Consider the following 72,089-nt stretch of genomic DNA (forward strand, 5'->3'; position numbering starts at 1 on the left):
AAGTTTCCTGACATACCCCGTTTAATCCTGAGCTTAAGTTGGCCTTAGAAATTTTTGTTCTACGGTCATTTCGCAGCTTAAGCCTAAACGGGTTTTGGTTACCCAGAAACCCAACAAGACTTTGCGTCTCCCGACACATAGTTTTCTGGTTGCACCATATAGATTGTTTCCTCAATGTCACCATTAAGAAACGCTGTCTTAACATCCATCTGATGAAGCTCTAAATCGAAATGCGCAACTAATGCCAATATAATCCTTAAAGAGTCTTTCAATGAAACTGGAGAGAAAGTCTCTTTATAATCGATGCCTTCCTTTTGTGTAAAACCCTTAGCGACAAGACGTGCCTTATATTTCTCCACATTACCTTTCTAATCCCTTTTGGTTTTAAATATCCATTTACAACCAATGGGTCTCGCTCCTTTAGGTAATGGGACAATTTCCCAAACGTCATTGTCAGCCATAGATTTTATTTCCTCATTCATGGCATCGATCCACTTTTGAGAGTTAGAGTCTTTCATGGCTTGTTGAAAATTTATGGGGTCATTTTCTAACATACCAACATCAAACTCATGCTCTTGAAGGTAAACTACATAATCCGAAGATATTGTAGACCTTTTCTCTCTAGTGGACCTTCTTATTGGCACTTCTAAATTTTCTTGAGGGTTTCCAGCATTGTCTTGAACAATCTGGCCAACAACAACATCATCCAGAATTTCTGGAATTTCACTTTGTGCTGTTTGATCATGTTGAGTTTGGTCTTCAATAATGGTTTCATTTTCGATAATTGTATTTTGAGTTAAAATGGGTTCCATATCCACAAAACTCTCAATACCCGTGGGAATATTTTTCACATTCCTCTTCGAATTCAAAAACCATTATTGTATCTCTCCCCCACAAACTCAACATCCTCAAAAAATTTTGCATTTCCCGTCTCAAAAACTGAATATTCAGTGGGATTGCAAAACTTATAGCCCCTTGACCGCTCGGGATACCCAATAAAATAACAACTAACAGTCCTTTCATCCAGTTTCTTTTCTTGAGGCCTATAAGGCTTTGCTTCAGCTGGACATCCCCACACACGCAAATGTTTCAAATTAGGCTTTCGCCCATTCCACATCTCGTATGGGGTTTTGTTAGTTGCTTTAGTGGGCACTCTATTTATGATATATACTGTTGTTTTTAAGGCTTCACCCCATAGATTCTTTGGTAAAGTAGTACGACTAATCATACTTCTTACCATGTCCTTAAGCGTTCGATTGCGCCTCTCAGAAACACCATTCATTGCCGGCGAACCGGGCAATGTATACTGAGGCACAATCCCGCATTCATCTATGAAATGTGCAAAAGGCCCTTTACACTGTTCACCTGATCCATCATATCTGCCGTAATATTCACCACCACGGTCAGATCTAATGGCCTTAATGTGTTTGTTAAGTTGTAACTCAACTTCCGCTTTGAAACTTTTGAACATGTCAAGGGCTTCTGCCTTTTCTTTAATTAAATATATGTAGCCATATCTTGAATAGTCATTTATGAAACTAATAAAATACCGGTGACCATTTCTTGTAGCCGTTGGAAACGGACCACAAATATTGGTATGAATTAATTCCAAGACTTCCGAACACCTATTGGCTTCATATTTTCTGAAATTGGTTTGTTTCCCTTTTATGCAATTAATACAATCGCCAAAATTTGAAAAATTTAAGGGTTGGAGAATGTCATTTGACACAAGTCTTTCAATTCTATATCTAGAAATGTGACCTAATCGCTTGTACCATAATGTAGCCGAATTCTCATCAGGGGCGGAACCAGGATTTGAATATAGGGGGGGGGGGGGGGGGGCTAAACATTATTTTAAAAAAATTAATAAGCAATAAAGTTTATATAACAAAAGATAATAAAATCTCACTATTTGATTTCATAAAGAGATGTAATAAATAACTAACACCGATAAAATATCATGTCTATCAAAAGTTCAAAACGAAACTAAAAAATGAAGAAATAAATTATCATTGTCATAACATGAAAGTAAAATTAACTTTTATCCCAAAATAATCATTTAAAAAATTACAAACAATTACAAACTTCAATTAAAATCGGATTTAGCTAATTTCAAAGTTGAAGTGGTATATATGCTCTGAAGATCGATGTATGTGAGTTTTTGTATTGTGAAGATAATGAATTTTGCTTAAAAAAATGTATTGTGTCTGCTCTAATATTATTTTCTTTGTTTTATTTTTATTTATTTATTTTAGATGAATCAGAGACGTTGCTCCGCTGGAATTAATACTTTCTTCTTATTTTTTTTTCTTTTTTTAGAAACTTAACATCTGCCAAGGATATTCCGAGATTACTTTGTTGAACATTCCCTTTTTTCTAATTTTCTTAAGTATGTTTGACATATTCTTAAAAGCAAAAAGTTAATTTTTTTAATAATATAAATGATGCGGAAACCGAAGAGTCCCATATGGAATGAAAAAGACAGTTGAAGTTTGCTTTTCAAATTTTATCATTCACACCCTATAAGTTTATAATATTTTATAAGGGGGGCTACTACATATGAAAAATACAAATCAGTTCAACTTTTATATACTTGATAAAAAAAATGGAAATGATGGGGTGGCTTAGCACCCCCCAGACTATACTATGTTCCGCCTCTGATTCTCATTAGTTAATTTTCTTTTCTTACTATTTGTATCCACATGCAAGGTTTCAATATATGAGCTATTGACATCCAAAGAATATAGATTATCATAAACAGAAAGAAAACCAGAACCAACTTGATTTGAATCATGAAACAAACTAAAGTTTCCATTTCCAAAAGTACAAGTAAATCCATACTTATCCAATGCAGAAATAGAAATTAAGTTACATCTAAAAGACGGTACAACAAAAGTCTCATACAAATTCAAATAAAATCCTGATTTTAACAATAATCTATAAGTCCCAATAGCCTCCACCTCAACTTTATTGCCATCGCCTACAAAGATGAATCTTTCATCATCACTTGGCTTCCGGCAATTTAGGCAGCCCTGCAAAGATATACTTATGTGAGTAGTTGCACCTGAATCTATCCACCAAGTATATCTAGATACAAAAGATAAATTAACTTCCGTACAAACCAAAATAAGAGATTTACCTTTCTTAGCACGCCAAGCGTGATAATTCTGGCAATTAATCTTCTTGTGTCCAACCTCACCACAGAAGTAACAGGCATTTTCCGAAGTGGCAACTTTCTTGCCCTTATCCTGTTTCTTATTGGTGGTCACCGCAGCATCCTTATTATCCTTAGTCTGACCAGATCTTTTACGCTTAGCTAAGGCCTTAGATTTGGAAGTAGTAGCAACATGTGCACTTTCTGTCTTGTGTTGTTTCAGTCTTTCCTCTTCTTCCACACAATGGGAGATGAGTTCATTGAGTGGCCATTTGTCCTTTTGACAATTGTAGCTCACCCTAAACTGTCCAAAGTGTGGAGGAAGGGATATCAATACTAAGTGCACCAAGAGATCATCAGAGATCTCCAATTTAAGTGCCCTTAGCTTTGAAACAACGTTAGACATCTCCATGATGTACTCCCTAATACTTCCCTTATCTTTATACTTCATTGAGACAAGTTTGGTCAAGAGTGTACCAATTTCAGACTTTTCATTCTTGACAAACCTTGTCTCAACTTCAGCCAAAAATTCCTTAGCATTAGTAATCGTATCAGAAATCGAGCCTCTAAATGCCTCTGGAATGGACATTTTCATAATCATTAGACTCACTCTATTAGATCTATCCCACTTTTCCTCAACCCTTATTTCTTTTTCGGTTGAGGTATCAGTAATGTTGGGACGATCTATCCTGAGTGCTAAGTCTAAATCCATGACACTGAGAGTTATCATAACACTCTCTTGCCAAAACTTGAAATTGGTACCATTTAACATCAGAATGTTTTTTAGGATGGTAGTAATGCTAGCTGAAAAATACGAACAAAAAACACACAAAACAACCACAATTTAGCAAAATAAATTCTGAATGTTATAAATTATGTTCAAACAAAGGCTAAATTCTACCATCTTAACAAAGTATCGGTTTTCATTAATTGATTACCGGAGGGCAAAATAATTAACTTCTTATGATACTTCGGTGCAATAATAAAGTATTGATGATTCAATAACATATTGACAACATGCCTTCCGGAGGGCCGACATTATTGACATATGTATTAATCATAATAATCATCACTATACTTTAATATCACTAAATTGTACATAAAATTTCAACAATCATTATCTTCCGGAGGGCCGATGAATGATTGCTTCCATTAAATGTACACTTTATTTCCTTTTATATAATGAATTCAATTAATCTTGTCAAAAGAGGCACCAGAGGATACAATAATGACTCAATTAATAAATTCAAGATATATATACAACTACAATGCCTTTGTAAGAATCATAATCTATACCAAATAACATAAAATAAAACTGAAATTAATACATGGTCTAGAGAGAGTTTTAAAATTGGAAGCACCTTAAAATGACCTTTCAAAATTAGAAGGATTTCTAATTTTGTAATTTTCGTTTCAAAAAAGTTATCCAAAGAATAAATTTTCCAAAACCCTAATTTTCATGACTACTTAAAATGCCAAATTAATGGCAGCGGAATCTTGTGTGGCCAAGATAAGCCCCATAAAGAACTCCAAGACCGATTTGATTAGGATTTTGCGATTTCAAATGGAAATCTTCGAGCAAATCCTAACCAATTTAATAACTTAAAATTTAAGTAGTCATGATCTTAATTTAAAACATCTTTTGTGCTTCCAAACTTTAATTTTCAGAAAAAATCAAGAAAAATCAAGAAAAATCCAAAAAAAACGATGAAAAAATAAATTCCTAATTCTCTCTAGACCTTAAAGACCTAATCCTTCGGCATAAGAAGGCTCTGATACCACTTGTTGGGAATCATAAAGGCCAAACAATTACGCCTTATCTAGATATCAAACAATTACATCTCATCTAGGGGTCAAACACTTACACCCCGGGGAAGAAGAAACAATCCCCACCTTAACCTAAGACCGTCCTATGCCAAAGAGACCCAAAACATAATCTTTAGTGCGGAATACAATACCTGATTCCATGTCGTTTGCCATGGAATATCAAACCCTAGGTTGGAGAAGCAACCGTCTCCGTGAGCGCGAGACAAGACTCTTGCAAGCTTTTCCTTTTGCGCCCTTTTGGTTGGATCTTAGATTAGGTCTTCCAAAGCAACAAGATCGCCCTTGAGAGATCCTTTCCAATTTCCTTATGGATCTCTCCTCTCAATTCTTTGATGGTGGAAGAGAAAGAGAAGGCTCTCAAAATTCTGTATATAATAACCTCTTTTAGAATTCTGAGATGAGTTAGTTCATCTTGTGCCTTGGGGACCCATCTATATATAGTAATACACTTCTGGCGACACGAGTGCGGGTGGTACACCCACACTGGATTCAGTGCGTCCGTACTGGGTCAAAACGTGTCTAAGTAACCGCCTTAAAATTCAGCCTAAAAATAGTCTGTATCCTGAGTGCGTCCGCACTCAGGTTCAGTGCGGGTGAGCCACCCGCACTGGGCTTAAAACAAAACTTCTAAAATTGAACAAGTCCTCAGTGCGGGTGGTTCGCCCGCACTGGAGCTCAGTGCGTCCGCACTGCGCTCGGACTTTTTCTTGCATTGAACTTCTAGAAAATCAACTAAGTCCTCGGTACGGGTGGTTCACCCGCACTGGAGCTCAGTGCGTCCGCACTGCGCTCGGACTTTTTCTTGCGTTGTTCTGAAGTTCCCAAAAATTGGCTAAGTACTGAGTGCGTCCGCACTCAGATCCAGTGCGGGTGAACCACCCGCACTGGGCCACCAAAAGGCTCCCAAAAATTGGCTAACTCCTGAGTGCGTCCGCACTCAGATCCAGTGCGGGTGAACCACCCGCACTGGGCTCCCAAAAGCCTCCCAGAATTTGGCTAACTCCTGAGTGCGTCCGCACTCAGATTCAGTGCGAGTGGACCACCCGCACTGGGCTCAAAAAAGACAGTTTTCTTAATTGCAAATCTCAGAATCAGTCCATCAATGATTTGATCTTTGCCCAAATTGTTCTACACACTTATGGACCACATCCTATTGAATACATTGATTGTCTAATATCTTAATTCCATATTAGATCACTTTAATTGTGACAATCATATATGACAGTAAACAATTCATAATTATATCACATATATGCTCAACGTTGGATTAAGATCCAACAAGCTGTTCACTTGGCAAATTTACCTTTGGTTTTACCTTCAATTCTTAATATTTTTTTCTCCTCTTCTTTTTCTTTTCAAATCATTCTGATAGGATATATATTTGCTTTTAGAAAAAAAAAACTAATTTTTTTGTGTGTACTTTTTAAAGTTTGAATTGTTCTGCAAAAAATAAAAAAAGATATGAAATATATACGAAACGAAGTATATGAAATATATACGAAACGAAGTATATGAGAGGTTATAGGTTAGTTTTGGATAATTCAGGATCACATATGTGCCCAAAATTAATTAAAACTATTATTAAATACATATAATGTACTCTAAAATGCATTATAATAGAATTTATTAAATAATAATTAATATATTTGTTTAATTAGGTCACGTCAGCATGGACGAAATATAAATAAATTATAATGTACCAAAAATTGATAAGATAAGTGCTAATTTTCAATGTTCATTAGACATTATAAAGTAATCTATTTGTGCAAAATCAAACATAAGTGATAGTAAATTTATATAAGTATTCGTTGTTATATATTCCATTAACCTCTGATACTTATTCCACTAATTTACATAAAAATTTTAAATTTGCAAGTAATTGAAAACAGGGAAAAAAAAAGAAATTATAGCCCAACAAATGAACCAACAGGCAACAGCAGCCTGTATAAAACATTTTTCCACAGCAGGCTGTATAAAACAATCGGATCTTAACCGAAAACAATTTCTGTGCTTGTTTGGACTATAGGATGTTCTCTTTAAGATTCGTGCTAGATTAAGAAGGATGATGCAGATCTCATTGTAGAGTAGGCAAGTAGCCATTCCCATTGGATCTGAATTCCCCGGCCCGAACATATCCATTATCCATGTGACCATGTTCTTTCTTCCTCTTAAATCTTAATCAGCGAAGCTACTATTCCGCTATCCCAAATTTCTCTCCTGATTTCCGATCATAAACCACATCCTGCTCCGTAAAAAAAAAAAATTAAATCTGAAGAATCAATCGGTCACTAGCAAACAGACGCAAGGTGAGTCTCTTCTGATTTAAGCGTTCTTTAGCTCAAAAAGCGGCTAGTCGGTTTGGGAAATCACGCAAATAATTGGATCCTGGGATGCCGATAGATAGATAGAAAGGTAGATAGATAGATAGATAGATAGATAGATTCTCCAAACCATGGAAGCAACAACGGACTATGGGTTGATATTGTACAAGCTCCTAATTTTAAGTAAGGTGCTTCACAACCAATTTGATAGAGGGGGGACCATGCGTCGTTTGAATTTTGCTGTTGATTTAACTTTATTGCACAAATTCATGCTTTGGTGTGCCATCCTGTATAAAAGGGAACTGAGTTGTAGTGTTACAGCTTGAGTCAAGGATCAATTTTTATCCTTGATCCAGGTTAAATTCACCAACTTTTTGTTGTTGTAATATCTCTCTGTACTTTTTTTAACAAACAGACCAATTCTACATATCTATCATGGAGAACTCACAACAGGAAGTAAAACAACAAACTGAACAACCGTCAACCTCGCCTCCAGTTCACTCTCCCGAGAAGCAAGAAGGACCTTCTAGAACCCAAGAGGAAACTCCTGGAATATTCTCATGGGCAAAGAATCTCAAGATCCCCCAGCCGCCGGCCACTGTACCACAGGATTCGCCCACTGGAAAGTCAACCTTTTCTCGTTTGACCAGCAGTCTCAGTCTTCGTCTCTCTCCAAAAGGGGTGCAAACGGAGGATTCCAGTGCTGAAGGGACAAGCTCTGGTACACCAAATGGAGGTGTTTTTGGGACTCTGACAAAGGGTATAGTTGACACATCTAAAAATGCAGTGAAAGCAGTACAGGTTAAGGCACGGCATATGGTCTCTCAAAACAAAAGAAGATACCAGGTTATGATTGTGAATTTTGTTTCCTTATGTCATTTTATATTTTGTTCAATTTTGAGTCAAAATTTTCAATTGTTTCCATTAGAGCACTACTATTGTTGGCTGTAAGCTGGTATTCCATCTTATTAGTGGTCTGTACAGGCACCTTAGGGATTTCCCTGGTAAAGCTGTGCAGCTTGACCTAAATGACAAAAAATGAGGGGTTTTGTTGGACTAAATGAGTAAGGCGCATGATTTGGACAAAATCTATTTATAATCGGCTTGTTCGGCAAGCCTGGAAAAGAGAAATAGAGGGGATTAAAGGTTCTATTCCTGCCGAACATGAAAAGAAGTGAGTGGATTTGTGGAATTGGAAAAAGTAGAATTGAGTTTAAACTTTTGCAGTCAAACCCCTGCTTTTTACACTTTGGTCCTTCCTCTTTTCCTCTATGAGCCAATTCCCTATTCCATGGAAAAGAGATAAAATTGGCTCATTTACCAATACTCTTCCACTATTCCCCTCTTCCACCATCAACCGAACACGGCCGAAATAGCGAGGAATTAAAGTCTATTCTGTATTCCACTTTTCCTCTATTCAATGGTTTGCCGAACGGGCCCAATGATTTTGTTGGGCATCCCTGGATGGCTACCTCTTATATATATATAATGATTTTGATATATTTTTATCTGGAAATTAATGTCTACGACCTGATTTAAGGTCAAAAACTTGGACAAAATCTAATAAAAGTATGAAACTGAATCCAAAATAAAAATAAAAATGTTAACTCAAAAGAAGTAAACATACAAAACTAGAATCTCAGATTTTGGTAAGCAGCTGTTGGAAATTTTGTTTAATGTATTGACTTTGTTATTTGTATGGCAGGAAGGAGGTTTTGATCTTGATATGACTTATATAACTGAAAACATAATTGCAATGGGTTTCCCTGCCGGTGATATGAGCTCAGGCTTTTTTGGATATGTTGAGGTAATGGAGAACTAAAAAGAAACTTCTAATTGGATTGGTTTTGCTATTGTGCATTTTAATGGATCGGGAAGAGATATGTGAAAAATGCAGGGGTTCTATCGCAACCACATGGAAGAAGTTATAAAGTTCTTTGAGACACATCATAAGGTATTTCTGTTAAACTTTGTTTACACATTTCCATTGATTTTGATGATTTTTGTTGGATTAGCAATGAACCTTTCATCCTCTGTTTGTCTCTGGGATCCATTCGAAGGTAACAAAGCAATGCAGCAGCTATCATAATATATACTATGAATGAGTTAATTTTAAAATATTTCCTGATTGTCATAATTTTTTAGTGATTACTATTTGGAATCGTCAGGGAAGGTTGTCTTGTTGACTTGACTTGTTATTGTGCAAATTTTGCTTTATTTGAATTATTATCAGGTGAAGAGAAAAAGGCCCTCGGGTCGGAAGTGCCCCACCCTAGCTCAGAATATAGTTTTAATTCTTCTTTTGCGATGCCTGATTTACGAATAAAACATTAAAATAAGTTTGTCAGTAAGAAAAATTTGCAGAACTATGGTTAAACTTTAGATATACTTTGTGTTGTAGAAATTAAATGTTTCTATGTACAATTAATATGTTGACGGTAGTTTTCTACTTTTGAACTTTGCCCTACTTCTAAATGGTTATCTGGATCTATCCTTGAGCTTATTGTAGTTCTTGTTTAGGATTGAAATTTTCCATGTTTGTCACATAATAAAGGTGACTGCATAATCTTGATATATCACTATGTCATATGTCTATCTTGACTTCTTTACAGGGTAAGTACAAGGTCTATAATCTTTGCTCTGAACGGCTTTATGACGCCTCCCTTTTGGAGGGAAAGGTGAGCAATAACATATTTTTTCATTCTTCTACTATTCAGTATCATTTTAATTTTATGTGCTTTGCAATGAAGTTTCCAAATTATTGATAATTGCAAAAAAAACCCACTATTTTTCTAGTATTTCCTGACGATACCCAATATTGTTAAAAACTTCTAGAATTTTTTTCCTGCAATTGGTTATCATTTAGCGGTATAAGGCTTGTTAGATAACAATTGGCTTAAGAATAACCCAATGCGAAAAGTTAAAAACATGTTGAAGCAATATATTATTGATCTTGTCAACAACATAATGTACGCGAGATATAATCTATCACTTGACATGACTTCCACAATATTACTCAAAGAATCTCATAATAGAAGTTTATCTTATCCTAAGAAAGTAACTCTTCCATCATCCCTCAGTTATGACATACTCGAAACTAGAGTGCTACTTTTACTTGATTACCCAACTCGATTTAAAATAAGAAGTTATGGATCAAAATTCGGAACTGACCCGGACTCAACCGATAATAATATCTACCCGGACCCAAACTACTAGATGCAAAGGGACCATTGTTAGCCGTAATATCCAAAATTGGACCCAATCCGATTTAAAATAAAAAGTGAAGGATCAAAATTAAGAACTGAACACTTTTGTAGTAAGGGTCCAAATATATTAGTACCTGGACCCAACCCAACCCGCTTGCACCTCTACATTGAAACGGCAGGTGTTGTCAATCTTAAGTGTATCTTTTTATTACCTAAAAAAGTTTAGGTACACTTTTGCAAATACTAGAAAGGCCTTTTGAAATTTTGATAACAATCATAACACAGTGGGCTTGCTGCTAATTTTTAAATCGACATTGGTGTATTGACCGTAATCCTGTTTTTGTTTTATTTCTCAGGTAGCATGTTTCCCATTTGATGACCATAATTGCCCTCCAATCCAACTTGTTATATCATTTTGTCATAGTGCCTACTCATGGCTGAAAGAGGATATTGAAAATGTTGTTGTTGTTCACTGCAAAGCTGGTATGGCACGGACAGGCCTCATGATCTCTAGTCTTCTTCTCTACTTGAAGGTAAATTTAAGTAATATTAAAGCATGTTCATATTAGCTATTTAGACTATATTGATTGGAAGAATTTGATATACATTTCCACAATTTGAGTACTATCTTCTATGGTATTAAGAGCATAAGAAATTCAAACTATCCCAAAGCTTTTCAGCCAATTATAACCTTAGAAAGAAATGTCCAAATAACAACTTCCAAGGAAAAATTGGTCATTTCGGATACATCGCTTGTTTTCCAATGGTACACGAGATACGTTCCCTTACTGTAAGGCCATATTTGATGCTTCTTTTGAGCATGCAACCTTTTCATTTTCCTCAGATATTCAGGAAATTTCTACTGATTAGTATCTGGAAGTTTTGGTGTTTTGCATTATTTGTATCATCTTCTTCATTTGTGAAGTACGAATGAATTGTGAAGGTTGCCAGATAATTTGGCTATAGATAGAAGGGTATACTGATGAACATCGAATAATATTCTTATTGTATAGATGCACATGAAGTGATCACTATTTTGATTACCAGATGAAATATACTTGTAATTTATGTAAATGTAGTTCTTCCCTACTGCTGAGGAGGCAATGGAATACTACAATCAGAAAAGGTGTATTGATGGCAAAGGCCTTGTTCTACCAAGTCAGATTGTTAGTGTCTTTTTCTCAGCTCATTTGCTTCTTCTTACCATAACGAAAGACCCAGAATAACCCTATTGAAGTATCCCTTTTTGTATCTTTATTTTTCATAGAGATATGTGAAGTATTTTGAGCGCATTTTGACCTACTTCAATGGTGAAAACCCATCCAGCCGCCGGTAAAAAAAAATAAAAATAATCTTCCCTCTCAATTTTCCATGATGATCATAAAATTTTATTGCCTTTTGTAAAGATTTGATTGGTTTATGATTTGATCATACATTACCTTTCAGGTGCATGATTAGAGGTTTTCGTCTTCATAAATGTCCATACTGGATAAGGCCTTCTATCACTATCTCAAATCATAATGGTATTGGCAGTCCCTAGCCATTTCTCCTCTCCCTTCTCAATTCTATGTTTTATTTCTTTTCCGTATAAAAAAGATATCGTTTATTTGATCGGACAGGGGTTCTTTTCTCTACGAAGAAACATCCTAGGACGAAAGATCTCATGGTATGCATCTTATTTAAATCTGCTTTATTTTGTAACTAAGAGGCTAAGAGCTTTTAGTTATCTTTGGTTAGAAGTCGAAACTTAAAACTAATTTATCTTTATGTTATATTTTTAGCCAGAGGATTTTTGGTTTAGTGCACCTAAAAAGGGGATCATGGTGTTTGCTTTACCTGGAGAGCCAGGTCTAGCTGAAGTGGCAGGTGATTTCAAAGTTCAGTTTCATGACCGTCAAGGAGATTTCTACTGGTAAGTACTTGGACTCCTTTAAAAAGTTTCTGTTACTTCTGTTATAAAAAATTCTAATACTGGTATGATATTGTTGGTAAAAAAATGTGATTCTCCAGGATCAAATTGCTTGAAATATTAACCTCAGAAATTAATATCATTGTATGTGATATATATTTTGGTGTGATTTCTTTTGTTAGTAAATAGCTTTATTTAGAGAAGCATACAACAAAACAGATATCTTAATGGTAAATGTCTGTACTCTGTACAATTTCATGACAAGCTGTGTTCTTAAGTTGACTGTGTCATTATTTAACTATTTTCTTTGTTTTGGACTTTTCATGGTACTGGTATAATATGTCGCCAAATTATGATCTTTCTTATTTCTGAAAACAATACCACTACAGATAAATTTTTGTTCAAGCCATGCACTTTAATAGTGCTATTGCATTAACTGCAACAGTTTCAAGCACCTACAGTAAATTTAATATTAATTCAAAATTAGTAGTCAACTTCATTACCTGATTCCATTTAATAAAAAAAAAAACACCATTTCAATCAGAAAAACCTTACCTGAAAATATGTTGGTCCATGTCTCGTTTCAAGATATTCAACTGAAGCAATATGATATCACCGCCAACTTCCTGCAATACTTGAGCCACATTTACTCTAGTGGTTACTGTACTGGTTCCTGGTACAGACCTCCAATCCTCCTACCAGCACCAAATGTATCAGACTAAAACTAAGGAAGCACAACCCAGTGTTATCTTCCGAGGAACTATGCCTGTAGTAAACTAATTCTGTGTAATTTTAATCATCCTTGTGGAAACCACATAATGGTTGTTATTAATTGAACCGAATTTGTGAAAGATAAGTGTCATCATACTTTGTAAAGAAATGCTTATGTTTTAGTTTTTGTGCAGTTGGTTGAATACGACAATGATGGAAAACAGAACAATCTTGGGCACAACTGATTTAGATGGTTTTGACAAGGTGTGTAATTTTGAGAATATATACTCTTCTGCAGAGTCAGTTTTGTTTGGATGCTACCAACTATAGAACAAGAAATGTCAATTTATCTTTCAATTATGAGTGAGGCCACGGTACTATGCATAGCGCTGACTGGTCCGTACTATGGATCAATATCTCTTTTTTTTTTTTTTTCCAAAAATAGTCAATCTACACCGTTCAACATGATCTCCAGATGAAACTGTACTTGGAGATCAAATTTTACATTTTTGCAACTTTTTTACGATTTTTTTAGATAGATAGAAGAGTAAAAATTCTGGACCAAGTAGTGATTTTCTACCTTTCTAAAAAAATAGTAAAACAAATTCTAAAAAATGTAAAATTGAGTCTGCAAGTATATTTTTATATGGGAATCATGTTGAATGGTTCAGATCGATTATTTGAACTTTGAAAACGAAGATATTGATCCGTAGTATGTATCAACCCGCGCTATGAATAGCACCATAGCCTCACTCTTCAATATATGGGCTAGAAAACCAAAATATTATTTTCAATGTAATAGGTAAACTTTTAGAACTCAGGATGGTGTACAATGTACTTGGTACAATAGTTGCACTGACTAAAGAGATAACGGGCATGCTATAGGAATTGAAAGTGATTTGATTGTTTTTAATTGTTTGTTTTATTCTTGCAGAGAAAATTGCCATCACCAGGGTTTGAAGTTGAGGTTGTTCTTGTAGAATATAATGGGCCTGCACCTGCATCATCAACGCCCGCATCAGCGACTGCCACTCCAAAACCTGACACCGATACAACCAGCACCACTGAAACCTCCTCAATTCAAAATCCTACAACTTCTGAAGTTTCCAACAAAGAAGTAACGACTTCTCAAGAGAACAAAGATGATGTTTTCTCAGATAATGAATCTGATGAAAAGAAACAGCATGGAAAGGATTCAAGCACATCAAATGTGTCGCAAGCCCTCGAGAAAATCACACTTAAAAAGGAGGATAGTGCTGTAAAATCAACTGATGCCTCCCCTGGAGAGAGTGGCAAAAGTACTGTCTCAACTTCTGTGCCAGATAATACAAGCAATTTGGATTCCAATAGCATGAGTGAGTTTAAGGCTATTGCAGCTGATGCATCAGTCTTCTCATTTGGAGATGAGGAAGATTATGAGAGTGAGTAACTTTTATTTGTTTTACGTTGGTTGTGTATATAAATGGATTTAAATGACTTTGAATTCCTTGTATTGTATTCCTCTTTAACCAAATATTGCTGGCTTCATCTATGAAGTGTGTAAACTTGTTAAATTACAGAAGTCAAATAATACACATTTGCTTTGTTTACTAGATTTTACAGTGGTTAGACCAATAAGCAATGACCACCTTAGTAGCTTGATTTTGAAAACTGGCAGCTGTCAAGTGTTCAATACAAAAGCTCAAAATTATCTGAGGTTTTAGTAACTGAACAAATATTATTTGTCTGTGTGTTTGTTATTTATTTATTTTATTCTATCACATTAGTCTCCTGAAACAAATACAAATTTATTCTACACAAAAAGTGACTCCCAAAAAGAGCCTAACAATGATGGAGAAGGAGAACTTTCTTTTACTACTGCTCATCTCCTCTCCATTAATAAGGGAATTGGAAGGTTCCAGCCTGACTAGATGGTTCAATAGAAACTTCTTTTATACTATTTGAAGTCACAAATCTTAATGCTTTCGACGGTTTCTTATATCGGGCCATACAAGATAAATGGAAGAGTTTAAATTTTTCTTGGTAATATCCAAGATAATATGCGCAGGACCCGAGATTCAATATCAATAGTAACCTTATTCCTGAGAATAAAAGAAGAGAATGAAAAAAAAGAAAAAAAAAAGAAAGGAGAATCAATATTTAAGAGTTGTTGCTACGTTACTAGCGAGTTCAACAAGCACTTTTGTTTTTTGTTGAACTACACAATTTAAGGTTGCAACGACCAACGAAAATTGGTACCATCAATATGGATTTGTGCAATCGAACAATCAATTAGTTGAAGTATAAAACATTCCTGCAACTTGAAATTTAAATATATATATATATATATATATATATATAGAGTGTGGCTAATTTGCTACCGGAAGCATTTCGGCCGAGGTGCTTCCGGGGTTATATTTTAGTGTGTGATGATCAAGCAACAAATCTAAACTGTTAGATGTTCAATCTATTATAAAATCTACTTGGAGACCAAATTTTACATTTTTTGGAATTTTTTTACTATTTATTAAGATGGTTTGAAAATCGTTGTTTTGCTGTGAACAGTGAAAAACAGTAAAATTTTCTGGACCATCAGATCAGCGACTTTCAAAATTGCTTAATAAATAGTAAACAAATTCCAAAAAAATGTAAAATTTGGTCTCCAAGCACATTTCAAATGGAGAACAAGATGAACGGTTCGGATCAACGTTTTGAACTTTAAAATCGCAAAATATGAGTGTGAAGTAAAATAGTCGCTTTACTTTGCAACTCACCGTAGCCCATCTCTCTCTCTCTCTCTCTCTCTCTCTCTATATATATATATATATATTTGCTTTTTGCTACAAATTGGAATTAAGGCCCCAAGTTGCAGGGAATTCTTGCGACTTGGGATTTAATTTTTTTTTTGCACTATAAAAATCCGTTGCACTATCTCTTTGAATTTTGAAAAAAATAATAATAATAATTATCAACTTAAGGACATATATTGAACAATCATAGATAATTCTTGTGGTTTGGGATTTATTTATTTTTATTTTTTTTACTAAAAAAATCCCATTGCACTATATCTCTTTGAATTTTGAAAAAAAAATTATCTGGTAAATGACATATATTGAACAATCATAGATAATTTTAATGATATTTGAATAATAAATGAAACCGTAATCCATTAAAAACATAAGCAAATGCACACAATAAATAGTTAATGCATTTTAAATAATTATATGGATAATTTTTGAATAATCTCTTAGGCTTTTGAAAAAACCAATACCTGTCGTTGTATATCTACCGTTTATAGAAAACTTAAACTGATTTTTTGAGGCACTAAACGACGTTTTTTTACAATTTTGATTCCTTCGGATGCCCGGGGGCTTCCCCCTTGGCAAAATTCGGATCCGTCTCGTCCCTCCTTTTCCGAATTGTAGTCATACGCTCAAATCCGATTTTTCTAGCCAAAGTTATGAATGTTTAAAGTTAAAGAAAAACAATGCTTCCGTGCAAAAATACCAATAATGCACCGATGCTTTATGCCTGGCTTAACGACGGCAGAAGTGCGAATCGATGTTTCATTGCCAAAATATTGATGATGCGCCCATACTCTCTAAATGACCATAACTTTATTATTGCAAAAACACTGATAACGCATCGATGCTTTATGCCCGGCTTAACGACGGCAGAAGTGCATTGATATTTCATTGCCAAAACATCGATAACGTCAAAATATCGATAACAGGTATTAGTTATTTTCAAAAGCATAAGAGATTATTGAAGAATTATCCATATAATTATTTTAAAATGCATTTACTATTTATTGTGTATGTTTACTTATTTTTTTAATGGATTGCGGTTTCATTTATTACTCAAATATCATTAAAATTATCTATGATTGTTCAATATATGTCATTTACACGATAATAATTATTTTTTTAAAATTCAAAGAGATACAGTGCAACGGGGTTTTTATAGTGAAAAAAAAAATTTAATTCTAAGTCGCATGAATTTTTAATCCCAAGTAAAATTCAAAGAGATATTATTCAAATTTTTTTTTTCAAAACCTTGGTTATTTTTTAATAAAATATATTAAAAAAATAGGTAAAAATAAAAATGTCGTCATAATGTACGCATGTTTGGTTGTATAAGACAAAATATGTACTTATTCTCTTACATTGGCAATCTAACAATCATTGTCCAAACCTTTGATTGTTGTTATCGGCCTCCATCACAAATTATATATATTTTGTAAAATGATTTATGGCTTAAGTCCCCCACATATATACGGAATATGTAACCTATATATTTAAGAGGCATGAAGACTTCTTTTAACCATCAACATAAAATGTGACTATTACAAATTATAACTTTATAAACTTCTACTAATCGTCGATTGGCTAATTTGTTAGAGGGGCCGTACTATGGTGTATATGGATTGAGCGAAATAAAATATGTTTTCAAAATGGTTGTATTCCATCTTTGCATGTGGTGGGTTCTAAAATTATCTCTTTAACTACCTTTTGGTGTAAAAGGTTGTATGATGATTCTTTATTACTTCTATCTTTAATTTTGCCATTAAATACTAATGACATTCCCTGTCAGGACATATTCCCATTAGTGGAAGAGGTGGTTTCATTAGAGGAGGATACCATCGAGGTGGATACCATCGAGATGGATTCGATAGAAAATATAACCCCTATGCTTGGGTCAGAGATCCTAATTAGGCGATTGAGCTAATGGTAGCTGATGGTTGTTTAGCTTGCTTATTATCTGTTGGAGTTTTGGTTTTGCATACTTAGTATCTGTTTGGTCTTTTAGTGATTGATTTTTGGCTGGTTTGTTATGTGTACCAGTACGTTATGGTTTGGTTCAACTAAGGCTTTGTGGTACTGCTTTCAGTTTGTGTCCTGGTTTGTTTTCGTTTTTGTAGCTGTGCTAGTTCCAGTTTTTTGGAACTGGTTATAGTAAGACAATTTGATTTCTAATGAAATCGGTGGGAAAAACCCACTTTTTCAAAAAAAAAATTTCGAATCAAATTTTTTACGAACTCAGCAATTTCGAATCTTTTACGAACTTTTTTTCGACAAGAAAGAGTGACCGTAGTCGCCGAAAGCGAGAGGTGAAAGTCGTCTAGGGTTTTAGAACTGACAGCGAGAGTTACGACTTACGAGTTATGACTTATGACTGAACGGCCTTATGTTTTAACTTTTAAGTCATTAGCGAACATAAGTCATTAGTGAAAATCAACGATTCGCGTTACTTTGATATTCGAACTAGAATAGTCCGTGAACCTATTTCGAACGAACCAGATCCAGTTTGAATTTGGTTTGAATTAATTTCGAACTATTTCAAATCGAAGTTTTACGAATTTTTTCAAATCAAACTCGAATCGAATCATGAACTACGAATTTTTTGTGCGGCCCTACATGTCAACAACATAATAACATGTGCGCTTAAGGTTTTTCATCCATAAAAATGCTCTTTTTGCTCAAGTTTATTAATGGATGTTTTTCAACACAGAAACTCACAGTTGACGTGTGCGGTTTCAAACTCATGAGTTAATGTCCAGTTTTCAATTTAAGAATATTTGATGTTGTAGCTGCTACCAATGCTTCAAAAAAAAAGAAAAAAAGAAAGAATATTTGATGTTCATCAATATGATATGAGCACATGGGTCTGAACGAGTTGAGACCTTGTTGTAACTTGTAAATGTGTGTGTTGAGAATATAGACATAGAGTTGTCAAATATTTAAAACCGAGAATATATATATATTGTTGTTACTAATGTAAAAATCAAGATAGACCAAAAAAAAATAAAAAAAAAATAAAAATTCTGACATCAGTATCAGTGCAGGGACAAATTAAAACAAGGACATTTTTGAAAGCAAAAGCATGAATAAATAATTAATGCCTTAACTATTGATGAATTAGTATACCTATCGTAGTTTTCATAATATTGAGAAAGGAATGAATATGAGGATGAGGAAGAATTAGGCGCAATCCGGTCGTCTTTTCATAATATTGAGAAAAAAATGCATTTTACAGTTACGTTCTTTTATAGGCCTCTATCTGCCATGCATCTATCTGAAATATGAAGACATGCATGCAGAATTGCAGATAATGGGAAAGGCATTGAAGAACTGAATTTATATTTTTCACTTGTTTGAATGACTTTTCAAATATTGAATTTCAACTATTGATTTTGTTTATTTTCATGAGAGACAAATTCACGTGAAATTTATGTTATTTATTGTTCATTCTAGCTATACTAGCTCTAGAAGTATAAAAATGAATGTAATAAAACTAATCTATATAATTATAGACTTGTAGTTAAGCAGATCGATCGATTGATCTATCTTTAATTATTTAACACTTGATCTAGTATAGAATGAACTCCAAAAATTGTAAAACTTACGTGCATGCATCTCTAGCTCGTACGTGACAATAAATTACAAGATCAATAATTTTGATTTGATATTAAAATTTCAAAGTTTGAAATATAAATTAAAAATAAAGTCGTAGCATTAAGTGACATATATAAATACTTGTATATATAATTGAAACCCAACTCACAATGACAAAAGATAAATATATCCACAAAATTATAATTTTATTTGATAATCATTTCATTAGTTTTCACAGTTTTGAAATAAATATGATAGCCAATAATATATATGTCTCTTCTCAAATAAGATATCCTAAAGTATTTTTTTTTTCATTCAAAGTTCCATTAAAATGTCAATGAACATCAATAAAGAGGAGATAGCTAAATGAAGCTATCATAATTAATTAAAAGCTGGACCAAATTTGAGCCTCACCAAATGTACACACAAATGGTGACAGCCACCTATATATCATGCATGCATGAGGAGCATGATCAGAATATATATATATTGTCATTTTGTGATTGGAATTACTAAATAAGCAAAATAGTAACTCAGCTTAATTTTTTTTTTTTAAATGATGACGTGGTCGATCAATTCATGCCAAGGTGTTGGTTTCTTTAGTTAATTATTTATGTAATTTAGCTGAAATTACAACAAATAGGGGCTTGACCCTTATTTTTCCTTCAAAAGATTATATATAGACAGTGCCACAAATGTGACAAATTGAGAATGCCTGGGATGTCTAATTAAGAATTGCTTAGTTATTGAATATTGTGATTAATTTCGGCCTATATGGAAATTGGTGTTGAAACTTGATTACAGTAGTCATAAATATATTTATAAGGAAATTCAAACAATGAAGAAATCATACATTGTACTATACACTGGAAAAAATAATAATAAAAAAAAAATCACTAATCACTAATCACTACTTTTATTATATTGAGCAACGTTCGTGTTTTCTGAGATAGGCTATGGTAATATGCAAGTTATGGATTCATATCTCCGAGTCAATATATTCAATCTGAATCGTTTAACATGATCTTCATGTGAAAATAATCTTGTAGATCGAAATTTACATTTTAAAAAAACATTTTACTATTTTTTTAGATAGGTAAAAAATCACTTGATTTGAAATTTTTGAACCATCCCCAAGCAATGGTTTTATATCTATCTATAAAGATATAGTAAAAAAAATAATCTATATAAAATTTGATCTTTAAGAGTATGTTTTCATATGAAGATTATATTTAACTATTTATATTAACTGATTGAACTTTGAAAATAAAAATAAAAATGTATAGCACCGGGCAATTCGTAATATGCATATTACCATAGTCTTACTCGTGTTCTATTATAGTGTGAATTATATATATAATTAATTTATGTAGAATTCATAAATATTAAAATTGTAAAAAATTCACATGTAGTTTAATAAAAGTGGTTGAGGAGTCCGTTTTCTTTTCGTACGTACGATGTGTTAAATAGGGGACCTTATTTTTTGAGATTAAAAAAAAAATGGAAATTTAGCTTCTTATTTTATTCTACTAAATGCTGATCATGCCTTATTGGCCCAATTTCCAAATTAATCCAATGCACATTATTAGCACATGTATTGTATAATATAATTGTATTGCTCATATTGCCTATTGCAAGTGTTACAAGTGGTACAAGTGGTACAGGGCCTAATGCCAATTGATTAGTGCTTCTCAATCCCTGTCTTGATTGGGAATCAAACAGTTCAGAAATTTCTTCAGCAAGCATGCGTCGTTCTAATTTATATTAACCTTTATATATATATATATATATATATTTATATATTGAACCCTGACTAATTTTAGTAATTTCAATAAAGCATGATTTCAATTTAAGTATTTTTAACTTATGTTATTTTTCTATATTCATACGATTGAATTTCTCTCTTCTCATTTTTTGATCGAATTACTTCTTTAAAATATGTATTTGATGTGTCTAAGATGCAATATAATTTTTTTTTTTTGAGAGAAGTGGTTTCCACCTGTTTCATTATGAAACTGTAGTAAAAGTTCATACAATCCTTTTTTGTGTTCTTCTGTTGAAATAACTGCAATGTTAATCATATTCTTATCATTGTACATGTCTTGACTGACATCTAAAAATATTTATTTTTTGTTCAGAAAATTCTGAATACAATTTTTTTTTTATAGAGACTATTTTAGTAAAATTACTTTTTTTTCTTAAAACATATATTACTTTTAACCGGGCGATGCCCAGGAAACAATCAAGTAAATTCAAAATAATTAATAGTGGAACATCACATCATGTTCAGCCCATGAAAAAATAATTTGAATAATAAATAATAGGATTAAGAGCAATGCTTCAGTAAAGTATATATTATGAGAAAAACATAGTAATTATTTTTTTTTATCATTTGATAAAATTATAATAAGTAGAAAATATTTGTTGTTATTTTAAAACCAATTAATTTTAGTAAGAAAATATTTACTAATTAATATGAATTGTAACAAATTTACTTTTATATCATTATCAAAATTAAAAAATCTGAATAACATAACATGACCATCTAATCATATAATATAAATCATCCAATAAAAATTTAATGTGATGAAACATTTTTTTCATAAAATAAATACATTGCCACATTGCCTAGCTCAAAAAGCAAGAAATGATCGGTCTTAAACTCATGAAATTTTTTTATCTATAAAAATTATTAAATTAATAAATATGAAAATAGAAAGAGTGCATCGTTTTTAATAAATGTAGAAAGATCTAACTTAATAAGTCAGATTCAAATATATGGATCGGACTCAATGATTCAGATCCATCGATATATTTTAATTTTTTTTTAAAAAATCAACTTGACAAAAAACCAGTCTACAGAAGATCCTGCTGCCATCTCTTTCTTTCTTCTCTCTGCCGATCCTGCACCCCAAACCCTTCTCCAAGTTTTCTTCTCTAAGTTTTATGGATTTCATTACAAAAAAGATATCCACCGTTTCTTAACCAAATTCTACATTTTTTGCGACGAACGGCCGTCGTAAATGCGTTTTTTCCCTCGCAAAAAGTGTCTACTTTGTTGTAGTGTAGCTATCAGGAGTGTCAACAAAGAATATAATAACTTCACAACAACAGCATTAAAGGAGTTAAAATACTAGTGATCTCAGCAGTACTGGAACCATAGTCGAGCCTCTTTGTACGCCCGTTCAGCTAGAAGAGATGAAGACATACTTTTGTCATCAAACACCTTGCAATTTCGTTCCTTCCACAACCACCGTACCAGCAAGCTGAGAAGAACCACACCCCCCAAGTCTTCCTTGGTAACAAGTGACGGCTTCTTTTATAAGATCGGATTACCTTCTGTTTAACTGAATCACCTCTATGCAAAATGCTGTATCCGAAGTGCACTCTAAATCTGTTCCAGAAAGAAACTGCATATTCACATTGAAATAGCAGGTGTTGTGCTGTTTCAAGTGAACAATGCTGACACTGCACACAGTGCCGGTTAGATTGTATGCCCCTTCGGATCAGAACGTTACCATTGTTTGTGTGGATTTTAAAAAATAACCAAACTTGGATCTGGAGACAGATCCATTTCTAATTTGATTTTCCGTGACATTTATATTTCAGATTTTTATATTAACGTTTATTTTTTCTTTAAAATAATATATATTAATGGATCTGAACCATTGAGTCCTATATATGTATTTCAATCTGACTTGAGTCAGATCTTTCTATATTTATTGAAAACGATGTCTCTTTCTGTTTCCGTACGTATAAATTTAATAATCTTTATAGATAAGAAATTTCTGCTAAACTCCTAATTAAATAGAAAGGGACTGGCCACACCATATATATGATAAACCAAAACTAGGGGTATAAATGGGTTGGATATTATCCAATATCGTCCGGATTCGAATTCGGAAAATTATCTAAATTATTCGATCTGTATCCATATCCGAAAAATTATAACAGATAAAGATACGATAAGACTTTTAACTATCTATATCCGATCATTTACACTTTTAAGCCACAACAAATGTGCTATATATTCTTAAATTAATTTATTAAATTGCATATTGTACCAAAAATTTATTAAATTGCATATAGATATATGTTTTGATGAATAATATAACACTATGACATAATTAGTGACTAATATTTTAATAACATAATAGATGTTTTGTAACCAACAAACTAATTATAAAAAAATATCCGTTTGATATCCGATCCGTATCCATAACATTTAATATCCAATCCGTATCCGTATCCGAGACTATCTGTATCCGCAAGGGTGGAACCAGGATTTGAGCATAGGGGGTGCTAAATAATATCATATAAAAAAAAATACATAACACAATATAATACAAGATAAGAAAATCCTTCACTATTTGATTTCACAAAATATATAATAAATAATTACACCAACAAAGTGTCATGTCTATCAAAACTAAACTAAACACATAATATTCATATATTTTTATTTAAATTTTGCCCTATGATTTCCTAAAAGATCAAATGTAGTAATAATCTCATCTGAAGTAATATTATTAGCTATAATAAATATTATTTGTTTATTCATTTCCAATTCGTTTCTAATTTGTTTATTACATTGTGCAAAGAACGGAAGGCCCAGGCTCAAATAGATCAAATGAGTCAAGTTACATTTTTAAAAATTTATATTGAAGCCCTCTAATTTAAATATTTTTTATAGGGGGGGCTTGTACATGTAAAATGAACAATATAATATAATTTCTATATACTTGGTAATAAAAAAATTGTAAAGTTGGGGTGGCTTAGCACCCCCCAGGTATAGGTAAGTTTCGCCCCTGTGTATCCGTATCCGTATTCAAAAAATTATAATAGATACGGATACAGTAAGACCACTATCCGATTCGTATCCAACCGTTTACACCCCTATCCGAAAGCCGTTGGAGAGAATTCACACTTCCTATTCCTCAACCGGTTGCCAAAGAAAACTTTTCCTATTTTTTTTTTCTACATTTTGTCTGCTCCTTTAACAAAAGTCATATTTATAATTTTGCTAAACTTCAAGTCTCCGTCAGCCATATTTCCCGCTTCAATTTTTTTTCTCTACATTTTATCTTCAATTTTTTGGTTCCTTTTTCACTTACTTTTTTCAGTTTTACTGTTCCCCTCATCATATTTCCCTCTTAAACCAGTAGTATCATTTTCACCTGAGTCCAGATTCTTTATAATTCAGATTTTATGTTTGAATCTGAACTGTCCGATCAACTTTGACATGAATATTTAAAGGACTCCTCAAATTATCAAATAGATTTTTAGAATTATTACGAATCGGACAATCCAGATCTAAACTCCTTCTAGAAAACAATATCATAGTAGAAAAATAAAAAGTCATGTGAATTCATCCCTCTTGCTTAGAGATTTTTTCCTGATGATGCTTGAATAATTTGTATAAATAATGCTATTTTTTTAAGAATGAGATATTGATAACGCCAAAATATATAGCGAAAATTACTACTTTTTAGTATGAAAAATGGTGGAAAAGTGTATGCAAAGCATCTATTTTTCTGAATTATTCACCGCAAATGTATTTTTAGGCTATTTTGGCAGGTTTTGAAGAAAGTTGCGAAATTAGGCCGAAAACAGAGCAAAAATGTTATATTTAGGCCGATTCTGAAGAAAGCGTCAAAATAGGATAATACATGGAGTATGCAGACACCTTACACGAAGTGCACAACATGCAACATGGCAAAATTCACTGAAATTTGGCTAAGTACAGAGCCCTACGGCCTCGGGTATGTCGCATGCGGCATAAATGTTTATGCTGTAGGGGCACACGAATTGGATCCATGGACTGTCTAGTTTGGATTAAATCTCAGCCGTTGGACAGCAACCTTCTAGAAGGACGAATCTGTAGATGTGGTAGGCCTTGCCTTGCTTTGAAGTCTATTTTTAGCACTCCAATTATAGCATTTTATGCTATATTTGGCACCCATGATCTCCCATGATCTTCATGTTCACCATGACTCCATATCCTTAGGATAGGCTATATAAACCCCTCTTGTAATAGAAATTGATGTGCATATTTTAGTTGTGTAAGTCCATAGTTTAGAGCAGAATATTGCGTCTAATTTCCGGAGTCGTGAAGAAAAAGAGGCGCTCGAAGTCCAAGGAGGAAGAAAAAAGAGTCATCCAAGGAAGATGTGTTCTAGTTTCTAGGTTATGTCTTTCTTTAATTTCTTCTTTTATTTTGTCATGGCTTTGAGTAGCTAAGCATAAAGGAATTCCTCTAGGATTTTTCGAACTTAAAGGTATATATACATTTATATATTTTTCAGAAGTAAGCATCATTGCTTCAAATATAATAAAATACACAATTAATTGTGCATGCTTTTCTATCTTTTAAAAAATGCAGGATATTCCCGCTAAACATACTGTACAACGCTTGGCCAACCTTCCTCTAATGTGGGTTCAAATTTTACTAAATGAGGTAAAGCCGAGAAGAAGTACAACAATTTAGGATGTGATGTGTAAACTTAATTTGCATGAACATGAATTTTTTGTAATAATTTAGGATTTGTGTATGATATTTAATTTAGGATGTATATGTCTTTGATAATTTAGGATGTTTATGTGATTTGTATGCAAAAAAATTATAATTTAGCATATTGGGCCAGCATATATATGGAAGCTTGCCGAATAAATAAAAATGTTTTTTTAGATTAAATAAAACATCAGGATCGGTTTCTATTAAAAAACCGATCTAGATACCAATTTTTATTAAAAAAATTCCAAAAAAAGAATTAGTGTCGGTTGTATAGAAAAACCGATCCTAATACAGACTATTAGGATCAGTTTTTATATACAACCGATCCTAATTTATATTACCTAATGGGTATTAAAAAAAGGGGAAAAAACTATTAGGATCGGTTCTACGAAACAATTGATCCTAATGTATATTAATCTGGATCGGTTGTTTACAAAAACTGATCCAGATTAATATATATTAGGATTGGTTATTCTATAGAACCGATTCAAATAAAAGCCTATTTGGATCGGTTGTATTAAAGAACTGATCCAAATACTAACTATTAGGATCGGTTAAAGAATCGATCTAGATTATTGTAGTATTAGTATTGCCTTGATCAGGATCGGTTAAAATCTGATACTAATGTGTGTAAACAGCCGATCCTAATTCTTGTTTTTCCACTAGTGCGAGTGATGCATCTACATATGAAACTTTTAAACATTCGAATTAGCTAGGATGCTAGGGGTGTCAATGGGTACGATACGGATAGGGTGGAACCATTTTCTTTCCCATACTCATTAAAAATTTGACTTACCCAATCCTATCCATAGCCGTTAAAATTAGCGGGTAACGAAACGGTAGTGGGCGAATAACAAATAATACAAATATAATAGTTTTATTATTTTTGCAAATAAACTATCAAAACTTATCATGTCATACATATGCAATCACTATTATTAATATAAAATTAGCAATTAATTCTAAATAATAATTTTTATTAAGCAAAAAAAATCAAAATCACAAATATATCTTCTAACAAATTCAATTCCTTAACTAAATAATAAAATATTCAAAAAAAAAGTAAAATGTTTAGCATAATATTCTTCTTATGATATAATTTATTTTATATAATTACCCGTTACTTAAGGGGTACAAAATAACCTTTACCTGTACCTATATCCGTTCATCTAACGAAAAAAATCCTTACTCCTACCCATACTCAATAAGTTAAAGAAATAAAAATCTTACGCATAACCACCTTATCGAATACAATACTGGTAAGGTAAATAGGTAAACGGGTGTTATTGACACCCCTAATTCGAATTAATTTAATATAAAGTAAAGCGGTCAAAATTGGAAGGTTAATAAATTAATTTTAATGCATTCATTTTTGTAACTATTTTTGACTACATGACTCTATACAAAATTAATTTTAAAATTAATTTTTTTTACATGTAGACACATCCCTCGTAAGGTAGACAGATTTCAACGGTTCAAATTTGTTGTTTGAAGTCAACTTAATGGGTTTTAAACTTGAGTTCAGAAAGAGAGCTTGATGAACTTAAGAACACCTACTTTTACTAACTATTTACGAAAATAATTAAAATTAGAGCCAGTACTGTAAAATAAATTAGTAAACAGCATTGTGCCTTCAGTTTTGCACCAGTACTGTAAAATAGGAAATAATTAATTAATTGTACATGAAAGTGGGTATGTAAACAAAGGTCTTTCATTTCTTACGGGCTTATTTTCTCAAATTGTACGGTGCAAAATTTTGGTAGATGATAAAGAAGGATTTCAACTTTTGAGGTTGGCATTTCTCTGGAATCTTGTGACCTGTACAAGCAAAAGAAACACAAAAAGAAAAAAAAAATGGTCCTTTAAGTTTCAAACAGTCCCTACAGTGGTCCATGTTATTATTATTTTTTTCTTTTGGTTACTGTACGAACATTATTTGTATTCACTTTACGTGCACTGTCCATGATTTTTGTTGGGGTAATTTCATGGCCAAGTCGTAATTTCTATATATTTTTATTTTTATTTCTTCTTGAGAAATGTTGGTGTGGTCGGTTTCATCCGTGAGATGGAGATTCGTACAGAGCTATTTAATTATTTTTTAAGATAAAAATGAGATGCAAAATTTTATTTTTAATTATACATAAAAGATCTTCTATCCACGACCTATATATCACAAAGATGACATGATTTTAGCATTAGATCATAGACCAGTATGGTAGTTCGTAATTTCAAGTTTTATTAAACAAATTTTAAAAATTCTGTTGTTGACATTGTGTGGAAATCTCAACTCCTTCACTATCCATCAGTCTCTGTCAATAAATCCAAATATATTTACCAATGTAAATCCTTTAAAGACAAAAATAAAATAAAAGACAGCTGACTTTTGGAAAGGATATTTTTGTTTTCATCCTTCTGCCATGCAGATGACTTTGTGAAAGGAACTGTAATAGAAAAGAAGGTGCAAAAGGGTCAGAGAGGTAGATGATACATGACAGAAAAGGAAAAGTGAAAGCCCACTAGCATTCAAGTCACCCTATATAAACATATGCCTTCTCACTTGCTCATGAGACTCTTGTAGGGTCTTCACAAAAGAAAACACAAAGGAGAGGCAACATAGAGATAAACACTAACAAGACCTAGAGAGAGAGAAAGAAACAGAGATTGAATTGAGGTTATAGCTAGATAACTGGATCCATGGGGAGGCCTCCATGTTGTGACAAGGTAGGGATAAAGAAGGGACCTTGGACTCCTGAAGAAGATATAATTTTGGTGTCATATATTCAAGAGCATGGACCTGGCAATTGGAAATCTGTTCCTACTAACACTGGTAATTTGTATATACATCTTTGATGTTTCCCTCCTTGTCTCAGTACACACGTGCGAGTGCACAATCGTTCGCTCACACCAACACATATATATTACAATGAGAAAGAACACTTATCATATCAAAACTTAGAATTCTTGATTTTGTTTTTATTACAATCCTAATTTTAATTTAATTTTTTTTTCTGGGATGATGGGGGCAATGCTTTGGGGCAATGGAGGCAAAATATATACCAACCTTTGGGGCAATGCTCTTTAATTATATTATCTTATGCACTGTATAAATGAGTGATGATCAGTACTGTCTTTATTGTAGGTTTGATGAGGTGTAGCAAGAGTTGTAGACTGAGATGGACCAATTACCTTAGGCCAGGAATCAAACGAGGAAATTTCACCCCACATGAAGAAGGGATTATTATTCATCTGCAATCATTGCTAGGTAACAGGTACTACTTATTTCTTCATGACTTCATATATATATTCTATATATGTTAAACATTTCAACTTTTCAAGAATTCTAAAAAGACCCAGATATATATATTATGATTTTAGTATGAAAGTATTAGATGTGCTATACCTGATATATTTCTTTTTTCTAAGTACCTTTCATTCAATGAAGAGTTTACACTCGTACCGTGGTACAGTATAACTATTATTTTACTAAGCAACAAGTAATGTAGGAGCCACCATATAATGAGTACTGTTCGTTTTCTTAAATGTCATATTTTTAATATTGCCATAAAACCTAAGAAATTTTTTGAACTAAAGGCATAAATTAATGAGTAACATCTTTTACATTTACATTGTACAATTTAAGAATGCCATGAGAACCAATTGTGAAATCGAATCAAGTGCAATAAATTACGTACTATTTGTACATTAATATTAACTGATCGAGTTGATCATCTCAAGTATATATTTTATGTATATATATAATTATGTATGTGACAATAAATTAGGTTTCTAAAGCTACATTTAATTTCCCTTTAATTATATATATCTATGTTGTGTGCATCGCAGGTGGGCGGCGATAGCCTCTTACCTTCCACAAAGAACTGATAATGATATAAAGAATTACTGGAACACTCACTTGAAGAAGAAGCTAACCAAACATCAAACTCTGACAGCCTCTAGTAGTACCAGTACTGGTAGCCATATGACCTCCTCTGAGCCTTCCTCCACGTGTCATGCTCCCAAGGCCTCATCAACATCTTTTGTTGAAGAAACAAGTCAAACTAAGAGCACAGCGAACCCTAGTTTCTGCACTACTACTAACAATGCAGCTCTCTATGCATCCAGCACTGAAAACATATCCAAACTTCTACAAGGTTTCATGAATAATTCTGGTCCAAGTTTTGATGCAAATTCATTCAGTGTAGAAAAGAAGTACCAAACTGAAGTAATAGGCACTGATTTATTGATCAATTCCTATTGTCTAAACCATCATGGAATCGAACCCTTGCTTCGTTTCGACTCAGATTCAACTATATCTCAGCCTGTTTTAACCGAGTTTGACGAGGTCAAACCGGGTTCACTTTCTCAACTTGAGAAATGGCTTTTTGATGAGCCAAGCACTGGAGCTCAAGTTGATTTAATGGATTTATCCACAGATATGTTTTAGGCTTCTAGTAACATCTTCTTTAAGTCACATAATGCTTTTGTTTGCACTACTTATGCATGGCATGAAAAGAACCCCATGCAATTCATGATAGATACCTAGAGATAATTACAAGTAAAGAATGAGACTTGTAAGAAAAGATAGTGATAAAGATAAGCACTGTTGTATTGGCAATATATAATTAATTACTTAACAATCTGTATGTATAATGTATGACAGATGTATCTTCCAGCTTTAAATGCTGTGCTTCTTATATGTACAATTTATGGTGCTGCTTTTATTGCTTTCATTGTGGATTTGTATGTCTGCCAGTCATTATCAATCAACAACTTCATGTTGAACTATTTTGAGCATGAAAATATGGTTATTACCTTTACGAAATTTATCCGTGATCAAAATTTTGTTTGTAAAATCTAACAAGAATGTGTGGGCTAAAACGTACTGGTACCGGTCTTATCATTAGTTTTTCTTAATTTTTTACTATTTCAGTTTTGTTTACAAAATTCGCTATTAGTAACTTAATTATTAATGGACTGCGACTTTAATTTGAAACTAGTTCCCGAATTATTTGCCAAATACAACAGAAAGAGATGTAATTTTCATTATAGGATAAACAAAATTCTTTAAATAGAAAAGTTTACATACATATAATTAATGATTTGCAAGAACTTCCACACCAAAAAACAAGCAAGTTTAATAAATAATATGCACTGTGGTCTCTAGGTGATATTGAGATGTTGTTCTAGCAATAATCTTTTTAGTCTATTTGACTAATTTTCAAAAACACACAATTATTGAATTTTACGATTTCTTCTATTTTAGAATTATGCAGGTTTTAGTCAAATGGAATTGCAATATGGAATACTTGAACTGAAGAAATCATGAAGACTTATCAAGAATGTAAATTGTAAAATCTAAACTTGGTAAAGTGTTTTTGATGTTGTTTCAACAGGATAAAAACGTTGGTAACGTTTGTAAAACGTTATAACGATTATACCTTAAGAAAACGCTGTGAAACAACTTGATCAAAGGCAAAGGAATAAAAAAAAATATGCTGTAACGTTTTAAAAAGTTACAACGTTTTTTGTAACGTTTTAGAAATTGTGCTGTAACGTTTTAAAAAGTTATAACGTTTTCTGTAACGTTTTAAAAATTTATGTAACGTTTTAATTAAATTCAGCCTTCAAACAATTCCTGTTTTTTATCAAGATTTTACAGAGCAAAACGTTATGTAACGTTTTACAACCGTTGTAACGTTTTGGATCGATTAGTTGAGCTGTCAGAAAATTGAAAACCTAAAATCGCATTATAAGATAAAACGTTGTAACGTTTTAGCTCAATTTGCTCTTTCTGGAGCTGTCTCTATAAATAGAGCAGTGGGGTCTCTTCCCCACTTAACCTAGCCGTCCCTAAACTTCAAAAGAGGCCATTTTCTGAGAGCTTGGTTCCACCATTGTTGATTGAGCTTAAAACTTCAATATCTCTCAATCAATCTCAAACAACCTCAAACCCACTTCACTAATCTCTAATTAGATTAGGTTAGAGTGATCTATTGAGTGTTTATCTTGTTCTTGAGTAGCTTGTGTGACTTCCCTTGGTTGTAAGGGCTCGCCGGCGCTCATCTCTCGTTGGTCGTGACTTCCCATTTTGTAAGGGCTCACGGTTCACAATTGTAATCCTTTCATATTGGGTAATAGAAAGGCGCACCTAGAAAGAGGTTGCGACGCCCCGGAGACATAGGCCTTTGTTTTGCCGAACTCCGTTATCATCCCGCGTGTCAATTTCTCTAAACTCATCTCTTTTACTTTTAATTGCAATTTAATTTCAGTTTTTGAGCTAATTAGCGGTGCCCCTTATTACAACATGAGAGTTGTTAGGACTTGTTAGCTTACATGCCATTTTCATTGAGGTTATGTTGTAGTCCATCTCAAATTAAATGCTTTCTTTTCAAAATAAATAATTGCAAATCATTAAAATATTTCCCGTTTTGAAAATGACGAGGTGGATCTATTCCCACCGTTCGTCCAGGATAACTAATTGTTACGTTACAAAATTTTTACAATTAATTTTTAATGATTTAAAGGCAAGAATCGAAAATCGTGCTAACAAAATGGAAGTTTAAACCTTAATTAAGGTTCCCCTAAATAAGTAAATTAAGTATGAATCAAAACCGCGTCGAAATTTCAAAGTTCTGAACCTTTATAGGTCCAGTGTGTCTGCACTGGTGGTGAGTGCGGGTGACTGACCCGCACTGGATTCTATTTTCCTTAGTTGTTTTCTGAATTTCTTCTCAGTGCGTCCGCATTACGCTCAGACATTTCCCTTGTTCAGTGTCGTTTTTATGAAAATTTGACTAAGTACTGAGTGCGTCCGCACTAGAGTATTCTTTTCTGTGTTTTCAAGCTGCCGAAATTCTGCCAAGTATTGAGTGCGGGTGATCGACCCGCACTGAAAATGAGTGCGTCCGCACTCGTGTATATTTCTGTGTGTTTTCAAATGCTGAAAAATGTTCCAAGTGCTGAGTGCGGGTGGCGACCCGCACTGAATTGAGTGCGTCCGCACTCAGGGTATTTTTAACCCTAAAACTCAAATCGAATCTTCTCTCTCTCCCCACAGCCCACTTTCCCCATTTTTATGTGATTTTCGCCCAAGAGAGAAGAAAACGAGCGTGAGAGCTTCCTTTCCCCCTCAAACCCCGATTGTTGCGAGAAATCGAAGTTGGAACCGAGTAAGCTGCCATGAATCTCTCCTAACTCTCCGATTCGGTATTCCTTTCTCTCTTTCTCTCTTTCGAAACCTCGAATTTTCTCGATTTCTCATATTTTCATTTTAAACTCGAGATTTGTGTTCGAATTGCTCGAGGATTAGTTCCTCTACACTCCTTGCTTGTTTATTTGTCAATATTTTTCCCGATTCCTTCCGATTTGTGGATTTTGATTTCTAGGGTTTCATGCCAAAATTGAAACTGGGCATAATCGTGAATTGATTTGTTTAATCCGACCAAATTAAACGGCTGATTTGAGATTTCTAGAACATTTAACGGCTGATTTGAGATTTGACCAAATTAGGGTTTAACCAAACGGTAAATCGAATTGTCACGAGAACCCAATTGGTGAACTAGTAAGTGAATTGTTACCCAAATGAGAGTTTGTAAGGTCCAAAGGACCTAGATGAGATTGTGTGAGGTCTTAGAGGATTTTGGTAAGAGATAATGAACCGAACGAATTGGTACCAAAGGATAGGAGATTAGTTAAGGTATGAGCCCTAATACAACTCGAGTAAACTCCTTGATCATGAACCAAGGTTAAACCTAGTATACGTGTAATATAGGTGTAGGCTCGATCGAGCAAGACGTTGCGAGGCAATTCGAGACGCCCGATCCTTAACTAAGCGGTACGCTCGTCGTAACCAGGTGCGGGATTCTTGGACTTGTTTGATACTTTATTTTCAGGAATTAAACTGTTTATTCGATTGTCATGTTGAATATCATTGATTGCATCATTGAATTGTGTAAAGCATTTGCATAGCCCAATCAAATTAAACTCGAATTGATGTGACTTGAGTGATTTGCATGCTGGTATGGTTGTAGGTTGTGTCGATCTATTATGATCTGATTTGATTGAAAGTCACCACTGATATCTCCATATTATATCTAAATTACAGCCCTGATTTACACTGAAACCTGTGTTTTAAAGCCCATAAATGTGGAATTTTTACTTGTATTTCGAAGAAATGTGGTACTGCTATGTTTTGTTTGGTATTTTGCAGGAAAAAGTGCGAAAAACTGGATCTGACAATTTTCCATACGGCTTGTATGACATACCCTACGGGCCGTACAGGATCTGCCCAACCACACAGAAGGTTCCACAACAGAGGCACAGAGTCTCCAAGACAAAACACAGCCCTACGGGCCGTATGGGATCCCCTACGGGCCGTAGGGTGCTAAATCGGAAAAATCCAGCAGGATCTGATTTGAGCTTGATTTAAGGAGGCCGAAAAGGAAGCCTCTACACACGCGATCCAGGGCATTAAATGAGATTTTTTTCCTCACCAAAAAAGGGGGATTCACTACTGGAACTTGGACAAACTTTCTTGGAGCAAAAGACAAGAGGAGGAGAAGAGGAAGAGAAGTGAAAAACGCGAGTTTGCAAAGGATCTTCGGATTTCTCCACTGTTTTGTCATGAACTCTTTTATTTTCTGTTATTTGTGTTATCTTATGAACATGAGTAGCTAATTTACTTTGTTTCTAGGGTTAAGATGTAGTTTCTAGTTTGGTTTTGTTTGCATGCTACTTGGATTTTGTGTTGAATGCTTTGTTTTTACCTTGTTGAGTAGTATTTTGATTGCTTTATTTGCAAGGATATCATTTGTGGGTCCCACATATTATTTGCAAGGATGCCCTGCATGGGTCCCACTTGATTAGTTGCAAGGGTAACAAACGTAGGCCCCACCTGACTATTTGCAAGACAAACAAATGTGGACCCCACCTAACTATTTGCAAGGGTAATGAATGTGGTCCCACCTGACTATTGGCAATGATATCTTTGATAGTTTTTGCATGCTCCAATTCTATAATCCTTTCTCGTTGTACTAATCTGGTACCAACCCGATACCAACACAGTACCAACCCAAAAGTTATTACATTTCCATTGAACCAGATTTACATGAACAAATTGAAATATAGATATAACATGTAATAAGCATTAATCAACAAAGTGTATTATCATACATTTTACTAAAATACCAAAAAGCATTACAACAACAGTACAAAAAATATAACCACCACCCATTAACAAAAAATTACAATAATTTACAGTCAACAAATTAGTTGCATAATTCTAAAATTTGTAATTAGCATTAATCATCATATGCAACATTGACTTGGTCTTGTTATGAGTTTTCTGTAGGCATAATGATAAACAATTACCGAGAAGTAAAAAAATAGATCCTTTGATGCGATCCTGTAATTTGCACAAGGAAAAAAAAGTACATTAAAAAATTATCCTTTGAAGTGAGATAAACATTAGAAATATGGCCTAATAAAAGAACAAATCAGTTGGTATCTTCTTACTTTTGGCATGTAAAGATTTGTGATCTCTCCATAAGTTTCAAAATGACTGCAAGACATCAAACCATCAAAAGTAAAAAAAATAGCATGTGGAATGTAAGTGTAATGTAAATAAAAGAAGTCATATAGTTAACCATCCAATAATTCCATGGCACCAGCAAAAGCATTTTCTTATCTTATCTTATATTTAATGTTCAAGTATTTGAGATTTTTCATCTACTAACTCGCCATATTTTAGTCGGTAATCCTTTGTATTATTAGGACTGTTATTATATTTTATCACATATATACATTCCTTGTATGGTGATATTTGAAAACTAGTGAAAAATGGCAATATACACAAATCATTGGTAGTGCATACACGATTTTTGATTATTTCAGTGAAAACAGAGATAGTTCTCAAATATAAAAAGAGAAATCATAGAGTTACCCTCCATCGACGACTTCATCAAGGCATAAGTAGATCAGATCAAGGTTTTCAAGTGCTGCCTTTTTCTCAATATTGTTTCTGTACCAGATCCAAAATAAATAATCAATCCATCAGTAAATTACCTGAATAAAAAGTATCAAAGTAATGAACCAGTATAAACAGACCCAATAGTAACATGCCACTCAGGTACGCTACCCTGGTACCACATGACTTTCTCATTTTCATAGCATCAATGAACCTCAAATATCAGATACCAGCTAGAAGGCCTCCAAGTAAATTACCAGTCAATTTCCGTACTAGTGGCAAATATCAGTAAAGATTTACATAACAATATCTTCATTGTACAAGGTATTGAAAATATACCACTACGATATTATAAATGTATGTATCCAGCTACTAATATTCTTGGCTATTGGAGTCTGATATAAAACTTACTACGAGGAAAACAAACCTGAGGATGGTGCCAACAGCATCAAAGAAACCTTGAAGAACTGACGCTAAAATGAGCTCATTTTCATCATCTCCTCCGGTGACAAAGAAAACAGACCTGAGGATGGTGCTACCTTCATTTCGAGCATTTATTTTCATGGTCTTAGTAAAGACAGATTTCTCAAAAGCTAATTTTGAAGAGAGCAAAGGCCAATCATCAGTGTAATACTTTACTGCCACATGCTTTCCTTTTGAATCTAGCGCCAGGATGTTTTTCACCGAAGGCAGGGCTGCCTACAATACACATAAAGCTCCAGTAAGCCAGAGTCAAATGAATTACTAGAATTGAATTATTCTTCACAAGGTAAAAAAAAATTAAGGATTGACTATGACAAGAAGATTATTGAAGAAATAAAACTATGCAAAAAATATATGTTAAAGAAAACCTAGCCTAATTTATGCAATTAGGAGGTCCCCACAAACAAGGCACTTTCAAATCTTCACCTTCATCTGGGTCGAATAGATAGTCATACCTGAAATTTACAAAAGCAAAAAACAAGGATTTAGGTTTGAATATGGAAAACAGTACACAAGCTCTCTATGTACCTCTTTCAATTTTACAAATTTTATGTTAAAATAATGCCCCTTTTAACTGGGTAAAACTTAGATTTACGTTTGAAATTCATACGTTAATCCGGAATAAACATTTTTCTTTACAATCAGATGTACCTGTACTATAAATTTGAAAAGAAGTTTGGGTGTTTGAGCAGGTCCAGCTTGGTTTGGGTGTTTGGCAGTTTCAGCAGTTCCAGTTCCTAAACACGACATCTCAATATTAGTTAAATTGAGCAAACTTAAAAAATTAATTCTTATTCAGATTGTCAGGGGGTGGGTTAATTCAGTATAAGAAAATAAAATGGCACCATGACTTTTGTTAGTTCCTTGTGATTATAATTCCTTCGACTTATTTCCTTCTGATTATACTTGGTCAAATTCAGTCTAAGTTAATTCAATGAAAACAATTACAAAACAACAAGACCTTGAAAAAAAAGCAAAGGGTGATCGTATGCTTGTGTTATTTTCAGTGTGGATTAATTACTTTAGGCATGCACCATGCGCCATAAATGCTAATAACTCTATCACACCAACTCCTTTTAATATTTGGATTAGTTTGCAGTATTTGTGAAAACGAAGCTGATTTGGAGCGGATAATGCTAATATTATATATATATCCGTCTTTTAATGAGCAGATACAGATACAGATAGTAAATGATATCAAAATTTCAAACCAAATACACCTTAAACGAATACGGATACGGAGCGAATAATTTACGAATATACAGATTCGAATACAGATACAAAACAAATAATTGTCGGATAATTGAGTAATTGCACACTTTAAGATACAAATAAAAACATGATAAATAAAAAGTTATAATTAACTAATAAAAATAATATAAAAGACAAAATAGTGTCTTGTTGTTGTCTTGAAACAAGGGCTAAAACCAATTTCACAGGGGCTAAAAGCAGACTACAGTCACGGACTAAAGTCTTGAATGGAAAAGAATTAAGAGTGAAGAAATGAAGGTAAAAAATAAAGAAAATAACACTATTGTAGCACCATTATTAGCAAAAAATAAATTAAATTGAAAACCGAATCGCATTATCATTTATCTCACAACTAAGACAAATAAATATGTGATAATTATATAACAACTTCTATCTGGAACAATAAATTCGGAGCAATTTCGGATCCAGATACATCCGAATATCCACTCCGTTTATACCTTCATGATACTATTCATATCTGCCATTATTTCACCATGCAAAAAATATCCGCATCCGTTTAATCCGAATTAAGATAATCTATGAATACAGAGCGAATACGGAGCAAATTATCCATATTCGTTTAATCTGCATTTGAATAATTTCCGGATATAGAACAAATACGGAGCGGATTATCCGTATCTGTTTACACCCCTATTTCGTAGTGATATGTGGAATTTATATATTACTAAACAGTGCCATTGGTGCGTATGTCAATATGATGATGAATCAATTAATATGGTGATAATTATATCTTAGAAAGTAGAATACAGGATCATAAATATGACACCAAATAAAACAACATTTTTTTTCAATAAAAAATAATTGAAGTTAATTCTAATGCAAGAGTGTGTTCCGAAGAAAAGTACAGTACGTAGAGGATATAAGAGAATATTCTTATTCTATGAGACTAAAGATAAAAGTTGTTTTCTTATTAACATGTCGTCATTATTTATTATGACCTTTTTTGTGAGACAGTAAAATTAAGAAATTGGTTCCACAATATGAAAATTAATGTAATTAATATATTCAAAAATAAGTTCTAAAATTGCTGTATTATCAAAACTATAGTCTGATGATAGTGATATAATTTTAATGGATCGGGAAGAGATATGTGAAAAATGCAGGGGTTCTATCGCAACCACATGGAAGAAGTTATAAAGTTCTTTGAGACACATCATAAGGTATTTCTGTTAAACTTTGTTTACACATTTCCATTGATTTTGATGATTTTTGTTGGATTAGCAATGAACCTTTCATCCTATGTTTGTCTCTGGGATCCATTCGAAGGTAACAAAGCAATGCAGCAGCTATCATAATATATACTATGAATGAGTTAATTTTAAAATATTTCCTGATTGTCATAATTTTTTAGTGATTACTATTTGGAATCGTCAGGGAAGGTTGTCTTGTTGACTTGACTTTTTATTGTTCAAATTTTGCTTTATTTGAATTATTATCAGGTGAAGAGAAAAAGGCCCTTGGGTCGGAAGTGCCCCACCCTAGCTCAGAATATAGTTTTAATTCTTCTTTTGCGATGCCTGATTTATGAATAAAACATTAAAATAAGTTTGTCAGTAAGAAAAATTTGCAGAACTATGCTTAAACTTTAGATATACTTTGTGTTGTAGAAATTAAATGTTTCTATGTACAATTAATATGTTGACGGTAGTTTTCTACTTTTGAACTTTGCCCTACTTCTAAATGGTTATCTGGATCTATCCTTGAGCTTATTATAGTTCTTGTTTAGGATTGAAATTTTCCATGTTTGTCACATAATAAAGGTGACTGCATAATCTTGATATATCACTATGTCATATGTCTATCTTGACTTCTTTACAGGGTAAGTACAAGGTCTATAATCTTTGCTCTGAACGGCTTTATGATGCCTCCCTTTTGGAGGGAAAGGTGAGCAATAACATATTTTTTCATTCTTCTACTATTCAGTATCATTTTAATTTTATGTGCTTTGCAATGAAGTTTCCAAATTATTGATAATTGCAAAAAAAAACCACTATTTTTCTAGTATTTCCTGACGATACCCAATATTGTTAAAAACTTCTAGAATTTTTTTCCTGCAATTGGTTATCATTTAGCGGTATAAGGCTTGTTAGATAACAATTGGCTTAAGAATAACCCAATGCGAAAAGTTAAAAACATGTTGAAGCAATATATTATTGATCTTGTCAACAACATAATGTACGCGAGATATAATCTATCACTTGACATGACTTCCACAATATTACTCAAAGAATCTCATAATAGAAGTTTATCTTATCCTAAGAAAGTAACTCTTCCATCATCCCTCAGTTATGACATACTTGAAACTAGAGTACTACTTTTACTTGATTACCCAACTCGATTTAAAATAAGAAGTTATGGATCAAAATTCGGAACTGACCCGGACTCAACCGATAATAATATCTACCCGGACCCAAACTACTAGATGCAAAGGGACCATTGTTAGCCGTAATATCCAAAATTGGACCCAATCCGATTTAAAATAAAAAGTGAAGGATCAAAATTCAGAACTGAACACTTTTGTAGTAAGGGTCCAAATATATTAGTACCTGGACCCAACCCAACTGATTTAGTTTTTGTGCAGTTGGTTGAATACGACAATGATGGAAAACAGAACAATCTTGGGCACAACTGATTTAGATGGTTTTGACAAGGTGTGTAATTTTGAGAATATATACTCTTCTGCAGAGTCAGTTTTGTTTGGATGCTACCAATTATAGAACAAGAAATGTCAATTTATCATTCAATTATGAGTGAGGCCACGGTACTATGCATAGCGCTGATTGGTCCGTACTATGGATCAATATCTCTTTTTTTTTTTCCAAAGTCTAAATAGTCAACCTACACCGTTCAACATGATCTCCAGATGAAACTGTACTTGGAGATCAAATTTTACATTTTTGCAAATTTTTAAGATTTTTTTAGATAGATAGAAGAGTAAAAATTCTAGACCAAGTGGTGATTTTCTACCTTTCTAAAAAAATAGTAAAACAAATTCTAAAAAATGTAAAATTGAGTCTGCAAGTATATTTTTATATGGGAATCATGTTGAATGGTTCAGATCGATTATTTGAACTTTGAAAACGAAGATATTGATCCGTAGTATGTATCAACCCGCGCTATGAATAGCACCATAGCCTCACTCTTCAATATATGGGCTAGAAAACCAAAATATTATTTTCAATGTAATAGGTAAACTTTTAGAACTCAGGATGGTGTACAATGTACTTGGTACAATAGTTGCACTGACTAAAGAGATAACGGGCATGCTATAGGAATTGAAAGTGATTTGATTGTTTTTAGTTGTTTGTTTTATTCTTGCAGAGAAAATTGCCATCACCAGGGTTTGAAGTTGAGGTTGTTCTTGTAGAATATAATGGACCTGCACCTGCATCATCAACGCCCGCATCAGCGACTGCCACTCCAAAACCTGACACCGATACAACCAGCACCACTGAAACCTCCTCAATTCAAAATCCTACAACTTCTGAAGTTTCCAACAAAGAAGTAACGACTTCTCAAGAGAACAAAGATGATGTTTTCTCAGATAATGAATCTGATGAAAAGAAACAGCATGGAAAGGATTCAAGCACATCAAATGTGTCGCAAGCCCTCGAGAAAATCACACTTAAAAAGGAGGATAGTGCTGTAAAATCAACTGATGCCTCCCCTGGAGAGAGTGGCAAAAGTACTGTCTCAACTTCTGTGCCAGATAATACAAGCAATTTGGATTCCAATAGCATGAGTGAGTTTAAGGCTATTGCAGCTGATGCATCAGTCTTCTCATTTGGAGATGAGGAAGATTATGAGAGTGAGTAACTTTTATTTGTTTTACGTTGGTTGTGTATATAAATGGATTTAAATGACTTTGAATTCCTTGTATTGTATTCCTCTTTAACCAAATATTGCTGGCTTCATCTATGAAGTGTGTAAACTTGTTAAATTACAGAAGTCAAATAATACACATTTGCTTTGTTTACTAGATTTTACAGTGGTTAGACCAATAAGCAATGACCACCTTAGTAGCTTGATTTTGAAAACTGGCAGCTGTCAAGTGTTCAATACAAAAGCTCAAAATTATCTGAGGTTTTAGTAACTGAACAAATATTATTTGTCTGTGTGTTTGTTATTTATTTATTTTATTCTATCACATTAGTCTCCTGAAACAAATACAAATTTATTCTACACAAAAAGTGACTCCCAGAAAGAGCCTAACAATGATGGAGAAGGAGAACTTTCTTTTACTACTGCTCATCTCCTCTCCATTAATAAGGGAATTGGAAGGTTCCAGCCTGACTAGATGGTTCAATAGAAACTTCTTTTATACTATTTGAAGTCACAAATCTTAATGCTTTCGACGGTTTCTTATATCGGGCCATACAAGATAAATGGAAGAGTTTAAATTTTTCTTGGTAATATCCAAGATAATATGCGCAGGACCCGAGATTCAATATCAATAGTAACCTTATTCCTGAGAATAAAAGAAGAGAATGAAAAAAAAGAAAAAAAAAAGAAAGGAGAATCAATATTTAAGAGTTGTTGCTACGTTACTAGCGAGTTCAACAAGCACTTTTGTTTTTTTGTTGAACTACACAATTTAAGGTTGCAACGACCAACGAAAATTGGTACCATCAATATGGATTTGTGCAATCGAACAATCAATTAGTTGAAGTATAAAACATTCCTGCAACTTGAAATTTAAATATATATATATATATATATATATATAGAGTTAGGCTGGGGTGCTATGGATAGCATAGAGGCCTCTATGCTACGGCTCAATATTCGAGTTTTCAAAATCCAAACGGTCGATCCGAACCGTTCATCTTATTATCCATATTAATATCTGCTTGGAGACCAAATTTTACATTTTTCTGAATTTTTTTACTATTTATTAAGTATTTTACAAAATTGTTGATCCAACGGTGGCTGCACAAAACAGTAAAACCGTTGGATTAGCGATTTTCAAAGTGGCTTAATAAATAGTAAAAAAATTCAGAAAATTATAAAATTTGGTCTCCAAGCAGATATTAATATGGAGAATAAGATGAACGGTTCGGATCGACCGTTTGGATTTTGAAAACTTGAATATTGAGCCGTAGCACGGGAGGCCACTATGCTATCCATAGCACCCCAGCCTAACTCTATATATATATATATATATATATAGAAGAGGGTTAAAATGCACCATCCCTTTTGTGCTCCTAACGTGCACCCTCCCCTCATATCTTCATTTTCAAAGTTCAAATAGTCGATTTGAACCTTCCAATGTGTTCTTCATATTAAAATGTGCACGGCGACCAATTTTTACATTTTTTTACATTTTTTTAATATTTTTTCAGAATTTTTGAAAATCAATATATATATATATATATATATATATAGTGTGGCTAATTTGCTACCGTAAGCACTTCGGCCGAGGTGCTTCTGGGGTTACATTTTTTGGAATTTTTTTACTATTTATTAAGATGGTTTGAAAATCGTTGTTTTGCTGGTAACAGTGAAAAACAGTAAAATTTTCTGGACCATCAGATCAGCGACTTTCAAAATTGCTTAATAAATAGTAAACAAATTCCAAAAAATGTAAAATTTGGTCTCCAAGCACATTTCAATATGGAGAACAAGATGAACGGTTCGGATCGACGTTTTGAACTTTAAAATCGCAAAATATGAGTGTAAAGTAAAATAGTCGCTTTACTTTGCTACTCACCATAGCTCATCTCTCTCTCTCTCTCTCTCTATATATATATATATTTGCTTTTTGCTAAAAATTGGAATTAAGGCCCCAAGTTGCAGGGAATTCCTGCGACTTGGGATTTAATTTTTTTTTTGCACTATAAAAATCCGTTGCACTATCTCTTTGAATTTTGAAAAAAATAATAATAATTATCAACTTAAGGACATATATTGAACAATCATAGATAATTCTTGTGGTTTGGGATTTATTTTTTTTTTTATTTTTTTTACTAAAAAAATCCCATTGCACTATATCTCTTTGAATTTTGAAAAAAAAAATTATCTGATAATTGACATATATTGAACAATCATAGATAATTTTAATGATATTTGAATAATAAATGAAACCGTAATCCATTAAAAACATAAGCAAATGCACACAATAAATAGTTAATGCATTTTAAATAATTATATGGATAATTTTTGAATAATCTCTTAGGCTTTTGAAAAAACCAATACCTGTCGTTGTATATCTACCGTTTATAGAAAACTTAAACTGATTTTTTGAGGCACTAAACGACGTTTTTTTTACAATTTTGATTCTTTCGGATGCCTAGGGGCTTCCCCCTTGGCAAAATTCGGATCTGTCTCGTCCCTCCTTTTCCGAATTGTAGTCATACGCTCAAATCCGATTTTTCTAGCCAAAGTTATGGATGTTTAAAGTTAAAGAAAAACAATGCTTCCGTGCAAAAATACCAATAATGCACCGATGCTTTATGCCTGGCTTAACGACGGCAGAAGTGCGAATCGATGTTTCATTGCCAAAACATTGATGACGCGCCCATACTCTCTAAATGACCATAACTTTATTATTGCAAAAACACTGATAATGCACCGGTGCTTTATGCCCGGCTTAACGACGGCAGAAGTGCATTGATGTTTCATTGCCAAAACATCGATAACGTCAAAATATCGATAACAGGTATTAGTTATTTTCAAAAGCATAAGAGATTATTTAAGAATTATCCATATAATTATTTTAAAATGCATTTACTATTTATTGTGTATGTTTACTTATTTTTTTAATGGATTGCGGTTTCATTTATTACTCAAATATCATTAAAATTATCTATGATTGTTCAATATATGTCATTTACACGATAATAATTATTTTTTTAAAATTCAAAGAAATACAGTGCAACGGGGTTTTTATAGTGAAAAAAAAATTTAATTCTAAGTCGCAGGAATTTTTAATCCCAAGTAAAATTCAAAGAGATATTATTCAAATTTTTTTTTTCAAAACCTTGGTTATTTTTTAATAAAATATATTAAAAAAATAGGTAAAAATAAAAATGTCGTCATAATGTACGCATGTTTGGTTGTATAAGACAAAATATGTACTTATTCTCTTACATTGGCAATCTAACAATCATTGTCCAAACCTTTGATTGTTGTTATCGGCCTCCATCACAAATTATATATATTTTGTAAAATGATTTATGGCTTAAGTCCCCCACATATATACGGAATATGTAACCTATATTATTTAAGAGGCATGAAGACTTCTTTTAACCATCAACATAAAATGTGACTATTACAAATTATAACTTTATAAACTTCTACTAATCGTCGATTGGCTAATTTTTTTTTTTTTTTTTTTTTAGAAAAAAAAATAGTGGTCCAGCCATTTAATTTTAATAGTCATAAAAAATCATTCGTTGAACCTACGATGTTGTCTTTTTGTCGTCTAGACCAAATATTTAGAAAGCTAAAATTTATTTCTTTTCTCACTTTAATATAATTTTGATCTAAACTAGTGATCTTTCCCAATGATGAAATTTGTCTGCAAACACCTATCACTATAAAACCCTCCTATGTGACGTGATGTTATATAGTACAATTATATTTAAAAGCAGGAACAATGTCAATTCCATCTTTATTGTAGCAGCATATTTGTTACCTTAAGTTATGTTGGAATGCACTTTGAAATAATTAGAATAGCTACTATTAAAAATAGTAAATTAAAAATAGCTAGAATAGTTACTATTTGAAAATAGCGCTAAGTCAAAGCTATTCAAAATAGTTAAAAAGTTGTTTGAATGCACTCTTTGAAATAGAGTTTGCACTTTTTGGATGCACTCTTTGCAACAGTCGTTATTTCGACTTTTTGTTGGAACAGCAGAATAATGTTGTTCTGCTTGTTCGAAATAGCATGTATAATTGTTTAAATGAACTTGATTTAGAATAGCACTGCTATTCTGAGAATAACACTATTCTCATACCATCCAAACAGACCCTATTAACGGAGAGAAGTCCCATAAATCTAAGCCAAGCACAAAATTTGACCCAAAAGGTTTCTTATTTGGTCTCTCTTGACCTTTGATTTTTGAGGCATTATGCATCCTGCAAAGATTGTTTTGTCCCTTTACATAGAAACACCTAGAGAAATCATGAACTACCGCAAACAACTATCCTTTTCCTGACAAAGAGATCATACCAGCAAAACTTCTTTTTAATTTGGTACCTATCCCAACCTTTTAAATGAATAACAACAATATTCTCAATTTTAAATGTTTTACAACACTATGTTTATTTTCTGAACACATGTCATTGTCATTGGGCTGCAAACGAATTGAACTGAATCGAACTTACTTCAGTTTGAGTTTAGTTTAAATTAATTTTGAACTAAGTTTGATTTGATTTGAGTTTATGTCTGATCACAACCCTTTGATATTGCAAACCTGCACTCATGTTTTTAATACAAAAGCTCCTCTTAGATTTGAAAGAGCTTGGTTGGCTCAAGAGGGCTTTAAGGAATTGCTAATTTCTTGGTGGCAGTCATGTCAATTAGGTCCTTCATTAGGATTGTCTTGGAAATTAAAATTGCAATTTGTACGGCGAAAGTTGAGAGGTTGGCATGTCAATGTCATGGGTGAACAGAGGCGTAATAAATTACGAATTTTAGCTCGAATTTCTCATTTTGAGGAATTAGATGACATAGGATCTATTACTTCTGCTGACTTAGAAGAATGGAAAGGTTGACAAACCTCTCTGCATCAACTTTATCGTGATGAGGAGACTTATTGGCAACAACGTGCTCGAGTTAAATGGTTGCTTGAGGGTGACCTAAATACACGGTTTTTTCATGTTACTGCCTCTGCCAAGAAAAAAAGGAATTTTATTTTTTCTCTAGAAATTAATGGTCAACTCTGTTTTGACCCTTCTCTCTTGCGTGTTCATGTCACTTCTTTCTATAAGAACTTGTTAGGTTCAACCACAGTTAGAGATATTTCACTTAATCCTGATTTGTGGTCTTCTTCAGAGAAGCTCACAGTTTCTCAATGTATTAGTCTTGAGGCCCCATTTACAATAGAAGAAATTAAATTGACCTTATTTACTTGTAATCCTAATAAGTCTCCTGGCCCTGTAACATCCCGAAAAATTTTGAGTTATTATTATTTATGTTTAAAATTATTTTATAATATTAAGTATACTATATATATATATATATATAGAGTTAGGCTGGGGTGCTATGGATAGCATAGTGGCCTCTATGCTACGGCTCAATATTCGAGTTTTCAAAATCCAAACGGTCGATCCGAACCGTTCATCTTATTCTCCATATTAATATCTGCTTGGAGACCAAATTTTATAATTTTCTGAATTTTTTTACTATTTATTAAGCCACTTTGAAAATCGCTAATCCAACGGTTTTACTGTTTTGTGCAGCCACCGTTGGATCAACAATTTTGTAAAATACTTCATAAATAGTAAAAAAATTCAGAAAAATGTAAAATTTGGTCTCCAAGCAGATATTAATATGGAGAATAAGATGAACGGTTCGGATCGACCGTTTGAATTTTGAAAACTCGAATATTGAGCCGTAGCATAGAGGCCACTATGCTATCCATAGCACCCCAGCCTAACTCATATATATATATATATCTCTGTTTTAAAAAAATATATATTTTAAATGAAATCAAGGATTCTGATATCAACTAATATAACGATTAATTTTAATTTTTTTTTATGTATTATTTAGTATGATAAATACATAAATTATTAATATGTGGTCAATTCATAATGTAAACATGAAGACTATGATAAAGCATTAATATTATATATGTTATAATTTGTTGATTGACAGAAATAGATAGCACAGCGTGACACATGGTAGTGGTTGGATACTCGGGCGGGTACGGGTACCCCGGGTATACCCGACTCAGGTACGGGTACGACTCGGGTACGGGTATACTCGGGTATAAGGGTATTCGGGTACGGGTATGGCGGGTATAGTTTTCAAAAACCATACCCTACCCGCCCTATACCCTTACCCGTGTACCCTTGACGGGTAAGGCGGGTACGGATACGGGTAGGGCGGGTACGGGTATTTTTTTTTTTTTTTTTGCTTTTTTTTTTTTTTTGTTTTTTTGTTGTTTTTTTTTGTGCTGTTTTTTTTTTTTCTTTTTCTTTTTTTTTGCCGGTTTTTCTGATGGTTTTTTTTTGTTTTTTTTTGCTGTTTTTTTTTGGGTTTTTTTGTTGGTTTTTTGTTGATGTTTTTTTTTGTTTTTTTGCTGTTTTTTTTTGCCGGTTTTTTTGTTGGTTTTTTTTTTGTTTTTTGCTGTTTTTGTTTTCTGTTTTTTTTTTATTTTTTGCTGTTTTTTTTTTTAACAATGTCGTTTAAATGATATTACGTGTTTATAATTCGACTTTTAAAATATGAATAATTCAATATCAAATAGTGTGTGTATATATACATAAAATTATCAAGTCACATCTTTATAATTCCTAAATAATTAAAATTTGTAACTTATATATATAAATTATTCTTGCCAAAATTTGTTTGTTTAGTCGCCTAAGTACAAATGTATTTATTTATTTCTTTACACGAGTCATTTTATTTTATTTTTAAATTCTCGTTCTAATTATATAGTTTCATAATTTATTTATATCTCGAAATTTTTAAAACAATAGAAGTTACCCTCCTCCTTTATTCCGGGCTTGGGACCGGCTATGTAAAAAAACATAGGCGGAGTTCTAACTTTTTTTTTGTTAGTAATTCTTCTTTAAAATGAATAATTTAAAAACTAATTGAAATATTTAGAAATTTATAATTTAAAAAATAACAATAAAGACTAAAAGAGGTTAGAAATTTATACCGACACTACCTATCTAGAAGTTCTCATTCCTATACCATTCTTCGCTCTCTTCCGCACCGTCTGAATCCGAATTAGCCTGGTGTTGCGCCTCGGTACCGCTTTCTTCAGTGTCGACTTCGGATGATGATGCTTCAGGCACATGTTGCCTGCGCTCTTCAGCTTGAATCCAATCTTTCAAGCACACAAGTCTTTCAAAGACATGTGGACCCAACTTACTACGTTTATCGGAGAGGATCCTGTTCGCCGAACTGAAACAACTTTCGGAAGGGACGGTTGACACAGGCACGGCAAATACATCGCGGGCCATCATCGCCAGTGTTGGAAAGGCCCTTTGATGCCTCCTCCACCATGCCATGACGTCAAGTCCATGTTCACTTTCGTTCATCATCGATACATAGGTCACTAGCTCGCTTGTTGTTTGTGGTTCGATCTCCGACTGAAAATCTGCTAACAAACCACCACTGCTAGTGCTCCTGGAAGTGAAACTATTAAAAAATTTAAAAAAGTTAGTGGACAAATAATGTATATATTATAAATAATAAAGATTAAAAAATACATGTATATTTATATTCATACCTAGGGGTGGCACGGGACGAAGACGGATTTTGGTTGGCACTCATTCTTGAGTTGTATATGTTAAACATCTCTTCGAATTTCGAATCCACGTATGCCTCCACCCTGGTATTGTCTAAACGTAGATTATCTTTGTACCTTTGAACTACTTTGATCGTGTAAAACTTCTTGTATGCCGGGTTGAGGCAGTTCGCGATAATCGCGACGAGCGGTACATCTTCCCAATATTTGAGAAACTTTTGTTTCATGGCATCTACGATTGGTGTGAGAGATTTATCGTGGATTTCAGCTTGTTCCAAATGACAATACACCTTGGAGATGTCATAGAGATGTCTGAGCAACTGAAATGACGTCGGTGAGTATGAGCAGGATAGTTGTACGGTTGCTGTAAAAAAGGTTTGAAGGAAATTGCATAGCCTTTGTAGTTGCTCCCATTCTCCATCTACAAAATAAATCTAACCTATTCAAAATAAATGTAACATTTTCAAAAATAAATCTAACAGAAACAAAAAAACAGAAATAAAAAAAAAACAGAAATAAAAAAAACAGAAACAAAAAAACAGAAATTAAATCTAACCTATTCAAAATAAATGTAACATTTTCAAAAATAAATCTAACCTATTCAAAATAAATCTAACATTTACAAGAATAAATCTAACCTATTCAAAATAAATCTAACATTTACAAAAATAAATCTACAAAACAGAAATAAAAAAACAGAAATTAAAAAACAGAACTAAAAAAACAGAAATTAAAAAACAGAAACAAAAAAACAGAAATTAAAAAACAGAAACAAAAAAACAGAAATTAAAAAACAGAAATTAAAAAACAGAAAATAAATCTAACCTATTCAAAATAAATCTAACATTTTCAAAAATAAATCTAACATTTACAAAAATAAATCTAACCTATTCAAAATAAATCTAACATTTACAAAAATAAATCTAACCTATTCAAAATAAATCTAACATTTTCAAAAATAAATCTAACATTTACAAGAATAAATCTAAAAAACAGAAATTAAAAAACAAAAATGAAAAACACAAATAAAAAAACAGAAATAAAAAAAAACAGAAATAAAAAAAACAGAAACAAAAAAACAGAAATTGAAAAACAGAAATTAAATCTAACCTATTCAAAATAAATGTAACATTTTCAAAAATAAATCTAACCTATTCAAAATAAATCTAAAAAACAGAACTAAAAAAACAGAAATTAAAAAACAGAAACAAAAAACAGAAATTAAAAAACAGAAACAAAAAAACAGAAATTAAAAAACAGAAATTAAAAAACAGAAAATAAATCTATCCTATTCAAAATAAATCTAACATTTTCAAAAATAAATCTAACATTTACAAAAATAAATCTAAAAAACAGAAATTAAAAAGCAGAAACAAAAAAACAGAAATTAAAAAACAGAAACAAATTTAATTACTTTACATCTAACAAATCTAACATAAACTAAATAAATCTAACATATTCAATAAATCTAATAAATCTAATTACTTAACAAATCTAACATAAAATAAATCTAACAAATCTAAATATCTAATTACTTAACATCCAATAAATCTACATAAACTAAATTTACTCTACAAAAATAAATTAATCTAACATGAAATAAATATAATCTTTAAATCTCGCGGAAAAATCTTGCGGAAGCTCCCGAACTTCGTAATTCCGATACCTTCGTAATTCCGTTTGCTTATTTGTAGAAGGAATTAAATGAACAACTATATATTTTTTTAACAATAAATTTAAAATTTGAGAATTATAGAAATTTAGATTAAGAGAATAAGAGAATGAGAGAATGAGAATTGAGATGGAGATGTAAAAATGAAGGGAGGAAGAGGGGTATTTAAAGAAATTTTGGTTGGAGGGATAAAATTTAAATTTTTAATTTTTAAAGAATAACAGTAACAGTAAACAGAAAACAGAAACAGAAACAGAAAAAAAAAAAAAAAAAAAAAAAAAAAAAAAAAACCGTCCCATCCGGTCGGTCCGGTCCGGTCCGGGTGGGTCCGGCCGGTCGGGTCCGGATGGGATGGCACCGGTTTGGGGGGAAAAAATCAAATTTTTTGAATTTTGAACTGTGGTGAACAGTACTCGGGTATACGGGTATGGGTACTCGGGTAGTCGGGTACGGGTTTAGTCGGGTACGGGTTAACTCGGGTAGGGTAAACTCGGGTATTGGTCTAAAATAACGGGTCCGGTCCGGTTTTTGCCCGTACCCGCGTACCCGAGTACCCGACCCATACCCGGGCTCGGGCACGGGTACCCTAGGCGGCGGGTACAGGCGGGTACGGGCGGGTATACCCGTTAAGGGTATTATCCAACCACTAACACATGGTAACTATTAATTAAAAATTAATATTACCAAAATCTATTTCTATTTGTATCCATTAAAATATATATAGATAAATATGGCATTTCTTCCAGGCGGCTATTCGTAGCATTAAATGGTAAAACCGCCTCTTTTTTATTTTATTTTTTATTTTTTATTTTTAAAAGTTTTATTCTGATTGATTCGGTTATGCAAATAAATAAATAAATTTTCGTACCCCTTGATTAACTCCTCTATAAATAGAGAAAATGTTTCTGTCCACTGAGTTTTGTCCACCATTTGTCCACAAAGCCTTATTCACCGTCTCTTAACTCATTTTAACGAACCAGTCCCACCTTGGGCTCTCATCTCCGCCTATTTAAACCTTCTCCGATTATTCATTTCCTTTTTTGAATATTTCCTTCCCGATTATTCATTTCCTTTCTTAGGCGATTTTCTTCCTTGCTGAGGCGATTTTCTTCCTTCCCTGATCTGCACGATTTCATTCAAATCAATTTCGCTAGTTCATTCAAATTGATTTCGCTACGTTTATAGATGGATCGGTGAACGACTTTATAGATGGATCTGGACGATTATAGAAGTTGTTCCTTCCCTGATCACTACGTTCCTTCCCTGATCGGTGAACGACTTTATAGAAGTTGATTTCGCTACGTCCCTTCCCTGATCGCAATTTATTTCGCCAGGAGTTCTGATCTTAAAGGTTGAATCAGCCATTTATTTCGCCAATGCCACCTATATCAGAGAAAAGTAAGGAACACAAATTTTATTGTATTAATAAATCTTTTATTTTTTTATTTAATATGTTTATTTTCGGCAGCGTCTTCGATTTTTTATACATGATCGCAATGGAACCTTCAATCGTGGAGCGCGATCGAATAAAAGTTGTTTTTGTTGAAGAGCATGGCAAAATTCAAATCTAGTAAATTATTTCTGTTGAATTTGTTATTTTTGTTGTATGCAGTAACAGATCTAGCATTTCAAATGAAATCTGGAGGAAAGAGATGATAGAGAGGCGATATGGAGTATTGATCTGTTAATTTTACTGTATTGCCCCGTTAATTTTACAGTATTCATCTTGTGGAAATCTGGAAGAAATAGATGATAGAGAGGCGATATGGAGTATTAATCTGTTAATTTTACAGTATTGCCTTGTTAATTTTACAGTATTCATCTTGTCATTTTACAGTATTCATCTTGTGAAAATCTAGAAGAAAGAGATGATAGAGAGGCGATATGGAGTATTGATTTGTTAATTTTATAGTATTGCCCCGTTAATTTTACAGTATTCATTTTGTCATTTTACAGTATTCATCTTGTGGAAATATGGAGGAAAGAGATGATAGAAAGGCGATATGGACTATTGATTTGTTAATTTTACAATATTTATCTTGTAATTTTACAGTATTCATCTTGTGAAAATCTGGAAGAAAGAGATGATAGAGAGGCTTCTTACTCATGCGAACAATATTCAATTGAAAATTCTACTGTATACAAGATTCAATTTTATAGTTCTGCTGATTCAATTTTACAGTATACAAGATTCAACTGTAAATTTTATTGTGTAGAAGATTCAATTTTACAATATACAATATTCAATTTTATAGTATACAAGATTCAATTGAAAATTGTACTGTATACAAGATTCAATTTTACAGTATACAAGATTCAATTTTACAGTATACAAGATTCAATTTTACAGTATACAAGATTCAATTTTACATTATATAAGATTCAATTTTACAGTATACAAGATTTAACCCAGTGCGGATGCTAATAATTAACTCTAACTGCCAATAACCGCTAATAACCGCTAATAACTAACTCTAACTGCCAATAACTTCCTATAACTGTAATTTCCGAAAGTACAGTTTGAAAGTACATTTATTTTGTCCTGTTGTGCAGGTTGCAATCTTTTTCTAACTATCTTGGGACCACTTCAAATAGTTGCTGGATGTTGTATGATTAACTGATATATTTTATGGGATATATTGTATAATTATACAGCATTTAGAAGTAATTTTACAGTATTCGCGCAAGTCAAAGCTGTGGACAAATGGTGGACAAAAGGCTGTGGACAATTAGACGCTTCCCTATAAATATATCAAACCGCACCCCTTCAATTTTATTTCTCTGTCAATTCTTGTTTTGTCTTAACTACCCTATTTGAATTTCCTCATATCAATTTCATTCGGCACTCAGATAAAGGCCCCCAATAAGACCTCCTATATTCTCTTTTTCTTGCATAGTCGACCGGAAAGAACTTCATTGTATGTCCAATTTGAATTTGAATCCTACGTCGCAGTTGATTATGTACAATTGATTACAGTCTAACTTCAGTTTCTGAAATATCTTGCTAAAGGTAACCGGACTTCTCTATAACTGTGTTTTTCGTTTTGTATGATTGATTTGAATATTGGAATTGCATATTGAATTATGATGGCATATTTAACGGGATAGCGGGTCTGAGGTCGGAATTTGATATGTGATTGTAGCCTCTCATTGTTGGATGGATTTCCCAGTGGGTTGGCGGCCTTCCAATGTTGGATGGATTTCCCATTGGATTGGCGGATTAAAAGAATTGTGTTATGAGAATGTGGGAATCGCCTGTGACAGGGATTACACATGTGTGAATCTGATGTGACTTGTTTTATGGATAACCTAGACCGACGTGCTATTGCTGGTTAAATATGCGTGCATAATTTGATGTGTATTTGTGTGGATTAATCCGGTCTAATTGAATAGTTGTTAAATTAAGCCAATTGTAGAGAAGCGAGTTGTTAAATAACCGGTTACTGAGCTTTGTAGCTGACTCCGTTTTGTTATTTTTTTTTCTTTTATGTTGGCGACGTAGGTTGACGGGCCAAGGAAAGGTGTGAAGATGCTTATATAATCACGCTCCGGATGGTAAAAATCTGGGGTGTGACAGGCCCGGATGGTCTTTCATTTCTCTTTTACCAAACATTTTGGGATATAGTTCAATATGACTTATTTCATCTATTTCAAGCTTTTTTCTCAAATTCCCTTGATCTTTCTAAGCTGAACCTTGCCTCTATTTGCCTCATCCCCAAAAAGGATGATCCCAAATTAGTGTCTAATTATAGGCCAATTAGCCTTATCAATTGCTGTTTCAAATTGATTACTAAAGTCCTCACTGACAGATTAGGCAGAGTTATGTCATCCCTGATTGATGACTCACAATCAGCTTTTATCAAGGGTCGATTAATTACAGATCATATTGCAACTGCACATGAGGTTTTACATCACATACACCAAAAGAAGTTAAAATGTCTTCTTTTTAAGCTTGATTATGAGAAGGCATTTGATAGGGTTAATTGGGATTTTTTACTTGAAATTCTTAAAGCAAGGGGATTTGATAATCTTTTTATTACTTGGATAAAATCTATCCTATATAGTGGTCAAACATGTATCAATTTTAATGGTGTCTTGGGACCATATTTTAAATGTAAACGAGGTTTGAGACAAGGTGATCCCTTGTCTCCATTATTATTTAATTTAGTGGCTGATGTACTTAATAAGTCATTACAACAAATCCAATCTGCTGGATTTATTTCTGGTGTAGGTAATTTCGCATCTGTTGGACCAGTTCTGAATTTGCAATTTGTAGATGATACCCTTTTATTTATCCAAGCTGATCCCAAAATGGTTGTCTCTATTAAATTGCATTTAACTACTTTTGAAAATCTTTTGGGTATGAAAATTAACTATGCCAAATCTGAAATGGTACCATTAAATTTATCTGCACATGAAGGGTATCAGTTGGCTCAGATTTTTGGTTGTAAGGTGACTCATTTACCTATTACCTATCTTGGATTACCTTTACACTATAAAAAACCAAGCCTTTTTGACTGACAAACAGTTATTGATAAAATTGAATCTCGAATTCAAGGTTGGAAAGGTAAACTCCTTTCTTATGGTGGTAGGGTTACCCTCTTGAACTCAGTTTTGTCCGCCATACCAATCTATTGACTATCTGTGTTTGTTATGCCAGCTAAGATTAGAATGCGAATTGACCAATTATGTCGAAGATTTTTATGGTTTGGTGGCACTACTGTAAGGAAGAAATATTGTTTGGTTTCATGGGACACGGTGTGTAAAAGTAAAAGTCAAGGCGGTTTAGGTCTTTTAGATTTAAAAAGACTTAATCAAGCCTTATTGGCCAAGTGGTGGGTTCGATTTCAGGATCCCCATGTCGTTGGCAAATGGAAATCTATTATTCTGGTTAAATATGGTCCATCTGGATTTTCTTCCACATGTTCTTCCTTTTGGAAGGGTATTCTTAAGGGCTCATCTGTTGTTGAGGTTGGCTTTTCTAGGAAATTGGGTAATGGATCAACTATCCATTTTTGGCATGATAGGTGGATTTCTGAACTTACTCTTGCTAGTTTATTTCCTAATTTATTTAATATTTCAGTTGATCTTGACTTGCTTGTTATTGAAGCCTTTTCACAAGGCTCCTTACACCTTTCTTTTACTAGACAGCTCACAGGTGTGTTACTTACTGATTGGCATACATTATCTTCTTTATTGCATGATTGCACTCCTAATCCTAACTTAGCAGATTCACTGTTATGGAGATGGTCCTCTCAAGGGACATTCACTGTGCATTCCTATTATCTTTGGCTTGAGTATGGTGGGTTGGTTAATACTGAATTTACAGCTATCTGGTCTTCTAAAATCCCCCTAAAAATTAAGATTTTCCTTTATTTATTAAAACGGAATAGAATTTTAACTAAGGAAAATCTTATCTCAAAAGGGTGGAATGGGGATACCTCGTGTGTTTTCTGTGGGGCTTTTGAATCTACTGACCATCTTTTTGTTCATTGCCCTTTCACCATTCAAATTTGGTGATGGATTTTAGCACATAATAACTTTATTTTTAATGGTTCTAGAATGGACGATGTTTGGTTTATTAATGCAGTTATCCCTCTCAAGAACAAGCCTTTAGTAGAGCTTGTTAGAGGGGCCGTACTATGGTGTATATGGATTGAGCGAAATAAAATCTGTTTTCAAAATGGTTCTATTCCATCTTTCACCATTGGAAAAAATAGAATCAGGATCGGTTATATACGGATATCAGTATCGGTTCACAACCGATCCTGATCAGGGCGATACAGATACCAAACAAATTTGTATCGGTTGTTACAACCGTTCCTAATAGTTACTATCTGGATCGGTTGTACTATAGAACCGATCCAGATGTATATTTTAAATTAGATTTTTTTTTAAATTCCAAGAAAAATTATCAGGATCGGTTGTACTGTAGAACCGATCCAGATGTATATTTTAAATTAGTTTTTTTTTAAATTCAGAAAATAATCATCAGGATCGGTTCATACATAAGAACCGATCCTGATAGTAACTATCAGGATCGGTTCTTAAGTAAGAACCGATCCTGATAATTATTTTCTGAATTTTTTTTTTGAAAAAATTCTATCTGGATCGGTTCTTACGTAAGAACCGATCCTGATACTTTATTGAATTTTTAAAAAATAATTTTTATTAAATGACCAGCTTCCATATTTATTTAGCTGGCCAAAATTTCAAATTATCACAAATCATAAATTATCAATAAAACACATCCTAAATTAATTATATATCATACACATCCTAACTTATTACAAAAAATTCATGTTCATATATGCATGCAAATTCGGATAAAACACCCTAAATTGTTGTACTTCTTCTCGACTTAATTTCTTTCAGCAAAAATTGGGCCCACATTTGGCGAAAGTCGGCCAAGCGTTGTACCGTATATTTAGCGGGAATATCCTGCATTTTTAGAATTTGTGAAGAGCATATATATACAATTAAATTGTGTATTTTATTATATTTCAAGCAACAATGCTTATTTTTGAAAAATTTATAAATGCATATATACCTTCAATTGCTGAAAAACATCGAGACAGTGCTTTATTATGTCTTGCATGAGCAACATGGTATAATATGCACATTCCCAGCCGGCTGGTTGTTGTGGGCACTATATAACAAGTTTCAAAAAAATAAAATGTTTGTATTACGAGGATACAAATGGCTTATATGTATATTCACAAATGTGTGCATCTAGGTCATTATAATCATATCGCAATAAAAACTATTACCTTGCAATCGTTATGAACCGTTAAGGAAGCACCCATTTTCCTCATGAAGACGCTGTTGAAATATGAAAACATTGAACAATCAGTACTTACGAGACATTTTTGAAATGATAATATAATAATAAAATCATTAGTATTCTAAACAAACGTAAAATTTAGGAAAGACACTTACTCCTCGATAGCAGCACTGATCATCAGCATTCTTTTACACTTCTTATCGGAATCGTACACGTACAATGCACGTTCTCTTGGCATAAGCACGACCAATATCCAATGATTTCTGCATGTTAGGTTTGTAGCATGTCATATTATTCAATTTATATGAATTGAAAGAAATATAATAAAATTAGAATATATATATATATATATAACACTAACATCTGATGGTATGGTATGAAGATTAATTTCTTGTCCTGATTTTCTCGGAGTGCTTTCCCTATGTATTGAAGAACACGTCCTCGGTCATCATTCAACAGGGTGGCATTCGTTTGATTGGGGTCCATGAAACCAACCTGCTCATCGAGATATTCCTCCTTGAGGTATTTGTGCCAATACCTACAAAATAAAGACACAAAGGTTATCTCAATTCTGTGAAATTTGAATTACAAGTACTAAAATTCTGCAATTATTACAAGTATTAACTCACAGCATCCAGATCTGAACAACTGGTATAGTGAGCCACTCCCATGGTGTAAGCAAGGCCGCATAATCATCTGCATAGACGCGTACGGAGTCATCTGAACATAAAAGATCAGCTGGGGAATCGATTTCGATTGGACTGCCATCTAGCTCCAAAAATCGATCACGAATATGCTTGAATGTCTGTCCCAGCTTGTCAAAATTGATACCATCAAATGCCTTGCAGTGACTCGTTGCTTTCGGACCTCCAGGAATAATCATTTCTTTGCCTGGTTCCTGCAAAATTTCATAATAAATTGAAGTAAAATCCAAAATCAACTATAACTCTATCACATAGATACTAATTCGGAAGTATAAGAACATGTAATAATAATATACCTCATCTGAACCTATCACTATCATGGACATTGGCCATGCAGTGAAACTGCCGAGGGCATCCTTTAGGGTTTCCTGCTCGCCATTTGGTACAGGTAATGGGTGATCTATGAAGTTTGCATCGAAAATACCATCCACCATTACTCTTGCATGGTCGAGCGGCATCGGCCTGCTGTGAATTGTTCCACCGGGTGCAACTGGAACATGAATTGTCCCCATGGCTACTTGAATAGTGTTCCCATTGACAACTGCCTGGAGTTTGCAGCTTAGTTCTGCCTCCTGTTCAGATATATGTATTTACTCGAATAAACTAAAACGTATGAACACTAGAACATGTAATGGAAAATAAATTGTGACATCTAAATATTATTGAATTTGAATTTGCATTACCTCAGTATACCCGAAAAGATCTGCAATTGGTTTGACTGACTGGCTGCTGCTCTGAATGACTGTTGGTGTAAACGTCTTCTCTTGTTGGCCCATTGACTGCTGAATCATTTTTGCAAGTTCAGACCTCATTTCTTCCCTCATTTTTGCTTGTAATCTCTCCTCTATTCCTCTTACTTTCGCCTCCATTTCTTCCCTCATTTCTTCCCTTATTTTTGCTTCGGAACTCGAGGGAGCGCGTCTCCTCCTTATTGAGCTCTTCTCGTATGTTTTTCTAATATGAACCAAACCTCCCACTCCTCTCACCCTCCCAGGATGTTCCGAATTTGGCAGAGATTTTCCGAGAACATCGTCGTATCGTTCGACGACCAACAAGCCTTGTTTCAGAGCCACCTCTTGTTCTTCCTGAAATGACAACATGTTATAAACTAATAAATTAAAGTTGAGGTTTCAATGAATGACAATATCTAAAATTCTCACAATTTTCTTGATGACCGGTACGTATGTTTCTGGATAAAAGCGTTCCTTGGTCTCCTTATCGAGCTTTTGTCTTCCTAGTCTCCAGGTGATGTGCCTATGCTCAATCGACATATCAAGGACCTCTTCTGGTTTCAATGCACTTGTTGAGCCTTGGGAAGACGGATCACTAGATGCTTTCTCGTCTGCAATCGCCTGCATAGCATCTGTAAGCCTACTCCGAAAACCCTCACCCATGTAACCTCTAGATCCTAAGAAATGTCGATACTCGTTTTTGGCCTGATTCTCCTTTCCAATCTTGCTGGCAGTCTACAATGTCAAGAAAGTCATTGTAGGCCTTAATTATAAGAAAATTTGAATTCTTACTTAGAGATAAGGTAGGTGATCCGCATAAATAAACATACCTCAAACTCCTCCGTCTCTCGGTACTTGACAAATACCTCCCAGTCTTTTTCTTCCATATTTTGCTTGGCAAAATCGGGCGTCTCACCCGCGCGCCACACTTTAGTCATGTCGTTTCGCCACTTCCGGTGACAAGTAGCCATTTTCTGATAATAATAGTCCCTCACTTTTACATCATCTTTTATACCCCCACTTCAGCTGCCAAACAAATAGAAATCAAAATTTAGAGTTAGTTAATATCAAATGAAAGCTTGTGAACTTAGTACTACGTTATTTACCTTCAGTGTTTCCCATACTTTCAGCTTATTCTCTTCTAGAACATCTTTCCAGAATTGAAAACTTATAGGAATACTCCTTCTCACCAAAATACCGAATTCAGTTGCAAAAGACGTTGTATCCTTAGTAATAACCGGCCTGTTAAACTTGTCAAGTTCCAGCTTTTTCCCTTTCTCGTTAAACTTCTCCTTAATTGCATTAGGCCCTCTTCCTCGTTTCTTAGCCGAGGCTGTCTCACTATTGTTTTCCATATCTGAATTTGCAAATAGGTTAACAATATAACAAGTATCAAACAGTTTCACCATAAATCCCCAAAAATTACAAACAAGTCCCTAATCCTCACAAAGAAAATTACTTAACTTGCAACTTTATCGTTCCAAGTCCAAATAAATCCAAACTAACTTCAAACCAATTCAAATTAAATCAACAAATAAATCCAAATCAATTACTTTGGTTTGGTAACTAAACCAATTATTAACCCAAATTCTAATGTACCAACAACAATTTCCAATGTACCAACAATTATTTTGGTTCTTAAGCTAGGTACCAACAATTAGCAACAACAATTTTCTAATCCGAAATTTCCTAAACAATTCATAAACAATTTTATAAATATAAATTCTAATTAGCAACAATATAAACTTCTACTAATCGTCGATTGGCTAATTTGTTAGAGGGGCCGTACTATGGTGTATATGGATTGAGCGAAATAAAATATGTTTTCAAAATGGTTGTATTCCATCTTTGCATGTGGTGGGTTCTAAAATTATCTCTTTAACTACCTTTTGGTGTAAAAGGTTGTATGATGATTCTTTATTACTTCTATCTTTAATTTTGCCATTAAATACTAATGACATTCCCTGTCAGGACATATTCCCATTAGTGGAAGAGGTGGTTTCATTAGAGGAGGATACCATCGAGGTGGATACCATCGAGATGGATTCGATAGAAAATATAACCCCTATGCTTGGGTCAGAGATCCTAATTAGGCGATTGAGCTAATGGTAGCTGATGGTTGTTTAGCTTGCTTATTATCTGTTGGAGTTTTGGTTTTGCATACTTAGTATCTGTTTGGTCTTTTAGTGATTGATTTTTGGCTGGTTTGTTATGTGTACCAGTACGTTATGGTTTGGTTCAACTAAGGCTTTGTGGTACTGCTTTCAGTTTGTGTCCTGGTTTGTTTTCGTTTTTGTAGCTGTGTTAGTTCCAGTTTTTTGGAACTGGTTATAGTAAGACAATTTGATTTCTAATGAAATCGGTGGGAAAAACCCACTTTTTCAAAAAAAAAATTTCGAATCAAATTTTTTACGAACTCAGCAATTTCGAATCTTTTACGAACTTTTTTTCGACAAGAAAGAGTGACCGTAGTCGCCGAAAGCGAGAGGTGAAAGTCGTCTAGGGTTTTAGAACTGACAGCGAGAGTTACGACTTACGAGTTATGACTTATGACTGAACGGCCTTATGTTTTAACTTTTAAGTCATTAGCGAACATAAGTCATTAGTGAAAATCAACGATTCGCGTTACTTTGATATTCGAACTAGAATAGTCCGTGAACCTATTTCGAACGAACCAGATCCAGTTTGAATTTGGTTTGAATTAATTTCGAACTATTTCAAATCGAAGTTTTACGAATTTTTTCAAATCAAACTCGAATCGAATCATGAACTACGAATTTTTTGTGCGGCCCTACATGTCAACAACATAATAACATGTGCGCTTAAGGTTTTTCATCCATAAAAATGCTCTTTTTGCTCAAGTTTATTAATGGATGTTTTTCAACACAGAAACTCACAGTTGACGTGTGCGGTTTCAAACTCATGAGTTAATGTCCAGTTTTCAATTTAAGAATATTTGATGTTGTAGCTGCTACCAATGCTTCAAAAAAAAAGAAAAAAAGAAAGAATATTTGATGTTCATCAATATGATATGAGCACATGGGTCTGAACGAGTTGAGACCTTGTTGTAACTTGTAAATGTGTGTGTTGAGAATATAGACATAGAGTTGTCAAATATTTAAAACCGAGAATATATATTGTTGTTACTAATGTAAAAATCAAGATAGACCAAAAAAAATAAAAATAAAAATAAAAATAAAAATAAAAATAAAAATAAAAATAAAAATTCTGACATCAGTATCAGTGCAGGGACAAATTAAAACAAGGACATTTTTGAAAGCAAAAGCATGAATAAATAATTAATGCCTTAACTATTGATGAATTAGTATACCTATCGTAGTTTTCATAATATTGAGAAAGGAATGAATATGAGGATGAGGAAGAATTAGGCGCAATCCGGTCGTCTTTTCATAATATTGAGAAAAAAATGCATTTTACAGTTACGTTCTTTTATAGGCCTCTATCTGCCATGCATCTATCTGAAATATGAAGACATGCATGCAGAATTGCAGATAATGGGAAAGGCATTGAAGAACTGAATTTATATTTTTCACTTGTTTGAATGACTTTTCAAATATTGAATTTCAACTATTGATTTTGTTTATTTTCATGAGAGACAAATTCACGTGAAATTTATGTTATTTATTGTTCATTCTAGCTATACTAGCTCTAGAAGTATAAAAATGAATGTAATAAAACTAATCTATATAATTATAGACTTGTAGTTAAGCAGATCGATCGATTGATCTATCTTTAATTATTTAACACTTGATCTAGTATAGAATGAACTCCAAAAATTGTAAAACTTACGTGCATGCATCTCTAGCTCGTACGTGACAATAAATTACAAGATCAATAATTTTGATTTGATATTAAAATTTCAAAGTTTGAAATATAAATTAAAAATAAAGTCGTAGCATTAAGTGACATATATAAATACTTGTATATATAATTGAAACCCAACTCACAATGACAAAAGATAAATATATCCACAAAATTATAATTTTATTTGATAATCATTTCATTAGTTTTCACAGTTTTGAAATAAATATGATAGCCAATAATATATATGTCTCTTCTCAAATAAGATATCCTAAAGTATTTTTTTTTTCATTCAAAGTTCCATTAAAATGTCAATGAACATCAATAAAGAGGAGATAGCTAAATGAAGCTATCATAATTAATTAAAAGCTGGACCAAATTTGAGCCTCACCAAATGTACACACAAATGGTGACAGCCACCTATATATCATGCATGCATGAGGAGCATGATCAGAATATATATATATTGTCATTTTGTGATTGGAATTACTAAATAAGCAAAATAGTAACTCAGCTTAATTTTTTTTTTTTAAATGATGACGTGGTCGATCAATTCATGCCAAGGTGTTGGTTTCTTTAGTTAATTATTTATGTAATTTAGCTGAAATTACAACAAATAGGGGCTTGACCCTTATTTTTCCTTCAAAAGATTATATATAGACAGTGCCACAAATGTGACAAATTGAGAATGCCTGGGATGTCTAATTAAGAATTGCTTAGTTATTGAATATTGTGATTAATTTCGGCCTATATGGAAATTGGTGTTGAAACTTGATTACAGTAGTCATAAATATATTTATAAGGAAATTCAAACAATGAAGAAATCATACATTGTACTATACACTGGAAAAAATAATAATAAAAAAAAAATCACTAATCACTAATCACTACTTTTATTATATTGAGCAACGTTCGTGTTTTCTGAGATAGGCTATGGTAATATGCAAGTTATGGATTCATATCTCCGAGTCAATATATTCAATCTGAATCGTTTAACATGATCTTCATGTGAAAATAATCTTGTAGATCGAAATTTACATTTTAAAAAAACATTTTACTATTTTTTTAGATAGGTAAAAAATCACTTGATTTGAAATTTTTGAACCATCCCCAAGCAATGGTTTTATATCTATCTATAAAGATATAGTAAAAAAAATAATCTATATAAAATTTGATCTTTAAGAGTATGTTTTCATATGAAGATTATATTTAACTATTTATATTAACTGATTGAACTTTGAAAATAAAAATAAAAATGTATAGCACCGGGCAATTCGTAATATGCATATTACCATAGTCTTACTCGTGTTCTATTATAGTGTGAATTATATATATAATTAATTTATGTAGAATTCATAAATATTAAAATTGTAAAAAATTCACATGTAGTTTAATAAAAGTGGTTGAGGAGTCCGTTTTCTTTTCGTACGTACGATGTGTTAAATAGGGGACCTTATTTTTTGAGATTAAAAAAAAAATGGAAATTTAGCTTCTTATTTTATTCTACTAAATGCTGATCATGCCTTATTGGCCCAATTTCCAAATTAATCCAATGCACATTATTAGCACATGTATTGTATAATATAATTGTATTGCTCATATTGCCTATTGCAAGTGTTACAAGTGGTACAAGTGGTACAGGGCCTAATGCCAATTGATTAGTGCTTCTCAATCCCTGTCTTGATTGGGAATCAAACAGTTCAGAAATTTCTTCAGCAAGCATGCGTCGTTCTAATTTATATTAACCTTTATATATATATATATATATATATATATATATATATATATATATATATATATATATTTATATATTGAACCCTGACTAATTTTAGTAATTTCAATAAAGCATGATTTCAATTTAAGTATTTTTAACTTATGTTATTTTTCTATATTCATACGATTGAATTTCTCTCTTCTCATTTTTTGATCGAATTACTTCTTTAAAATATGTATTTGATGTGTCTAAGATGCAATATAATTTTTTTTTTTTGAGAGAAGTGGTTTCCACCTGTTTCATTATGAAACTGTAGTAAAAGTTCATACAATCCTTTTTGAGTGAGTCTATGGTACTATGCATATCACGGGTTGTTACCGTGCTACGGCTCTATATTCGAGTTTTCAAATCCTAACGGTCAATCTGAACTGTTCATCTTGTTCTCCATACTAATATGTGTTTGGAGACCAAATTTTACATTTTTTGAAATTTTTTCACTATTTTTTTAGATATTTAGAAAATCACTTGATCTGAAAATTCTGGACCATCTAAAAACAGTGATTTTCAATAAATCTAAAAAAATAGTAAAAAAATTTCAAAAAATGTAAAATTTGGTCTCCAAACACATATTAATATGGAGAACAAGATGAACGGTTCGGATCGACCGTTAGGATTTGAAAACTCGAATATAGAGCCGTAGCACGGTGCCAAATCGTAATATGCATAGTACCATAGACTCACTCATCCTTTTTTGTGTTCTTCTGTTGAAATAACTGCAATGTTAATCATATTCTTATCATTGTACATGTCTTGACTGACATCTAAAAATATTTATTTTTTGTTCAGAAAATTCTAAATACAATTTTTTTTTTATAGAGACTATTTTAGGAAAATTACTTTTTTTCTTAAAACATATATTACTTTTAACCGGGCGATGCCCAGAAAACAATCAAATTCAAAATAATTAATAGTGGAACATCACATCATGTTCAGCCCATGAAAAAATAATTTGAATAATAAATAATAGGATTAAGAGCAATGCTTCAGTAAAGTATATATTATGAGAAAAACATAGTAATTATTTTTTTTATCATTTGATAAAATTATAATAAGTAGAAAATATTTGTTGTTATTTTAAAACCAATTAATTTTAGTAAGAAAATATTTACTAATTAATATGAATTGTAACAAATTTACTTTTATATCATTATCAAAATTTAAAAATCTGAATAACATAACATAACCATCTAATCATATAATATAAATCATCCAATAAAAATTTAATGTGATGAAACATTTTTTTCATAAAATAAATACATTGCCTAGCTCAAAAAGCAAGAAATGATCGGTCTTAAACTCATGAAATTTTTTTATCTATAAAAATTATTAAATTAATAAATATGAAAATAGAAAGATTGCATCGTTTTTAATAAATGTAGAAAGATCTAACTTAATAAGTCAGATTCAAATATATGGATCGGACTCAATGATTCAGATCCATCGATATATTTTAATTTTTTTTTTTAAAATCAACTTGACAAAAAACCAGTCTACAGAAGATCCTGCTGCCATCTCTTTCTTTCTTCTCTCTGCCGATCCTGCACCCCAAACCCTTCTCCAAGTTTTCTTCTCTAAGTTTTATGGATTTCATTACAAAAAAGATATCCACCGTTTCTTAACCAAATTCTACATTTTTTGTTGGAATAAACTTCAATCTAAGAGAAGAAGCCTGTAGAGTATCGGAACTGTTTTTTACGAATTGTATGATATCATTTAATTTTTTTTTACGAATTTTAATTTGAGTAGAAATTAGAAGTACAAAAATGAGTTTATTGAAGGACGATTTTGAGGATTGTGACTATTTCATTCTAATTCGGCATTAATAATCTCTATTTTACTTTTTCTTTTTGAAAGTCGGATAGTAGCTATCAGGAGTGTCTACAAAGAATATAATAACTTCACAACAACAGCATTAAAGGAGTTAAAATACTAGTGATCTCAGCAGTACTGGAACCATAGTCGAGCCTCTTTGTACGCCCGTTCAGCTAGAATAGATGGAGACATACTTTTGTCATCAAACACCTTGCAATTTCGTTCCTTCCACAACCACCGTACCAGCAAGCTGAGAAGAACCACACCCCCCAAGTCTTCCTTGGTAACAAGTGACTGCTTCTTTTATAAGATCGGATTACCTTCTGTTTAACTGAATCACCTCTATGCAAAATGCTGTATCCGAAGTGCACTCTAAATCTGTTCCAGAAAGAAACTGCATATTCACATTGAAATAGCAGGTGTTGTGCTGTTTCAAGTGAACAATGCTGACACTGCACACAGTGCCGGTTACATTGTATGCCCCTTCGGATCAGAACGTTACCATTGTTTGTGTGGATTTTAAAAAATAACCAAACTTGGATCTGGAGACAGATCCATTTCTAATTTGATTTTCTGTGACATTTATATTTCAGATTTTTATATTAACGTTTATTTTTTCTTTAAAATAATATATATTAATGGATCTGAACCATTGAGTCCTATATATGTATTTCAATCTGACTTGAGTCAGATCTTTCTATATTTATTGAAAACGATGTCTCTTTCTGTTTCCGTACGTATAAATTTAATAATCTTTATAGATAATAAATTTCTCCTAAACTCCTAATTAAATAGAAAGGGACTGGCCACACCATATATATGATAAACCAAAACTAGGGGTATAAATGGGTTGGATATTATCCAATATCGTCCGGATTCGAATTCAGAAAATTATCTAAATTATTCGATCTGTATTCATATCCGAAAAATTATAACAGATAAAGATACGATAACTATCTATATCCGATCGTTTACATTTTTAAACCACAACAAATGTGCTATATATTCTTAAATTAATTTATTAAATTGCATATTGTACCAAAAATTTATTAAATTGCATATAGATATATGTTTTGATGAATAATATAACACTATGACATAATTAGTGACTAATATTTTAATAACATAATAGATGTTTTGTAACCAACAAACTAATTATAAAAAAATATCCGTTTGATATCCGATCCGTATCCATAACATTTAATATCCAATCCGTATCCGTATCCGAGATTATCTATATCCGCAAGGGTGGAACCAGGATTTGAGCATAGGGGGTCCTAAATAATATCATATAAAAAAAATACATAACACAATATAATACAAGATAAGAAAATCTTTCACTATTTGATTTCACAAAATATATAATAAATAATTACACTAACAAAGTGTCATGTCTATCAAAACTAAACTAAACACATAATATTCATATATTTTTATTTAAATTTTGCCCTATGATTTCCTAAAAGATCAAATGTAGTAATAATCTCATCTGAAGTAATATTATTAGCTATAATAAATATTATTTGTTTATTCATTTCCAATTCGTTTCTAATTTGTTTATTACATTGTGCAAAGAACGGAAGGCCCAGGCTCAAATAGATCAAATGAGTCAAGTTACATTTTTTAAAATTTACATCGAAGCCCTCTAATTTAAATATTTTTTATAGGGGGGGCGGGGGGGGGGGGGGGAGGGGGGGGGGGGGGGGGGGGCTTGTACATGTAAAATGAACAATATAATATAATTTCTATATACTTGGTAATAAAAAAATTGTAAAGTTGGGGTGGCTTAGCACCCCCCAGGTATAGGTAAGTTTCGCCCCTGTGTATCCGTATCCGTATCCGTATTCGAAAAATTATAATAGATACGGATACAGTAAGACCACTATCCGATTCTTATCCAACCGTTTACACCTCTATCCGAAACCCGTTGGAGAGAATTCACACTTCCTATTCCTCAACCGGTTGCCAAAGAAAACTTTTCCTATTTTTTTGTTCTACATTTTGTCTGCTCCTTTAACAAAAGTCATATTTATAAATTTGCTAAACTTCAAGTCTCCGTCAGCCATATTTCCCGCTTCAATTTTTTTTCTCTACATTTTATCTTCAATTTTTTGGTTCCTTTTTCACTTACTTTTTTCAGTTTTACTGTTCCCCTCATCATATTTCCCTCTTAAACCAGTAGTATCATTTTCACCTGAGTCCAGATTCTTTATAATTCAGATTTTATGTTTGAATCTGAACCGTCCGATCAACTTTGACATGAATATTTAAAGGACTCCTCAAATTATCAAATAGATTTTTAGAATTATTACGAATCGGACAATCCAGATCTAAACTCCTTCTAGAAAACAATATCATAGTAGAAAAATAAAAAGTCATGTGAATTCATCCCCCTCTTGCTTAGAGATTTTTTCCTGATGATGCTTGAATAATTTGTATAAATCACTACTATAGAATAAGTGATTGTACACGGACATAAATAGGAGAGCTACACGGATTTCTTACCGTGTGGAATGTGAGGGTTTAGAAATCCCTGAATATTTACACACGGATATTTACCCGTGTGCGATTATCGAGAGCTACACGGATTATTACATAAACAACCGTGTACAAACGCTTGCCAGCGTCGCTCTCAAAATAACCGAGCTACACGGATATTTACATAAACAGCCGTGTATGATTACTCTTTCTACACGGACATTTAGCTAAATGTCCATGTACAATTACTCTTTCTACACGGATATTTAGCTAAATGTCCGTGTAGCTCTCTTATTTTTTTTATATGTTTAAATACCTTTCTACATGGACATTTAGCTAAATGTCCGTGTACAATTACTCTTTCTACACGGATATTTAGCTAAATGTCCGTGTAGCTCTCTTATTTTTTTTTATATGTTTAAATACCTTTCTACACGGACATTTAGCTAAATGTCCGTGTACAATTACTCTTTCTACACGGATATTTAGCTAAATGTCCGTGTAGCTCTCTTATTTTTTTTTATATGTTTAAATACCTTTCTACACGGACTTTAGTTAAATGTCCGTGTAGAATTGTTTTTTTTTCAATTTTTTTTAATGTTTAAATACCTTTCTACATGGACTTTAGTTAAATGTCCATGTAGAATTGTTCTTTTTTTCCCATTTTTTTTTGTGGTTAGCTTCTAATTTTGTTAGCCATTTAAAATTAGAATTCCAAAACAGAGAAACATTAAACAGAGGTCTTTTAAACTCATAATTCCAAAACTATACAACAGTATAAATAATTTATGTACACTAAATTATACAAAATTATACAAATCCATATTGAGCATTACAAAATTTAAATTGAAACTGCCTTGTCCACATACATCTGACATCGTCAATTTGCTCCTTGGTGTAACACTTTTGCTTTGGTCCATACTACAATTATAATTTGGTATTAGTTAGTAACAAGAAAAGGTAGAAGATTACAATTCATGCAACATATATATATACAAAGCCTTTTGTACATGCAATCTCATGTGATAAAACATAACATATACTCCTCAGGATCCAATACAATGTTTGTATAAAAGTTATATCCTTACCACTTAGTAATCACATGATCAAGCTTTGGCCCAAAATTCGTTAAGTTGGGCTCAAATTGCCAAAACTCTTGGTTATGATCTAGTTTGGACCGAAATTTCATACAAACTAAGGCGTATTAGATTCAACATATCAAAAAAGGAGCTCCCATGTGATCCATGACATGATGCATCTTGGTTAAAGGTCTCCAACATATTGCATCTCCAATAAGAATCCATTGATCAACATATATGTGCATACATAATAGGGAATAAAAATTCTCCTTTAAAATTTTCATCCAAAATTATAAGAAAATATTTGTATATTAAATTAGTTGAATCTGTCTAGCTTTTATACGAACCATTGAAAATCAATTTCGTAAAAAAAAATTATTGCATCTTATATGAATTTACGATGGCTCTGATACCAAATGATAGTCTTAATAATTCATGACGTGTTTTGCAATTAAAAAGACACAAGCAATCCATAATCTGTAAATTCAAAATAAAATAACAAAGTAATTTAAATCTTATAGTTCTGAAGTGCAGACATCTTTAGGCGGAAGCGTTAGTACTGATCTTCAACGGTTTTTCTCAGATCTGATGATGGAGACCTTAGACGTTTTCTTTACTTCTCACTTTCAAAAAATGGTCCACATTACACTAATTATTTACATTATCTTAACAAATCAAGCATGCATGCATTAATTAATAATTGACCTAAATAAGCAATAATAAGCTAGTAACAGAAAAGAGAAATATATATATATACATGACTAAGCTTAGCAAGATAGAGAGGAGAAATACAAATTAACTTCAAAGATCTCAGATCCTAGCTCTTTGTTCATAGAAATCAGAATGAAACTTCTGGAAGGAGAGAGAGAGAGAGTATTAATTGATCAAAACGGCGCTGCTAGAAGGAGGTCTTTTATATAACCAAAACCCTAGAATAACCTTTCTACACGGATTTTTTACTTAAAAATCTGTGTAGCTCTCTCAAGGCTTTCTATACTGTTATTTAAACAAAAAACCGTGTACAATTTTCACCTTTCTACACGGCTCTTTATTAAACGTCCGTGCTGCTCTCTCAAGTTTTCTACACTGCTATTTAAACAAACATCCGTGTACAATTCTTACCTTTCTACACGGTTCTTTAATAAATATCCGTGTAGCTCTCTTAAAGCTTTCTACACTGTTATTTAGATAATAATCCGTGTACAGTTCCTAATAAATGTCCGTGTAGCTCTCTCAAGGCTTTCTACACTGATTCTTTAATAAACATCCGTGTAGAGATCCTACAGATATTTCGGGCTTCCAAAAAATTACAATTTCTCCACGGTTTTTAGGTAAAATTATCAAATCCGTGTACAATGTGCAGTGTACAATGACCATTTTTGTAGTAGTGAATAATGCTATTTTTTTAAGAATGAGATATTGACATATAGCGAAAATTACTACTTTTTAGTATGGAAAATGGTGGAAAAGTTTATGCAAAGTATCTATTTTTCTGAATTATTCACCGCAAATGTATTTTTAGACTATTTTGGAAGGTTTTGAAGAAAGTTGCGAATTTAGGCCGAAAACGGAGCAAAAATGTTATATTTAGGCCGATTCTGAAGGAAGCGTCAAAATAGGATAATACATGGAGTATGCAGACACCTTACACGAAGTGCACAACATGCAACATGGCGAAATTCACTGAAATTTGGCTAAGTACAGAGCCCTACAGCCTCGGGTATGTCGCATGCGGCATAAATGTTTATGCTGTAGGGGCACACGAATTGGATCCATGGACTGTCTAGTTTGGATTAAATCTCAGCCGTTGGACAGCAACCTTCTAGAAGGACGAATCTGTAGATGTGGTAGGCCTTGCCTTGCTTTGAAGTCTATTTTTAGCACTCCAATTATAGCATTTTATGCTATATTTGGCACCCGTGATCTCCCATGATCTTCATGTTCACCATGACTCCATATCCTTAGGATAGGCTATATAAACCCCTCTTGTAATAGAAATTGGTGTGCATATTTTAGTTGTGTAAGTCCATAGTTTAGAGCAGAATATTGCGTCTAATTTCCGGAGTCGTGAA

General features: G+C 32.9%; 4 protein-coding genes and 1 long non-coding RNA gene across 5 annotated transcripts; 4 read left to right on the plus strand and 1 right to left on the minus strand.

Annotated features, from left to right (window-relative positions):
* The first annotated feature begins 7,082 nt into the window (after positions 1-7,082).
* LOC144574533 (phosphatidylinositol 3,4,5-trisphosphate 3-phosphatase and protein-tyrosine-phosphatase PTEN2A-like) lies at positions 7,083-14,717 on the plus strand. Its single transcript, XM_078324497.1, has 13 exons — positions 7,083-7,287; positions 7,718-8,148; positions 9,008-9,109; positions 9,200-9,256; positions 9,915-9,980; positions 10,865-11,041; positions 11,588-11,674; positions 11,776-11,840; positions 11,955-12,031; positions 12,128-12,174; positions 12,290-12,420; positions 13,323-13,392; positions 14,063-14,717. The coding sequence occupies exons 2-13, from the start codon at positions 7,738-7,740 to the stop codon at positions 14,555-14,557; spliced, it is 1,785 nt and encodes a 594-aa protein (XP_078180623.1). The 5' UTR covers positions 7,083-7,287; positions 7,718-7,737; the 3' UTR covers positions 14,558-14,717.
* A 13,531-nt stretch (positions 14,718-28,248) lies between these two features.
* LOC144574762 (MYB transcription factor 69-like) lies at positions 28,249-30,703 on the plus strand. The gene is made up of 3 exons (XM_078324814.1): positions 28,249-28,843; positions 29,156-29,285; positions 29,860-30,703. Exons 1-3 carry the CDS (start codon positions 28,711-28,713, stop codon positions 30,458-30,460), a joined length of 864 nt encoding a protein of 287 aa, XP_078180940.1. The 5' UTR covers positions 28,249-28,710; the 3' UTR covers positions 30,461-30,703.
* A 4,593-nt stretch (positions 30,704-35,296) lies between these two features.
* LOC144575157 (coatomer subunit zeta-1-like) lies at positions 35,297-37,507 on the minus strand. Its single transcript, XM_078325275.1, has 6 exons — positions 37,485-37,507; positions 36,876-36,918; positions 36,408-36,679; positions 35,957-36,034; positions 35,530-35,575; positions 35,297-35,419 (listed from the first exon to the last, which is right to left on the minus strand). Exons 1-6 carry the CDS (start codon positions 37,505-37,507, stop codon positions 35,297-35,299), a joined length of 585 nt encoding a protein of 194 aa, XP_078181401.1.
* Positions 37,508-38,816: 1,309 nt separating this feature from the next.
* Positions 38,817-39,408, plus strand: LOC144574946 (uncharacterized). The gene is made up of 2 exons (XR_013518318.1): positions 38,817-38,895; positions 39,175-39,408. It is a non-coding gene; the product is annotated as an uncharacterized LOC144574946 (long non-coding RNA).
* Positions 39,409-40,297: 889 nt separating this feature from the next.
* LOC144574534 (phosphatidylinositol 3,4,5-trisphosphate 3-phosphatase and protein-tyrosine-phosphatase PTEN2A-like) lies at positions 40,298-41,716 on the plus strand. Its single transcript, XM_078324498.1, has 2 exons — positions 40,298-40,386; positions 41,057-41,716. The coding sequence occupies exons 1-2, from the start codon at positions 40,333-40,335 to the stop codon at positions 41,549-41,551; spliced, it is 549 nt and encodes a 182-aa protein (XP_078180624.1). The 5' UTR covers positions 40,298-40,332; the 3' UTR covers positions 41,552-41,716.
* Positions 41,717-72,089: the final 30,373 nt, after the last annotated feature.

The sequence above is a fragment of the Carex rostrata genome, chromosome 23 (genome assembly GCF_964058835.1).
Source record: "Carex rostrata chromosome 23, lpCarRost1.2, whole genome shotgun sequence".
Classification (NCBI taxonomy): domain Eukaryota; kingdom Viridiplantae; phylum Streptophyta; class Magnoliopsida; order Poales; family Cyperaceae; genus Carex; species Carex rostrata.

Excerpts from the sequence above, each read along its gene's own strand:
- LOC144574534 (XM_078324498.1), top strand. The coding sequence starts at position 40,333 with ATGATGGAAAACAGAACAATCTTGGGCACAACTGATTTAGATGGTTTT. Across the intron at positions 40,387-41,056 it reads ATTTAGATGGTTTTGACAAG|AGAAAATTGCCATCACCAGG; the intron begins GTGTGTAATTTT and ends TTATTCTTGCAG.
- LOC144574533 (XM_078324497.1), top strand. The coding sequence starts at position 7,738 with ATGGAGAACTCACAACAGGAAGTAAAACAACAAACTGAACAACCGTCA. Across the intron at positions 11,841-11,954 it reads GAAAACCCATCCAGCCGCCG|GTGCATGATTAGAGGTTTTC; the intron begins GTAAAAAAAAAT and ends ATTACCTTTCAG. Across the intron at positions 12,175-12,289 it reads CTAGGACGAAAGATCTCATG|CCAGAGGATTTTTGGTTTAG; the intron begins GTATGCATCTTA and ends TTATATTTTTAG.
- LOC144575157 (XM_078325275.1), bottom strand. The coding sequence starts at position 37,507 with ATGGCGCATGGTGCATGCCTAAA. Across the intron at positions 36,680-36,875 it reads ATGAAGGTGAAGATTTGAAA|GCAGCCCTGCCTTCGGTGAA; the intron begins GTGCCTTGTTTG and ends TGTGTATTGTAG. Across the intron at positions 35,576-35,956 it reads GATGAAGTCGTCGATGGAGG|TCATTTTGAAACTTATGGAG; the intron begins GTAACTCTATGA and ends GATGTCTTGCAG.
- LOC144574762 (XM_078324814.1), top strand. The coding sequence starts at position 28,711 with ATGGGGAGGCCTCCATGTTGTGACAAGGTAGGGATAAAGAAGGGACCT. Across the intron at positions 28,844-29,155 it reads ATCTGTTCCTACTAACACTG|GTTTGATGAGGTGTAGCAAG; the intron begins GTAATTTGTATA and ends TCTTTATTGTAG. Across the intron at positions 29,286-29,859 it reads CAATCATTGCTAGGTAACAG|GTGGGCGGCGATAGCCTCTT; the intron begins GTACTACTTATT and ends TGTGCATCGCAG.